This window comes from Athene noctua, chromosome 16 (assembly GCF_965140245.1).
Source record: "Athene noctua chromosome 16, bAthNoc1.hap1.1, whole genome shotgun sequence".
In the NCBI taxonomy this organism is placed as follows: Eukaryota; Metazoa; Chordata; class Aves; order Strigiformes; family Strigidae; genus Athene; species Athene noctua.
Window position 1 is genome coordinate 11021396 of NC_134052.1, and position 70217 is coordinate 11091612.

The following is a 70217-nucleotide window of genomic DNA, read 5'->3' on the forward strand; positions in this document are numbered from 1 at the left end:
GTTGGCAGTGAGCTAGATACAGCACAGCTTCCAATATTATTGTCTGCTGTGCATCAAAAATGATGTTATCAACAGTGGCCCTTAAAAAAAAATTTCTTTATAAAGAAGAAACTTTAAGATGTTTATCTCCTAGGTAAGTGCTAACACTCAGAATGACCACTATCAGGCAGTCAATTACAATCATGTCGTTAGGAGTTGAAAACACGCTTTGGCATATCACAACTGCAAAGGTAAGAGCAGTTTAAATTTTTAGGATTTGTTTTTTTTCACCATCAAGCTGCCAGTGAAGGAGCCCTGATCTCTGCACTCAAAACTCACCGAGCATGCCGCTCTGCACCAGGAGAACCTGGGGCTACAGGGGGGCTGTTAAGGCAATGAACAGGAACTGGCCACACACTGGTGCGCCCTTCTGCCCTTCACAACGTCTCCCAAAAGTACTGTATTTTCTCTTTAAAATCACAATGAGTGTAAAAGTTTTAAAGTGAAAGAGAAGGCTGGAATTTTTGTAGGAAAAGATGAACACCTTTTGTAGGAAAAGGTGAACAACAGGCAGGAAATGCACTAAAATGATAATCTCATTTTAAAAATTCATTTTTCAAATTCACAGTCTGTCTCTGACCATGTATCGTCAGTTTTGAAGTGATGCCTTCTGGCTGAGGATGCCATGTGAATCATAAAGCTCCTGGTTCTGCTGTAAGCTTACAAAATTTAGCATTTTTTTTCTCAAATCTCAGCTTCCTTGGAAGCTGGTGATTTATGACTCTTAGAATTGGGTGTTTATTGTTTGTTCAGAACATAAGTTTTAAACAATGTATTGAGAAAGATTTGAAAACATATTCCAAGTCTATTCTAAAACATCAGAATGCTGCAGGCAAATGATAAAAATGGTGTTAAATCTTTAACCTCAATAGAAGTTGAATTTCATTGCAGGGAAGGAAGCTGCTTTCTCAACATCTGGCGTTGCACTGGAGCTTTCAGCTTTTTCAGCTTACTTAAAGCCACTAACAACAGTTCGGAAAAGACATTTGATATTGAGGGAAAAAACCTCTGGTCGTTCAAAAAGGATGAGAAAAGTCTTGGTGAGACATTTGATCACTTTTTAGCCAGTCTGGCCAGGTTTATTCCAGTGCCCCTGAGATCTGGGTGCTACAGAGCTTGTGACTAAATGTCTGCCCACACACACAGCAACTCCAAAGACGGTTTGAGGTTCAGCGCCCAGCGGAGGCCATGGGCAGTCAGGAAGGGTGGGAGAAGGATCCTGTTAGTTAGGGTGGGCGGGGCCACCTCCTGTCTGTTACCAAGAGCGGGAAAAGCCATTGGTCAGTCAGGAAGGCGGGAAAAGCCCTCAGTCAGTGAGGGAGAGCGGGAAAAGCCCTCAGTCAGTGAGGAAGGCGGGAAAAGCCCTCAGTCAGTGAGGGAGAGCGGGAAGAGCCCTCAGTCAGTGAGGGAGAGCGGGAAAAGCCCTCAATCAGAGAGGAAGAGCGGGAAAAGCCCTCAGTCAGTCAGGGAGAGCGGGAAAAGCCCTCAGTCAGTGAGGGAGAGCGGGAAAAGCCCTCAGTCAGTGAGGGAGAGCGGGAAAAGCCCTCAGTCAGTGAGGGAGAGCGGGAAGAGCCCTCAGTCAGTCAGGGAGAGCGGGAAAAGCCCTCAGTCAGTGAGGAAGAGCGGGAAAAGCCCTCAATCAGTGAGGAAGAGCGGGAAAAGCCCTCAGTCAGTGAGGGAGAGCGGGAAGAGCCCTCAGTCAGTGAGGGAGAGCGGGAAGAGCCCTCAGTCAGTGAGGGAGAGCGGGAAGAGCCCTCAGTCAGTGAGGGAGAGCGGGAAAAGCCCTCAGTCAGTGAGGAAGGCGGGAAAAGCCCTCAGTCAGTCAGGGAGAGCGTAAAAAGCCCTCAGTCAGTGAGGAAGGCGGGAAAAGCCCTCAGTCAGTGAGGGAGAGCGGGAAAAGCCCTCAGTCAGTGAGGGAGAGCGGGAAAAGCCCTCAGTCAGTCAGGGAGAGCGTAAAAAGCCCTCAGTCAGTGAGGAAGGCGGGAAAAGCCCTCAGTCAGTGAGGGAGAGCGGAAAAAGCCCTCAGTCAGTGAGGGAGAGCAGGAAAAGCCCTCAGTCAGTGAGGAAGGCGGGAAGAGCCCTCAGTCAGTGAGGGAGAGCGGGAAAAGCCCTCAGTCAGTGAGGGAGAGCGGGAAAAGCCCTCAGTCAGTGAGGAAGGCGGGAAAAGCCCTCCGTCAGTGAGGGAGAGCGGGAAGAGCCCTCCGTCAGTGAGGAAGAGCGGGAAAAGCCCTCAGTCAGTGAGGAAGGCGGGAAAAGCCCTCAGTCAGTGAGGGAGAGCGGGAAGAGCCCTCAGTCAGTGAGGAAGGCGGGAAGAGCCCTCAGTCAGTGAGGGAGAGCGGGAAAAGCCCTCAGTCATTGAGGAAGGCGGGAAAAGCCCTCAGTCAGTGAGGGAGAGCGGGAAAAGCCCTCAGTCAGTGAGGGAGAGCGGGAAAAGCCCTCAGTCAGTGAGGAAGGCGGGAAAAGCCCTCAGTCAGTCAGGGAGAGCGGGAAGCGCCTTCAGTCAGTGAGGGAGAGCGGGAAAAGCCCTCAGTCAGTCAGGGAGAGCGGGAAAAGCCCTCAGTCAGTGAGGGAGAGCGGGAAGAGCCCTCAGTCAGTGAGGAAGGCGGGAAGAGCCCTCAGTCAGTGAGGGAGAGCGGGAAAAGCCCTTCGTCAGTCAGGGAGAGCGGGAAGAGGCCTCAGTCAGTGAGGGAGAGCGGGAAGAGCCCTCAGTCAGTGAGGGAGAGCGGGAAAAGCCCTCAGTCAGTGAGGAAGGCGGGAAAAGCCCTCAGTCAGTGAGGGAGAGCGGGAAAAGCCCTCAGTCAGTGAGGAAGGCGGGAAAAGCCTTCAGTCAGTGAGGGAGAGCGGGAAAAGCCCTCAGTCAGTGAGGAAGGCGGGAAAAGCCCTCAGTCAGTCAGGGAGAGCGGGAAAAGCCCTCAGTCAGTGAGGGAGAGCGGGAAAAGCCCTCAGTCAGTGAGGAAGGCGGGAAAAGCCCTCAGTCAGTGAGGGAGAGCGGGAAAAGCCCTCAGTCAGTGAGGGAGAGCGGGAAAAGCCCTCAGTCAGTGAGGAAGGCGTGAAAAGCCCTCAGTCAGTGAGGAAGGCGGGAAAAGCCCTCAGTCAGTGAGGAAGGCGGGAAAAGCCCTCAGTCAGTGAGGAAGGCGGGAAAAGCCCTCAGTCAGTCAGGAAGGGCAGGGTCATCTCCTGCCTGTTAAAAGGGGAGGGAAAAGCCCTTGGTCAATCAGTCAGGAAGGGTGGGAAGATCTTGACTTTGATTTCTATAATAATTTTCTGCTTTTTCTCTCTGGCCCTATGGTTTGACCTCAGATCGTGAGTTTTAAGTCCAGCACACAGAATAGCCTTTTCCCATTTCTTTGGTAATCTCTTTTGCCTCTTTTTAACATGGCTTCATCCCTTCCTGAGAAGTTGGATTTGTCTGCACCAACCTTCATGGAGGACCCCTGTGTGTGTTCCACTGAAGTGCCAACTGGGAGCAAGGCCAGCTTCAGGGAAACAAGTCTGTCTGGTCATGAGAGCCACATCCCTAGGTAAAAAATGTGAAAAATAGCACCCATACTCTCTTTCTGTGGTAGTGGTTGAATAGGTAGTGCACCATTGCACCTAATGGGCTTGGCAAAAGTGGAAAACACGCCTCTACAAAAAGAAAGGGGCTCTCACACTGCAAACAGCACCTCTGTTCCCCCAGAAATCTTCAAAAAGTCTGTAGGTACAGAGAGAAATACAGAAAACCACGACAAAACATATATATTGAATTTCACTAACAAAAACCATCATTTTTTAAAAGACTCTTTCCATACACAGTATATCAGCCTCAGAGGCTAGAACAGACTGGGATCATCTTAAAAGTATTTTAAGAGGAGAAGGAGGTCTTTGTGGCAGGGTATGGGAACTGTATGGCTTTAGCAATGTACAGTTCTAGGTTTTAGAGTGTGTTAGTTTATTAAATTGCATATTCCTATTTGTTTCTCTTGTGTGTTTATATTTTTTACTTGCTAAAGGTGCTATAATATTAATACTTTCTATTAACGTTGAAGATAATTTCTTGTGCTATACAGAAACAAGTATCTACTCATGATACAACCTGTTAGAAATGATCAGGCAAACCCTATGGTTGGACTAGATGATCTTCAAGATCTTTTCCAACCTAGATGATTCTGTGAGATATACAGTGCCTTCCGCTGTTAACTAAACCAGAGTGATTTTTAAGTAGGCATATTTGGCCAATATTGTATGTTTGCCTATTAAAATTCAGTTAATCTCTGCAAAAAGAGACGGAATATCAGCAGGGGGTACACAGAGAATTGCTGTCCTCTTACTCCTATTCTGCCCCATTTTACAATTTCTGCAACAAATCATGAAATGGGGATTGGAACAGAAACCTGGACTTTCAAATTCTGCAGCAAACTTTGAAGAACATCTGGAATATTAAAAGACTGTTACAGTGGACAGAATCAAATGAATAAGTAAAATATTTATGACTATCAAAGCAATAACTTGGTTTAGATTTCCTATCTACCTATCAGTTCTTTCATCCATCTGCCCACACATATTTTTATTATCTTCAACACTCAATTTTTTTATTATGTTGGAGGTCTGCACCATAGTCAGCTTTGCTTACTTTTTTTACTCTTACCACTTGCTGCATTACACATGTAGCTCACCAGCCAACCATTTCCTAGTGCTTAATAGAATTTCTGTTTTGGATATGGCAGTGAGATGTAGGATTTCAATTTGGAGGAAAAGACTATGAGTCTGAAAGTTAGGGAATCTTGGACTTGATTATGAAGCTATTATACAGTAGAAAATTAATTTACATATTGGCTGCATGACCAGGCCTTCTTGTATTATCAGCATTGCAAATACTTCACTGTTTTACCTTTGGAAAGACATGAGTCTCTATCTCCAGGTTTACTCATCTGAAAACCAGAAAAATCTTACATTGTGTTTGTTGAACGGTTTAATATTATAGGACAAAAATGTTAGAAATACTAGTAGGGTTTTTTTAATACAGACACTATTACGAATAACATTTTAAAATAAAAGGTTAATCCTTTCCAGAAATTGCTTTCAAAAAATGATAATCTAGTTTCAGCAGAATGAGGAGTAGGTGGAAGCTGAGCTACAAAATGGAAGAAACATGTTCAGCTGATAGAAGAGAACTTTAATGACACCATTATTTTTTAAGGAGACTCATAGCTAGGTTGTAAAAATCATTCTTGCTGATTTTGTAACAGTGGGATAATTCATTCTGTGTGGTGTGCACTGGTATTGACTCATCTTTTCTTAGAATATTACTTAGTGACAAAATTGGACTTTGCTGATAAAACTTTGAGTTAAAATAAGTTTTGTCTATTCTTTGAATTCCTACCTGAACTTACGATGGTATATAGTGCACTTGTAATTTTAAGGACAGCTGAAATGTTGGAGTCAGATGACTTATGAAAATAAAAAGCATCTGTCATAACACTCAAGCCAGCCTACAGTTTTCTGTAAGGGATCTGCTGCAAGGCTACTTTGTCTTTTTAGGTGAAAGATACAGATTTTATTCTTTTCACAGTGAATCTGTTGAGACAAAGCCTTCATATAATTAAAACCCTTAACAGTTTGTTCAGGGCAGCAGATCAAAAGGTTAGTGTGCAATGGTACAACAGGAAGTATTTGTACTCTTGACCATTTTTTAAATATACAGCATTTAAAAACAACGTAGCCCAGATCATAGCCAAAGCCAATATTACATCATTTATAGTAAAACATTAATCACTAGTCACAAACCAGCCAGTTGGTCTAGAAGTTCAGCTGGTGAAAAATTTGATGGTTTCAGGATAGAATAGAAATGTACTTCTAATTGTGTCCTCAGTCATACATCTGGAATGGAAAGTCAAAGATTTTAGGGAAACTGAGCAAAACTAAATTAAAAACCAAAAGAGTTCCTCCACATTTTTGAAACAAATATATCTTTGAAGCAGTTTTGGATTACTCGATTTTTGTAGGAGTGGGGATAGATGATCAAAACTTAACATAGAACTAGATTTTATTACATGATCTGTATCATTAATTTTCCTTGTTTCAGTTCTGAAGTTCTTGAAGCAATAGAAAACATTATTCAAGATGTACTTAAAAGCTTGGCCCAAAATAAAGCACCTGTTCTCACACTGGCTAGCAGATCAGATTGGAGGAACATAGAGTAAGTATTTTTAAATCCTGCATTATAAATACAAATTTGATTATGTAACTTTCAGACAAGTTAATCATACATAAGTTTTATAAGTATTAGAATCACTAAATAATTTGACTTCTTAAAAAGTAATGGACAAATAGAAAGTCATGCTTAATAACCACTGCATGAACAGGCATCATGTAGTAAGTAATAGCAGACCATAGCATAAAGGGTAATCTAAAACTACTGTAATAGGGGTTAGAAGAAGAGGGAGGTCCTATAAACAATCATTTTCTGGAAGCAGTAGAAACCAGAAATGATAAGTTGTGTTAGAGTGAAAAAATCTGTTTTAGGCTGGAAACAATTACCAGCAATTTCATCCTCTAATGCACTTTCTGTTCCCCCTCTTTTCTTTTTCTCTGCTTTTCCTCATAGTATCTCCTTCCTTAAAATGACAGTGATAACTGTAACTTTTTGTTCTTCAGAGATGTATCCCACCTCTTCCAGTTGTATTTGTTACCTCTGTGTTGTGTTCTAAGTTCATTACCAGCCAAATAAAGCAAACTGAGTTTCTAATGTATTATCTAAATTTCAGATCTTATGCCAGTTTATCTAGACTAGGCTCAGAGAAAACCCAACCTGTCCTCCCTTATAACACTCTTTGTGATTTGCAGAAGTTGCTTGTGTAACAGTATTTTTCCAAGGAGCTCATTTAAACTGAAAATACCTGAAAATGAGAGATTAATTGCTTTCTATAATACAGAAGCAAAAGGATAAAGGAAGACACAAATCTTATTTCTTGCCCTGTAGTAGCTTTGGATGTCAGTGAGTTGAAGGATATTTAGATTGATAAGACTGCAGAAATGCTTGTATGTGGACACATTACAAACATCTGAGGTTGAGAAAGCATAGCAAACCTTCCATGCATAACACTTTGGTGGAATACTCATTTAATGAGAACAACAAATTTCTGTCAATCAAAAAACCTGAGGGGCCTGAAGGTAATCAGTTAACTGAAAGACTTGTATGTTCCAGGGAATATAATGGTTTAAGTCTTGATGGCTTGACAAAAATGTTTCACTCAGATATTTGTAAAATTAAAATACTAAAACAAGTTTTGCAATTTTTGGCAATCTTCAGGGAAATGGCATTCCAGGCTAGGAAAACAAAAGTGAGATGTTACTTGCCATCAGAACACATAGGGGAAAAACGTTCAAATTAAAACAAGTTAACATCACAGTATGTTAAAAATAAGATTCATCAATCACACTAAAAAAAGCTGAACCATTATTTATGGTGGAGAATTGTAATCTCAGATATGCGTTTCCGTTGATTAGGGACCTATATCCCACTTTAATATGGCAGTTTAAGAAGATTAAAATGAAAACAGACAAAAATGAAAACAGTCTGCCAAAATATAATATGAATGGAAGAAAATACAGTCAGTGGGGCATTCTTTTTCTTTCATAGGCAGCCTTTTCATACCTAATCTACACAGCTGGAATCTGCTGGGCAGGAGCTAGTAGAATGAGAGAATGATTTCATGTAACTGTTCTTTGTAAACTTTTGTAGATACTCATAGAGAGGTATTTACCTGAGTGGTGTCAACCAGTTTCCATTATCCAGCTGTATCTTTCCAGAAAAACAAACCAAGCCAACAAACACAAAAACCCCCAAACAAACAAACAAAAAGATTTCCTAGTAGTGGAAAGAAGATTTTATAGAAAACTACTCTGCGAGGTAAATGCAGTCCTAGGAAGAATTGTGGGAGCCACATTGATCAGGTTCTTCAACATACAGTTTTCTGAAAGGAGTGTCCTTATTTAACCTGAGAGCACAATCCAACAAAGTGTTGATTACTGTTTTCCTCCCATGTGCTTATAATGTAGGGAGTGTGGAAGTGAAAAGCACAAATATCTTTTACATGTTGCAGCACAAAGGCAAGAAAGTTACCTAGCTGGCAGGCAGATGCTACACTGCTGTTATTGCTGTCACTTTACATATGTGCACCGTGGTGTGTGTGTTCTGCCACCCAAAGGATGCATGGAGCAAAACCTTCGACAAAGAAACAAATTTAGAAACATTACGTGGGTTTAAATAAAATTATGGCTATTTGACTGCCAATACTTCTTAAAAGTATATACAAAACTCTGAAATGAAAAAGACAGGTCTGTCATATTATAAGGCACTAAAATAATTTAAAATATAATAATGAAGTGTCATTAAGAAAACTGATTCTTTTGGTGAAATGTGCACCTTCAGACTTGAAAGGCTGAAACATGAAATGGTGGAGCTCACTTAGATTAAACATCTGTTTAAAGAATAGGATGGAGTACATTTTTGTTTCCAAAAGTTAATAATGGAATATAATTGACTTATTCTCATAATTTAAACACATAAATCAGATAATATTATTGTAGTATGAAATAATAACTTTTTCATACATTCTATATCAGAAAGTCACTGTGTCAGACTTGGTTTGTATTCTAATAATGATTCACATTTTTTCCTGTCATTTATTCCCTTGTTTTAATGCTAAATAATAATTGATGCTGATATATTAACAGTTAAAACATGTCTAAAATATTTCTGTTGTCTCTACTTTTGTCTGGAAATTTACCTATTTTAGGCTTAAATTCAATCTTGAAGCGTCTTCTTGAGAAACTGTTTCATGTTTGAAGCCAATGATCAGTTCGGTGACGTTTTGAATGGGTCATTTTGGCAGATGATGACTACTGCCTGCCTTTTTCCTTTGGCCACTCCAACTCCACCCAGGTTGATGGTTTCTGTACCAAGTCTGAAAATAGCAGTAGCATATTTGATTATCAGAAAGGGATCTGAGTCTGAATTACCTTGCAGAGAACAATTTACGTATACTCAGTACGTTTACGGTTTCATTGTATTTGTTTGCAATGTATCAGATTTAAAGATTCTGTAGGTCTACAGATGATACCACATTGTGCTACAAAACAAATAAGAAGTGACTGCCCTAGATCAGCACCAAGATTTGGTAAGTTAAAACCAGTTCAAAGCCGAATTGTTGTTTTTTTCTTGTATTTTAATTCAAAACTTTGTTAAAAAATACCAACAAACCACCCACAAAAAAAATATGCACTGTGATTTAGAAGTGTATGGCTAATATAACCTCATATTATGACCAGCCCTTCAGCTTTTCTCTTCTCTATTAAATTATAGTGAGGGACAGTGAAATTAATACAGCATTCTTACAGTTTCTACCCTCCCTGGATGAGTATCAACTGAAGGCATTTTCAAAAGGCCTTAATGTCAAAACATCACCCTTCTTCAAAAAGCTAGCTAGTAAAGGAGTGTTGGAATACGGACAATAAGCTAATTTATTTTTCTAACTCAGTCATTTAAGTTCTTGGCCTGGACAGCAGGGCATACATTCTGTCACTTAGCTCCGTCATATTTTTTTCTAATTATGCTAGAAATTCTTGAGTCTATTGATTTCTACAGTCTCTCTGTATTTTCACAGCACATTAAAATATATGTTTCAAAGTTTTATTTTACAAGACACAAAGATGGCTCAATATAAAGACAAATTATTGTATATGCATTTATGAAAATGGATAAAATATTTTGTAAAATGTATATTTTCAGCACTGATGCTCAAGATATTATCTATGATCTATAAGATGGTGCAGAGCAATACTTATGCAACTAAAAGGTAACATGTTACATTTCTGTAATTTCAAATAAAGTTGTATTTTAAGACTGTTTTTGTGAAAAACAGTCTGTAGGATGCAAACCTGTAGGATAATGGATTCCTGTACGTAAAATGCCCTCTGATTATCCATGCCCTCTATAAAATTCTCCTGAGCCTATAGCTGTTTCTGTATTATAATTACAAATACAATATTTTGTCTTGATAGAGATATATATTATTCAGATACACGACTGTTTGGTAGCCAAAGTGTTGTGGACAATATAATCAATGACATTTCTTGCATGCTTAAGATACCTCGGAGAAGTCTACATATAGTAAGTGGCTTGTTACAAATGTTTTTATCATTATTTCCAAATCATATAGATTGCACTGAAAGATGAAATATCAAGAAAGGTTATCATTAGGAAGTACATAAGTTAAATTAAAAGTGTCATTTGTGCAAATGAAATGTAATTATGGTTTATCATAGCACACGAAAGGTTTCTTTCTTCAAAGACAATTTCATAGAGTTTGTTTGCTCCAAAGAGTTTTGGGACTAACTTCCAGCTAAAAACACAGGGCTCTTTGCTATTATCTAGTGAAGGTAGTACTTAAACTATAGAGTGCAGGACATCTGTTCAGCAATTTGTGCTCAAATTATTTTGCTAACTTGGGGGTTAAATGAAAATTTAAAGTAAGTAAGAGATGTAACAGCCTTTCAAATTTACTCCTATCTCACGCCTTACAAGAATTCCTTTGTATCTAAACATGCAGTTGTTAACACAATTTATTGTAAGTATGCCCTTGTGTCCATGATGACAACAGCATTGCTTAGCATTTACAAGGTTGATGGTGGTCAATAACTGCTTGTTAGGAGTCAGAATTCTTTTCAGAAGCTTCTTGTTTTGCCTGTGCAATATAACAATATTCCCATTTACTGTATACAGCTTACTATTTTTTTTTCAGCTATCTACAACTAAAGGTTTTGTTGCTGGTAATTTAATTTACACTGAGGAAGATGGTACAAAAGTGAATTGTATCTGCAGTGCAACAGTATGTATTATGAAAAACAGTAATTCATAGCATCTGCCATAGCATGATATTCTGCACTTCTTGTAGCTGAAGTTACTGTACACATTTATTATACAGACCTGTGCTTGTGGCAAATTGAGACATTACAGACTGGGTGAAAAGAGAGAGATAAAAAGTATTGCTCAACTGTATTGCAGTCCTGAAGCTCAGCTATATACTCATCAGGAATATATCCTTTGGATATGAGTTTTAGCACTACCTTCTACCATGGGAGCCTTGCAGAAGAAGGCATGTAGTGTATCTTAGGATTTATATTACAGTGTTCTGTCAAATAAGTGATCTGAATCAAAGAACCCTGGGCACTCTGAACATACTTTGTTTCTGTCACAATAGATTGATTTCTGGCAGAGTAAGAAAACAAGTTTTACAGCCTGAGTTAACATATATGGTCCTCAGTGAGCTTCTTCTAGCACACTGGGTAGACTCCTCTAGTGGCAGCAGCACAGATAAGAGACTGAACTGAGCCTCTATAATTAGGGAGATAAATCTCCTTCTGGAGCCAAATTGTGTTTTCATTTACAGAAGTTTAATGATGATAATCCGTCAGCATAAGAGTTGATATTGTCTTCATGTGCCCAGCATTGTACAACCAAAGGTATATAGTATCAGGCTGTTTGGTCTCAGGATTACCACTTATAGAGACATTAGAAGGTCTCGTATTGTCAACTAGTTTTATCAAAGGTGGTACTGAGCTAAAGAGAAGTTTATAAACATGGTTTCATAAGAGTCAAGAGCCAAAAGTGGTTTGAGGAGATGAGATTCAACTAATCTAGTTCTGAAAGATTTCCTATGACGATGCAGAATGTGAAAGCAGGAACAGAATTCAGACTTGGTGACTGTTGTCATGATTTCCTACAAAATGTGCTCACTGTAAGCCTAATTTGATAACTTCAAAACAGAAAGATAAACCTGAGCTGCCCATTATACTTAATTTTTAAGCAGAGCGTAAAGTTGCCTGTTATTAATGCTCTTCTGCAGCTCTTCATATTTTTATTTGTTGAGTTGTTCCACCCTGGCACCGGAGGTGATTTAGCAGTCAGAAGTAGAAACGGACCACACACTTCAATATATACATATTCTTTTGCCAAGTTCTTCCTCCAGTTCCTGTTTCCTCACCCATATGCCTGCCAGATTGAGCCATTCCTAATATGAGATACAAAGTAAACATTAGTATGTCTTCAAATTATTGCTCAAAAATATTTAAAAAATCAGGTTGTAGGTTAATAAAGGATAATAAATTTTTTCTTCCAAAAAGAATATTTAAATGTTTTAAGTTTGTATTAAATTTGCAGTCTTCACACCAAGCTGACTTTTTTTCTGGCTAAAATGGATAAAAAAAAAAATCAGGACATTGTTATCTCTGTAATGCCCATATGGTGAACAATCTCCTGTGACAGTAGCACAAATATTTTTGAAAAGCATCTTTTTTTAACAGGACTCCTACACAACCATACAACAGAGCAGGATATGAGTGGTTCAATACACTTATAAAGAAGTGTAAATGTCAAGATTGGTCTTATATATAGAAGATGAATGGTTGTTTCAGGATGTAATTGTGTTCTTCATTACCTAATGTTGTTATTTTAAAATATATCATTTTCTCTATTTAAAATTATTAATCTCATTTTTGTTGTTTTAGGCAGTCACTGTGCCATCTAATGTTCAAGGAATTAGAAGTATCCTTTGAGCAACAACTCTGGTTGTAGACTGAAAAAATAAAGTAAAAACAAAGAATATTCCAAGTTAAACAATGTTCTGGTATTTTTTTCTTTGCTTGTTGGCTCTGAAATTGAATCATGAACACTGCTTTTGGCTCCAGAACAGGTATTTTAGAGCATTTAGTTTTAATTGATTGGTGTGATGGATCATTTTACATGCAGCTCGCCTTAACAAAGAAGATTTAATCTCACACGCCAAATTTATGTTAATTGTAGAAAAAGATGCAACTTTTCAGAGACTGTTGGATGATGACTTCTGCAATAAATTGTCCCCGTGTATAATGATTACGGTATGCATCTTGCATTTCATATCGTCTAGCTAGATGTAAGAATTTAAATAATACTTCAGCATTGTAGTGGTGCTCAAAGTTGGTCAAAAAAACATAATAAAATTAATATGAAACATATCTAACAATATTTTTTTAGATTTTATTATCCTCATAGAAATACAAAATACACATTCTAAAGACTTATTTCCTCCCAGCATCTCCTTAGAGCTTGGTAGCTTATCAATTTCACATGCTGCTGCAAAGTAGTTGCCCCACTCAGTCTTATAAAGGCTTAACTGTTGAGTAACCTTTTGTCCTTCAGGATCCCACGTTAGCAAACCCACATGAAACAGAATTGGTTGACTTTGGATTGTACTGAAAAGAGCTATGGAGCCTGGAGAATTGTTAGGAATGTGTAAATGGAATACGCATACCTACTTGTTCTGGGACAAATTTGTCCCACAATGAGGAAAAAACATATCCCCATGCAGAAGAGAGAGAAGTGTTTATACTATGCCACATGTTGTCTAGTTATAGTCAGTCAAAACAAGAACTTGTTTTATGTGGTTTTATTAGTGCCATAAATATTTCTGAGAAGAAAAAACTGGCCTTCTTAACACCAGCTTATATAGATACCAGGGTACATCTATACATGAACTCCCAGACCTTCCAGATTAACTCCTTGTATAGAGCAATGTATGATACTCCTCCAGTGCCTGTAATCCAGAGCATGTGCCATGCTGCTCCCCAGCCCACTCCTTCCCTCCTCACAGAGCCAGAGCAGGAACATGGAGCCTTCCCTCCAAAATAGCTGTTGGAGAAATATTTCTGCCAGTGTTTTGTTTGTTTGCTTGATTTTAAATGACAAATGTAAACACATACATAGCCAGATGTCATTTTAATTAGTTTAAAACTGTCTGCTTTTATTTTATTTCCTTAGGGAAGAGGCGTACCAGATCTTAATACACGACTTTTGGTCAGAAAGCTGTGGGATTCTTTCCAAATTCCTATTTTCGCCCTTATGGATGCAGATCCACATGGTAAATCTGTAGAAGTTCAATGACATAAAAGGAAAACAAAATTTATTTAGAATGTCTTTTCTCACTTTTATAGGAAGGTACTCAGAACACAGAGTTCCAACACAATCAGGAAGTTCCTGATTTATGCAGAATATATCTAGGAGTAAGAAAGGAGTTTAACTAAAATATCAGTACTGGCTTTTCATCTGCATTGAATATACCCTTACCCTCTGTGATGATTTGTTGTGTTTTGAGGTATTAATAAGAATCTTACCTTGTACTTAATAAGGAAAAAAAAAAATACAGAATTCGTAGCTCAGAATAGAGTTAAATTTTGAAAGTACCTGTGGACCTAAAAATGAGGGTAAGAATAGTGATATTTTATGATCCATTGCATGGTTCCACTGATTTTTATGGGAGTTAGGCACTTGACCACTCCTAAAAGTCTCAGGAGGTCCTAGCTATATCTTTACAGAGTTAAATACCATTGAAAATGTTGCTCTGTCAAGAATTCCAGCTGTTGGGTATACTATTCCTTTTGTAAAATAGAAGGAAGTAACAGGAACTTCTGTAAATGTTGCTCAGTTTAGTATAAAGCAAAATTTTAAACTATGTTAGGCCAGACAGACATGAAGAAAATAGTATGTTTGGACAAAGCAAGTCTTTTATTGGTTTTAAAGTAGTTCACATACATTTATATTAATAATTCAGCACTCATGTCAAGAGTTTACAGTAGTGAAAGCTAGAAACTACAAGCCTGAAGACAGCAAGAATAAAGTTAATCCTAAAACAAGTCCATCCCATTCTGGATGTGCTATTCTATTACATCAATGGTAGGTCTGAAATTTCCCTCATTTCATGAGGAATTCTGTGTTTGTGAGTGTGTATGCCTTAGACTGAATTCAGAATCTGAATCCACATACACAAAATAGAAAATCTCTGATGCATCTACACTGATCCCATCTGAAATTAGGGAGATTACTGCAAAACAAGAAGCACCTGCTCAAAGCAATAGTATGAAGAGATAGGGATTACACAAGAAACAGTTTTCATGATAGATGTTGGACAATGTGTAAAAGACCCTGTTATCCTTTATTTTGAATTGACTAGGCACAGACAGCGTGAAACATTTAACTATATAAAGGTGACATATTATGCTCAAATTCTGATTATTTTGACATACTCTAAAAATAATCGTTAAACCATAAAGAACGTCACTAATCATAAAGCCATAACTGTTATGCCATAAAATTGAATTCTTAATGCAGTCTTCTTAAACATGCCCAGTGTGCAGATAAACAGACACTTGACATTTGGTATTCTGCAACCTAGGTGTAGAAATAATGTGCATCTACAAATATGGATCTGTGGTGAGTATAATTGTTCCACTTTGAATACATTGTTTTGTAGCCCAGCCTTGAAGCTGGAATGTACAGAATACTATAGCCTTTGTTAGAATGGTTACTGCCTGTTATAATTTTGTTTCAACACAAAGACACAAGTTTTTAGGCCTTGTTTATCTGCAGAAAAGGGCTCCTACCTGCAACAAAGAGAAACAGGGTAACCATGACAGGTGTTTCATTTAACTATTTCAGTTTTCCTCTGCTGCACAGGCAGTTTTCAGGCAGTCCAAATAGAAAAGTGTTCTCCGTTTTGCTTTGTTTCTGCCTTAGAAGTGAAACGAAAGCTGGAGGGACCTTGGGAGGAGAAGGAAGACATAACTTGTGAGATGGGTGATTCTCCACAAAATCATGTTATGTTGGTAAAGGTTTTGTTTTGGGGTGAGAATTTGCTTATAGATACATGTGTTAGTGTGGAACAGTATGGAAGAAGAGGCACGGGGAACAAGAAAGCATTATTGTATTACATTGCTAAAGGACGAGGTACAGGAAGGGCGGTATGGATGGCAGGCAGACTAAGGTGAAGACAGAGGACAGGAGCAGATACACGAACCGTTCAGTAGAACAAGGAGAAAGAACAGCCAAAGTAAAAAACCCAATACCAAACCAAAATGAACTTCAGAAAACTCTTAGACATCGATGATGTCAGAGTTCAAATATGTGTCATAACATATGCCTCGAGGACATGGACGGAGACAGAACTCCCAAGTTTTCAGGTGAGCTGTCACCTTCAACTCTCCTGCAAAGGTGTGTAAACTGATAAAACACCATCTTCCAGGATTAAATTAAACAGTCAGGCTCCTTTGAAAGTTTATTTTTTTCAGTTACAAAGCAACAGGTGCATCAAATGAAACTAGAATGTGTCAAGTTCATTACAAACAATGGAAGTATTCCTTTATACAACAAGAAATTTAACTGTGATACTTTGCTGTAGGGTGCTGTAGATGACAAAAGTTTCCACGGATTCTAAAAGCAACCCAACAAAGTCAAGTATTAATTACACCACCACCACTTCTGGCTCAGAAAGTTGGAGTCAAAAATCGTTGGGAGCAGGGGGAGTATTCTGAGAATTATCATTAATTGCTTATTTGTTTTTACATTTTTCCCTAAAATATTTACTGTAGCCATGATACTGAACCAGATGAACCCTCCTTTGGGCTATTTTTAAATGGTGTGGTACTTTCCAGCAGAAAATATCAGAAAATTCCAGATTTGATTGTTATTGCTCCTCCTGGCTGCTTTTTTTTTTTTTTTTTTTTTTTTTTTGGGGGGGGGGGGGGCGGGGAGGGCAACCAGACTTCTATTGACTGTAAAAGACACAACGAAACTATTCAGATTAGGTCAGCCAAACTGGACTAGCCTAGAATCTGTCATAGGCTGAAGGATGCAAATTTTAGCAATGTAACAGTTTCTGGCAAGGGGATATGGTAAGCTTCAGTTGTACTGTGTTCTCCTATATCATTCTGATGGTGAAAATACCTGATTATCTTTGTAATAAAATCTGGCCATGACCTTGGAAAGCATATATCTCTAATAATTTAAAATAAAAGTCACTGAATCTTATAGCTGACCTTTCTTATTTTAGTCAATGTCTTTTGAAGCCCATCATCTCACCGTCCCATCTATAAAGTGGCTTGGTCTCCTTCCATCTGATCTTGAGAGGTTAGTTATTTCCCCAAAAGAAACAGAAGTATTCTTCTGTTTCATAGACAGAAAATGCAGTCTGACTTAATGCACAAAAAGACAACTGACATTTAAATCCATTATTTTTTTCATACATTATTTTTTTAATATAAAGAAATAAGTTGGAATAAATATTTTTTAAAGTATATGAGAAAATTTAACAACTTTATTTTCTTTTCAGATTAAATATACACAAAGATGCCTTGATTCCATTTACAAAGCAAGATCAAAATAAGTTAGCAAGTATACAAAAGAGACCTTACATTGCTTGTCAGCCAATGTGGAGAAAAGAAGTATGTATAAACCTATTGTTTCCTATTTCTTACTCCCCACAGGACAGGTCCTATCGTGTGCAATCCTGTTCCTCTTTATGATAACAAACTCTTACCGTAGCAGAACCAGTAAGGTTTTACAGCCCTAGAAGAAGGCAAGATTGAGAAAGCCCATGCCCTGGGATGTCTCTCTGAATCAGGGGGCCTCAATAGGTTGGACTAGATGATCTTCAAGGTCTTTTCCAACATAGATGATTCTGTGATAGCTCACAGGCCAGAGCTGGCAGCATTTTAAGCTTTCCTGCTGTTAGTCATCTGATGGTGACATGGAATTTTACTGCTTTCTTAAATAGTACAGAATATATTATGTCTTTACAAATAGGGGAATACTTACAGGAGTTACTTACTCAGTACTAGGCCTCTAAATCTTGCCTGTAGCTTTTAAAGCATACATCTCAATTCAGGCATATGTGTGAGATCATTAGAAAGGAAGAAAAGGCACTGTGTATCTTCTTCCTGTTTATACTCATAAATTGTCTGTTACTGCAAGGTACACACTAGAGAACACATGAACATACAGTAAAATAAATCTCAGCTCAGTGACAGGGATTTTGCAGCACCGTTTCTAGTAGTACTCACTTTACAGTTTTACATGCACATTCAACAAGTGTAATTATTTCTTAACTAATTACCTAACCCTGGATCAGGCTGTTACAGCATCACAAAATAATTTGTTCTTTTTTTAGCTGGAAATTATGGCAGCGTCTAAACTGAAGGCTGAAATTCAAGTTTTAACTTCTCTTTCATCAGATTACCTTTCCAGAGTCTATTTACCAAACAAACTGCAATTTGGTGGATGGCTATGAATGCTTGTTTGCAACTGAAATGTTTTTCTTGATACTGATCTATTTTGTTGACTGATGTTAGAAAAAATGCATAGAGACAGGAGTACACTTCAGCTTCTTGTCAGGTTTCCTTATCACTCTATCTAGAATATTATTATCTCTTTTTCTTCTTTAAAACTGTAAGAGAAATTACGATTCTTTTACACAATACTGTTGCTTCCATTCTGTGGCTTCTGCAGTGCAACAATGCCAAATGCAATAGTGCATACGTAAAAAGATAATGAAAGATGTGATGTTCTTTCTGGCCAGAAAACGTGAAGTTCAAAAACATCTCAAGGAATTGTTTTGCTTTGTGTCTTAAAGCACAAGATGATGCTGTACCAACCTTTTTATTTTTGAAAAGAGTAAAAGACTTTGTTAATTTATTGCACATGCCTCCTTTTGGAAATTATTTTAAGTATGGCATTGTGGCATTTTGTGTTTGCTTAAATTCAGACCAGAAAGTCAGAGATAATTCTTCACTACTGCATATCTCAAGCAACTATAAATGTTCCAGCAACCAAATTACTATTTGTCTTCAATGAACAAGTAAGCAAGCAGATGTTACTGATTAATAAACAATCCTGTTAATGATGCACATCGTAACAGAATCCCTTGTTGTTTTTATTTAGTTGACTCTAAAACAGCAAAAAGGAGCAGGAAAATGGTGATTAAAGTGTTCAATAAATTTTACCCAAGGAAACCAGACTGACTGCACAGAAAATATTTCCAAAACGGATCTACAGAGTCAGCACGGATTTTACAGTTAATATTTTCAGTAGACTTATCTAGTTGGGGCTTTTTACTACTATTCCACCAGTATTAAATTAAGAAGGAATTAAAATTCCTTTTTATTTACCGCTCGGTAGCAATGTTACTACCTACTAGTAACCTCTAGTGTCAGGTGCAGCAGCAGCCTCGGCCCAGAGGGAGCCGCGGGCGGTGCCAAGGCGGCCCCTGCGCGGGGGAGCGGGCAGCTTCCCGCACCCGGCCCTACGGCGGGCGTTACTGGCGGGGTGAGCTCCGCAATGCCGGGGCGATATTCTACCCAAGGCTGGCACTGCCCGGAATTCCAGGGCTGAGGTCTCCCCACGCCCGGGAGGTGTTCAGAGCCGCGGCAGTACCGGCGGGAGTTGAACGCGCTCGGACCCGCCCGACCCCCCGCGCTCCCCCCAGTTCCCAACACAAACACCTTCTCTGCAGCGCCCGCCGCGCTGCAGACGCCACTGCGCTGCCGGCCCCGGCCTCGGCGCGGGAAAACAAAACCCAAGTCGTTCTTTTCCTCTGTCCGTAACGGCGGCGCCACGGAGGTGCCCAGCGAGCCGAGGGGAGCAGCAGCGGGACCGGCCCCGCCGGGACGCCCCGCCCCGGGGAGCGGCCCCGCCCCGCCTGGGCAGTGCGCAGGCGCCGGCCCCGCCCCGCCGGCCGCGGCGCCTGCGCAGAGAGACGCGGCCTCCCCCGCGCCGCCGCCGCCTTCGCTGAGTGTTGGGCCGCGTCTCCGGAGGCAGCGGGCCGGAGCGGGCCCGCCACACGGTGAGTGAGGGGCGGCGCCGGGCCCCGCCCCGCGCTCCGGGACGGCCCTGCCTCGTCTGCGGGCGTCCTCCCCCCCCGCCCCCGAACGGCCGCTCCTGCCGGCAGGGAAGCGGGACCCCCGCGAAATGGCGCGTCTCCGCCGCCCCGCCGGGCGGGCTGTAGGCAGAGACACGAGGCTGGGCCGTGTCCCGGAGGGGGGGCACCTCCGAGGCGGGCTGTGCCGGGCGCGGGGCTCCCCGAGGTGCCGGCGCTCCCGCAGCCCGGTGGGGCCGGAGGGGGGGGTTAGCTCTCGCCAGGTGGCGATCGGAGAGGGATCCCTGGCAGCGGTGGCAGAGTGGTCGACCGGCAGATTTCAGGAATCCAATTGCAGTGTGACGGGTGATTTTTAAAATTTTAATTTCCCTGTATTTTTTGTATCCCTGGGTGGCTCCCGGGCAGGTGAGGGGTGTGCTGGTGTAGTGGCTGTGGTTGAGACACCGCAGGGATGGATATTTGAGGGCCTTGCAGGTCGCACTAAGCCTTTTCCTTGTTTGCAGGGCAAGGATGAGTCTGTTTGGATCAACGTCAGGTTTTGGTACTGGAGGTACCAGCATGTTTGGCAGTACGACTGCAGATAACCACAATCCCATGAAGGTACGTGTGTTAGCCCCTGTGGGAGCCACTGTTCTGCTGCTGTGTTTTCATGTGTCACAGCAGTACCGACTGGCTCACTCTATAGAAGAATAGTATCTCAGTGCACAGTTTTCAAATGTGGCTAATTTTGCTTTGTATTCTTTATAGGATATTGAAGTAACATCTCCACCTGATGACAGCATATCTTGTTTAGCATTTAGTCCGCCAACCTTGCCGGGTAATTTCCTCATTGCAGGATCATGGGCAAATGATGTAAGTACTCACAATCAGACCTACAGATGAATAAAGTGGGAGCATTTGTGCCTACACTGCAAAATGTGATCCTAAAATTTTGTGCCAGAGCACCTGAAAAATCATCTTTGCAGAACTGCTGAATTTGTGTCTGGTGCTAAGGCACCAAGCTTGACATTGAGCTTCTTTGACTGAGAAATTCAGTTGTGATCTTCAGATAAGTGGTTTCTTCACCTGTGTGTTTCAAGCTTCAGCTTGGAATATGTAGTCAGTATTTTAACTGTTAGATTTTTATTTGATTTTTCTTTCTCCTACTTGTTTGGTTTTTAGTTTCATTTTCTTATACAATTAGGCTAATGTAATTATACTTTGCCCAGTGAAAGAGCCATGAACATCATGGTAAATCATCCAGTTTCACAGTGTAGTCTAAAAAAAAGATTGAAGTTCCTACAGGCTTATTGAAATTTGTTTGGAGTGAAGAGTGCGATCCCAACTGGCACAAACAAGAGGGGAAGACAAGCGTGAGCGTGTTTTTTAACTACTCTGTTTGGTCTGTTGGCTGGTAGCCTGCAGCAGGCAGCTTCTTCCTGGCTGATGGTTAAGGGTTCTCCAGGAGAGCACTGTGAGGTCTTACATGGTGTAGGGCACTTTTGAGGTGAGGTTGAGTTGTGGCTGTACAGATAAAAGGAACATAATCAGTTCTGAAAAAAACTTGTTGTTTATAATCATACTTTTCACTGGATAAACTAAGGCTGGGAACCTCAAGAATAGGTCTTTCAAGTTCTTAGTGTTAATATGTTATGTCTGTCTGTGCTTCTCCTGTTTCAGGTTCGCTGCTGGGAAGTTCAGGATAATGGACAGACAATTCCGAAGGCTCAGCAGATGCACACAGGGCCTGTACTAGATGGCTGTTGGAGTGATGTATGTTCCTATTTAAAAAGAAAGAAACAATTTTTACCAAAACCCCAAATAAATTGGCATGTGTTTTCCAGACGGACACGAATGTCACATGTAGATGAAGCCCATAATTATTGTATAGACTTACGTTACTGTAAATTTGTGCTAAGCACATCCTAATAGAATAGACTAACTTGGGTGTTAGAAGGGTAAAAGTGAGTTTAAAAGTAAGAATGTACCTAAAGGTAGATAATAGCTCGCAGACTTTTCTCTTTTATCACATACAGTTGTAAATAAATTTCCATGTTTATGTTTCTTTTTTTGTCTTTCAATCCTTGTATATGTTATATTGTTAAGCTTTTACTAAAAGAGAATAAGACTTGACATTTTCTAATAGATACTGCATGATAGAGCTGTTTAATCTCTTGGCCTTACTCTGTTTTTTTTAGGATGGGAGTAAAGTATTTACTGCTTCCTGTGATAAAACTGCCAAAATGTGGGATCTCAACAGTAATCAAGCTATTCAGATTGCACAAGTAAGTAAGCCCTAAGCTGTTAGGTGTTTTTTTCCTTTTCTGTTTTTATTAAAAGCTACCTATATTAGCAAATTAAACTAATGTTTAGTGCTTCTGAAGTAGATATTGCTATAAGAAGAAGAGATTGTTGTATTTTTGAGATAATGAAGTGCATGTGAGTAGGGAGAGCTGCAATCATAGTGATTTGAATACCCTGTGAAGCTGTTGTCTCCATTTGTGAGAGAGCTCTTTCCATTGCTGTAGTGATCTTATTAAGTCACTGTCATGGTTTAAACCCATCTGGCAGCCAAGCACCATGTAGCCACTCACTCACCCTCCCCTGCCCCGGGGGATACAGTGGGAGGGGTAAAGGTAAGGAGACTCATAGGTTGAGAAAAAAACAATTTAATATTTGAAATAAAACTTTTAAAACCCCCAAAATGATAATAAAAGTAGTAATAGAAAATGCAAACAAATTATGGATGGTGTGATGTCTCACTACCCCCCAACTGATGCCCAACCTGCTCCCAGCTAGAGATCTCAGCGAAGTGAGAATCCTCAAACCACAGTCCTGGAAGAGTGAGCTTTCCAATCAGCCCTCTTCTGTATGCTGAGCATGATGGTGTACGATGTCTGTTATTCTGTTGGCCAGTTTGGGTCTGTTGCTATGGCTCTGCTCCCTCCCAGCTTCTTGTGTACCTGTGCACTAGCAGGGCACGGGAAATTGTAAAGTCCTTGATTTCTTAACAACAACTAAAAACATCAGTACGTTATCAGTATTCTTCTCATACCAAATCACATACTGAGTCCAAAACATCACTATTCTAGCTACTAAGAAGAAAAAAATTTAGCTCTATCCCAGTTGAAACCAGGGCAGTCACTGCTGCATTATGGGGGGGGGAATTGAATTCACATTCACAAATACCAGCTTTCTGCCGCAGCAGTAACAGGGATTATAATTTACATTCTCAATTTAGAAGTAAATATCTGTTCATAGAATATGTAGCTGTGGTGACTAAAATGAGTTACCAGTTACGTAAGTTGAGAGTCCTTTTAATGGTTGCTGCTTCTATCTTACTTAAGGTAATAAAATCAAGGCTGAGAATCTGAACTTTAAAATCTTTTTGGTATCGTTAACATAGGTCTTTCTTCTGTAGCTGTTGTTGGAAGCTGGGTTTTTATTAGTTTAATATAATAAATTATTTATTACAAGGTGTTGATTTTCAGCACGATGGATAGTAACCTTTATAAATAAATAAGAAGTCCTGCTGTTCATAATTCTTATTTCTCCTGTGACCATCATCTTATACATGGTGACTTGATTGTAGTTCTTTGTGTCAGGAACCATTTTTTTATGTGAGTGATTTACAGCACTAAACAACGCAGTAAGGTCATGACCAACCCTTATCCTAACTGTTGTGACTGAAATAATCACTTTTCTTGAATTGATAAAAAGTGTAAATACATACAAAAAATATGAGGAGCATAAACAACAAATGTGAGCTGTTATCTTAGTAAATGTATATGCGTTTGTTCTTTTTTTCTTCAGCATGATGCTCCTGTGAAGACTATCCATTGGATTAAAGCACCAAATTATAGCTGTGTGATGACAGGAAGCTGGGATAAAACTCTGAAGGTATGATTTTTACCTGAACAAATGGACACAAAGCATGATAATAATCTGTGTATGAAAGTATTTATGAAGTGAAAATATTTTATTAAACACTAACGTAAAAAACAGATCAATGAAATAGCCTCACTTACCAGAGAGTTGCAGTATTCTGACTATAGACAAGAAGGAAGCAATTTTGTAGCAGTTGTATTCTCTTTACTAAAGTGATTTACATGGTGTATCCTCAGTTCCAAGCATAAGTTTGTTCATTTTTCTGTTTCCATCAGTTCTGGGATACCCGTTCACCAACACCAATGATGACACTGCAGCTCCCTGAAAGATGCTACTGTGCTGATGTGGTAAGCCGTGATACATGGTAAACTAGTGCCAGGTAGATGACTGGGAGTATGAACAAAACTGGTGGTCTTTGAGGCTTCTGTAGCACTAAATACTGACTTTTAGCATATAATCATAGAATAATATTCAATCTGTGCGATTTTAGCAGTAAAACATAAATTGATCCTGAGCAGGCTGGCTCTGGAAAATAGGTATTTGCAAATACCTGTAAGTATCATACAAAACATGTTTAGTATCCTTTTAACATCACAAAAACAAGTCAGCACTAGGACTGACCTACCCTAATTTCTGAATGAGTTTGTATTACCACTACTATGATTCACATTGGAAGGTCAGCTAATAATTAGGAGATTTTCGGTATGTTTAATTTCCCAGTGGCATGGAAGAACTGATTTGTTTTGTTTGAAGATATGTCTACAGATTAACTTTGTTCTTTCTCTTCTTCCCCTTTCCCTCCCTCTCGTCTTCCCCTGAAAAGAGTATTAATTACTTTAACTTCTTCAGGGATTTCTATGAAGTAATAGAATTCTTTGCCATACTATTAACATAAGTGTCTCTCTTCCAATCTATTTTACAACCTTACCCAGGTTCATCCTATGGCTGCTGTGGCCACTGCAGAAAGGGGCTTGATAGTTTATCAGTTAGAGAATCAGCCTTCTGAATTTAGAAGAATAGAATCTCCTCTTAAGCACCAGGTAAATGATTGTATTTATTGCAAGCATATTTATAAAGATCGTTGAAATTTTGGCCTTGCCATTTTTTGGTAAAAACAAATGTTTCAAAGCCGAAGTACTTTATATAGGTATGGCCCATGACCTATTGCTGATCTTCATAAGGATTTAGAGATGTAAATACTGTGGCCCAAATCCTCACCAGAATTTGATCTCTCTCTTGACCTTGTTTATGTTTTTGCTTTACTTTGCATTGACATATGTGATGTTTTGTGTTGCATGGAACACAGAGTTTAGAAAATCTGCCCCTCAGGCCTCTGTCTAAAATCCTTTGTATCTTTCTCAAATTTAGCATCGCTGTGTTGCTATTTTTAAAGACAAAGTGAACAAACCTACTGGATTTGCCCTTGGAAGTATTGAAGGAAGAGTAGCTATTCATTATATCAACCCCCCAAATCCGTAAGTATCATTTGATAAACCTCACTTCTTTATTGCTCAGTTTACAATGAGGAAGGTAAAAAATTTCCTTTTTTTTTTCCCCCCCAGTGCAAAAGATAATTTCACTTTTAAATGTCATCGCTCCAATGGAACAAACACATCAGCACCTCAGGATATCTATGCTGTAAGTATTCAGCATGTATGCATGTATCATTTATACAGGGCAATATACACTCTTAATGTAAAATTGGCTATGAATTGTTTATTCTCCCTGACCTTTTATCTTGCCTAATGTCATCTTAGATGTATACCTATGACTGGTCTTTAAACATACGTTAAGAGGAAAGATGGATTTTTGTAACAAGTGCCATATCAGCCATTCCTTAAATGTTGAAGCAATACTTATTTGTATAATGAGATTAATCACTGAATTTTTAGGTACTACGAAAAAGGTGATGCTTTCCTTGTCGCTTCAGTGGGGTTGTTTGGGATTTCCTTTTGTTTTTTCTAGAGAATGTATCTGAAAACATTAAAAAAAACCCTATATCTAGTTGAAAAAAATCTTTCCTGTGTATTTACTCTGCCAGGATTCAGCACAAGTTGTGAGTGTTCTCATGTGTGGTGATTTACATGGTATTTTTTACTGTTCTGCAGGTAAATGGCATAGCATTTCACCCTGTCCATGGTACTCTTGCAACAGTAGGATCTGATGGTAGATTCAGCTTTTGGGACAAAGATGCACGAACGAAGCTAAAAACATCAGAACAACTTGACCAGCCGATATCTGCTTGTTGTTTTAACCATAATGGCAATATATTTGCATATGCTTCAAGTTATGATTGGTCAAAGGTAAGAAAGGTTTAGACTCATATTCATACTTGCAGTTGACAGCTAAGACTATTCACATGAGGCTTTCACTGTTCTTTAAATAGTAGCTGAGTCTTTTGAATTTCAGAAGAATGCAAACAACAACGGTCATTTTAGACATCTGAAGAAATTTAACACGGAAGCATTGCATTCTTTGGGTTTTAGCTACAGCGGGATAAGGTTGCTAAACAATGCTGGTTTGCAGATGTGGATGAGCAAAATGTAAATTACATGATTCAGAAGTTATTCTGCTTGCTCATGCACATTCTGCTGTGGGGACTGTGATGGGGCAATGTGACACCCTGACAGGTTCCCACAAATCTCTTTGAAATGCATGTCTCTGCTTCTTGTGCAGATTCTCTTTAACTTTAAAAAAGGTTGTGACTCTGGTTATAAACACTTGAACCTGTGCTTGAATGCCATGTACTAAATTTCCAGTACTGTTTCAGTTCAGGTTACCGGCAGCACTTATTTATGTATTTCTCTTCCAAACTTGACTTAAGAATAAATCGTATCGATGCAAGAGAATCACAACAAACCATAATATGTGGAGAATCAGTGCTGCTTAATAGTTTAAGAAGGGGGTCACAAGTTTGAAATGTAACTTGATTTTAATGGAATAGCAACTTTTGTTAAAAGTATTACTTTCCTGTTATAACTAGCGCTTCTAAATTTGAGGATAACATTCCTTGTGGTTTTGGCTGACATGAATGCAGAAATCACACAGGTGAACTTGACTGCATGCCACAGAGCAAAATTTTAATTTACTGGATTGTATCTAGTCTTCTGTATGCTGCCCAAAGTAAGGTAACTTGGTTAGGCTCTAGGGCAGATGAATTCTTGGGTGGACTTCAGTGGTAGATATGTACCAACGTATCTTTCAGATCTGTAAACCAATATTGAGTAGTAAAACCAGTAGGTACTAAATTTCCTTTCTAGAACCATTTCTGCCATTACCAAGTGGAGTTGGTAATTTTCAAGTTGTGCATTGGACTTTATTAGCTTTATTAGTGTTTACTCTCCCGGATTTGAATACTTAGGTATGAGTCGGTCATGTGTATGCAAAGAAGCAGTATATTTGCATTTGTAGTAAGGGGAACAGAGATATTTTTGGAGTTGCCTATAGAACTTGTGCTTCATTTTGAAAAAATGTGACCTTATTTAACTTAAAAAACAGAAAGTTTAAAGTGAAACTTGGTGGCCATTAACATTTTAGTTTCTTCTCTGTCTAGAATGACATTTAAAAAAAAATCATATTGAGCTATAATGCTGCCTCTATAAAGTAGAGCTTTATTTGGGTGGTTATCTTTTTATGGGAAGTTTTTTATACCTTAAATTTTACTTTATATGCACAGTTCTTTTAATTACTTCTTACAGTAAGCTGTTTCTGATCCACCAGTGTTGTCCAATATCTGGTCTTTTAAGCTTAAATCTTAATTAAGACTTTTAAGATTAAATCTTAATAAATTCCAAACTAATGGAATATTAATATTCTTACATTTTTAAGGTAATGCTGACATTTCTTCTTTGAATAGAGTAAATACAGATGATTTTTCTTTTTAGGGTCATGAATTTTATAATCCACAAAAGAAAAACTACATTTTTCTGCGAAATGCAGCAGAAGAGTTAAAGCCTAGGAATAAGAAGTAGTGAGTATGAGTCTGACTTGTGTTAGTCTACTATTTTTCTGCCATTCCTGCCTACTCCACTGCTCTTCTGCCATTTGTGCCCTACTGCACCATGGTTCAACCAACTTTGGATCGGTAACATTTAGCAGGAACTGTAAAAATTACACTAAATGCATTCTGACTTGCTGGAGAACGTTTTTTTCCAATTAGATATTCTGATGTGTGTAAGAAAGAGAGGCTAGTATTCACATGACTTAACCACTGTCTGTTCCACAGCAATAATGAAATTGCAGCAAAATCTAAATTGAGTTAAGAAATTCCTGCTTAGAAGTGCAACCATTTGTATCTATGGATTTATTTTATTAGTATGACATTAAAATATGTTAACTATAATAGTTCTGGAGAAGTTGTATAAATATTGTATTTTTTGTAAGTACTTGAGGAATTGCAAGTAATTCTTCTCAAAGGAGGCTTGTTATTACTTATTATTCAGGGGTTCTTTCATTGCTTTCTCATTTTTAAAATGGAAATATTGTCTACTGTATACCAGAAAGAAATGCCTTGCAAACTGTTTTCCCTCATTTTTTGGATGAATTTTAGTTGGTATGTAAGTGGCCAACAGCAGTGACAGAAACTTGAGACAAGATGGGCATAGTGCAAATTCTACTATATTTTTTTTCTTGCACTCCAGCAGTGGAAATGACTTTTGAGCCAACAATACTTGTGCTAATTCTAGTCCAAAGGAGAAATTGTCGGTTGTGCCAAGTGGTATGTAGTTCAGTAGTACGAGCAAACCATTAAGGGGTTTGTTTTGTTCATGACCAAACCGATGTGTGCAAAATAAGTGTGGCCTAAACTGCTTTAAAACTGACACCTTTTAGAGTTAAAAGTTGGTTCCTTTGCATCTGTCTTAACATGTTTTTGTCCCTTAACAGGGGTTTCTGGACTGAAAAAAAGTACTCATTTTTGTATTAACTAGAAAATAGTGCTGGTGAGTTTCATCCTGATCAAAAATGCTGTGAAACAAAACAAGAGGGTCTCTTTCTGACTTGAATCTACCACTGTTTACTTTTAACTAGCCAGTTGTATACATGCCAAAGTTTTCTTTTTAGAAGTGAATGCTTATTATTCTTGTTTAATTATTGTTTGTTTGATAATGACTAAATAAAAATGGGGGGGAGGCGCATGTATAGAAATACCTGTCATAATGTACAAATACTCTGTAAAACTGTATGTTGTAACACATGGTTATGGATTCATGCTACATTTCAAATAAAATTTCTACTAAATGCTTTTTTATATTCAAAAGTTCTATTATTATAACATGAGCAAGGTGGTGTGCTTCACTTGTAAAGGCAGCTTCTTGTCCTTTCACTGTAATTCAGATACATTTTCTGAAAGTACTTCCTGTTGCTTGAGCTGGAAATTTAATGGTTTTTCCAGTTGCTATTTCATTATGAATGATTCTTGTGGTTTTGCATCAAAGAATTAAGAGGGCTAGTGTGAAAGGCCTTTTGTTTTATGGGAATGAATTAAGTTCCTTCCTATCTCAGCAGCCAAACTCCTGACGATTTGTCTTTAGTTCAGATGAATCATACTATCTTCAAACTCTCTATAGCCTCCTGATCCTTTAGCTTAAGACTCTTCTCTTTACAGTGTTCATCAGTTTTTGTTGGGTGTGTATTTCTTGTTTGGTATAGGTGTATGCTTGAGGAAAGTCCACAAAATACACTTGTTGTTTAGAGATGCTCTTTTCTGGGTTTTATTTCTCAGTCTAGTTTTTTCTTGCTACTTCTGTGTTGTACATGGGTTTAGATTTCACATGCATGGACTGTTTGTTTTCTTGAAGATAGGAAAGAGTTTCCAGCAGTTACATCAATAGCTGGTTATTTGCTCAAATATTTCTCTTTTTTGTTGAATTTAATTTTTAATGGTTGTGATTGTTATGCTGTAGTCTTTGGTGGTTAGTACATTTTTCCAGTCTTCTCAGTCAAATTAATGCTACCAAGCAATTGCAGGCTCAAGGTTAAACGTGTGTGATCATTGGTGGCAAAAAAAAAATTTAAAAATATTATGCTAATCTCTTGTGTGCAGAACTCCCACTGTTGTAAACAGGGAAGAATGGAATGTATCATCTGTTTCTTGTTTTAAAAAAAAAATCTGTTTCTTTGTTGAAATACTTAATGCGAATGCATGATGAGAAAATAGATTCACTCTAGTTCGGCAGGTACATTTCTACTGGATCCAATGGATTTGTACCTACTTAAGTGGATATTAAGTTTGGCCAAAATATATTTTCATTATGAAGCCAGCACTGGTAAGTCTGTCTTGGTAATACAGTTCTGTATTAATACGTTGAGTCCTTATTCTCCTGTTGGAATCAATTCCTTTTTATCTGTCACCAAGGTTTCAGTTTATTCATTACATTAATTGTTCAGATTGATTTTTAGAAGGGCATATTTTCCATTGTGTTGCTGTGTGCATTCAATAAATTCAATTGGGAGGACAGTCAAACTTTGAGCTGATTTGTTTTCCATTACCCAGGTTAAGAGAATGCATTGGCAATTTACTCCTCCCTGGAATTATTGGGAGGTTCTCTTGTAAAGTACACACAGCTGTATCCCTTCAAGCATCAAACATGTAGTGAGAGCTTATTCACACACAAGTATATGTTACTGCATGGCCTGGAAATGTATGAACTTGCTGTTCTATGGCAGTTATCTGTCCAAAAAAACTGATTGAAGTAGAATGTAAGGTTCTAACATGTGAACACAAACCTAACCGTAGGAATGCTAGATTTACGAAAAAACTTATTTTCATTCCTTTTTTTGAAAGTTTGCTGTCGATGTTTGTGTTTTATTGCAGAAAAATAATCCTTGGCATAAAGAGCAACCCAGTTAAGCCCCTCAAAATGAGGACGTTTTGTAAACATTTTCAGATAAACTATCTTAACCTTCTTCCTGCTAGTCTCACATGTCAGTGGTCTTGCATGTTGGTTTAATAAAGTGTACTTTGGAAAATGAAGCAAATGACAAAAAGTTTGTCTGCTAAAGCCTTTCACAAATGAGAGGAAGACATGTTTGCACAATGGCAAGCGATCAGGCAGAGTATCTTAATTTGCCATCTGTCATGAAATGCAATAGCTGAATCGGTGAGTGCTCCAGCTTAGCTTCTAGGCTAGGAAAACAGGTTAGTTTGAGTCATTCTCCAGAGAAGTATGGATTTGAGATAGAGGTGCGGTTGAGTATATGTGGGAAATGTCAGCAAAACTGTTGCTTAGGCCTGATTTGATTTACTTGTGATTAAGTTATGTTTGCAGATGAGGTGTTCGGGCAACTGTCCACTATATAATTGTGTCAAACAAGGCTCAGAAGGTTTACTCTGTGGCCTTTGAAATGATAGAGGCCACTTACCCCGTTTGCTTTTGCTGTTGCTGTTTGTAGAGATGAACCAGAGCAAAATGAAATGTTAAGGTTTATGCTGTTACGTTTTTGCATCTCCAGATTTCACTAGCTAAGTGTTATTTGCAGTGGGGGGTAAGACTAACTTACCTATTTCCAAAAGTTTTTGATAGAAATTAACTACATATAAGACTTCCCCTAGGTTGTTCAGCTTACCAGCCAGGGGAGGAGAATCATCATCTAGTGCTGCAACGCAAAAGGATAAATGGAACACATTCAGAATAAAAACAATTCCCGAACAAAATCTTCTATACTAGCAGTTGTAGTGTGCACAAAACGCTCAAATGTGCATTTTAAAGCTGTTGCTGTAAATCTCCTGTAACGCCAGGAGATGGCAGCATTGATGGTGCTTAACGAAAGCTTTCCCTGCAGCCTGGGCTGCTGCTCCCTTGGCTCTGCTGAAGTTGGCTGTGGAGCTGGCAGTGCCGTGCAGAGCTACTGCACGGGTGCTGTAATACAGGATAGTTATTTGTAGTATCAAGCTATCCCAAAATACTCGGAGAATGAATGAAGATACATACAACATGGAAATAGGTTTTGAGGTTTACAGGAGTATGTGATACCTATCCATAAACCAAGACCTTTTTAGAACAGTCTGTGTGATGCTGTTTTATCTGCTCAGAGACACATCTGTATGGCTGCCTGAGTTTTGGGGACCTAGGTAGTATTAAAGGTGTGGGTAACATGTTTGGGGACCAGACATTTAAGGATGTTAGAATTAGGTGAGGGTGGAGCTGACTGAGTTAGCATTGGCTACTAGTGTTCTAATTAAATTCTCTTTCTAAGGCAAATCTTAATAACTTAGACTAGTTTTCATACAGCTGTTGTAGGAGACTAGGTTTAAAACTGGTAAGCAAGTTTAGTTGTTTTTTTTTTCTAAACTGGATTTCTGGAAATTAAAAAGCCAATAAAAATACTTCACTAAAAACAGGTAAGGTCAGTGATAAGCTACTTAAAACAAGGGCACTTTTTTCCAAAAATTTGAAATGCAATGTCTTTCTTATTTTCATTTTCAAAGCTGAGAAATGTATCAGATAATGAAAGGGAAGAATAATCTTGAATTATAAGATTTGAATATATTTTAAAATCGCTTATTTACCCTATGTAGCTGTTTTATTCCTGGGGCATATGTGAGCAGTAGCCCCTGCCCCTGCCTCCTGGTAACATGGTTAGCATAACTAATGCCGTTTTACAAGGCAAGCAGCCGTTCTCTGTGACTGAGTGGGTCATGTATTCGTTCCCTTTCCCTCATTACCTGAAGGTCCTGTGACCCAAGCAGACAAACCAAATAGATTTCTTCCCTTCCCTGCTGGCCTCAGATTCCTGGGTGCCAGGCCAATAGCACCCAGCCAGCCAGGTGATGGTGATGACCCCACTGCAGAATGGGGAGCACTGTTCATAAAATCAGGCAGTTACAAGTCCAAAGTGGGAACTTGGACCCAAACTGCTGCTGGACAGTGAGACCCGTGACGTCCTCGTGGCCTGGGACACTTCCACCATCATCTGCTTCCTCCGAGGATTGAGCTTGTTGTCTTTTATATGATTTTTCAAGTCTAGATTATGATTGTTACATTGATAGAGCAGATCATGTATTAAGATCCCACCTGATCTGCAGAGGGTCTAGGTGATAAGAAATTATAAATTGTTTTATGTAGATTGTAATATATCAATTCTGCTTGTTGAAATCCTGTGCCAATTTATGATAAGAACATCATAAATTCTGTGCTATACTAATCATAATATCCTGTTAAGAAAATAAAGCTGTAACTATGATTTAGTGCAATTGCTGTTCTGCAAGAATCCCTAAAAGAACCTGTCTGTCCCATTAGTAAAAACAAAAACCACCCCAACAACACAGAAATCAACAAACAGTAACATCTTCATTGACAGAATGTTATCTTAGCACACCTTGGGCTGAGAGTTGGAGTTGGTACAACTGTGTGTTTCATTTTACAGCTCATGTTCAAACATCCGAAAGCCATCTATACTCTTATTTCCAGGTAGGCTTGGGTTTATATACGGGCAGTACAGAGACCATCCTACTGCTCTCAGCCATGGAACAGCCATTTTAAGTGTGGAAACTGCTACTGTTCTTCCCTTGCCGGGTCAGAATAAATGAAGCAGCATCAGCTGGCTGGCTGTGATGGTTTCAGCAGACAGATGCTAGTACTTTCATTGTGTGGTGTGCTCTGTGTACACATGGAGTAGCCTGTGTTCCCAAATATCTGCAGCAGGAAACAAGCTCATGAGAATACAGCCGCTGGAGTGGCACACTGGGACATCATGACTGCAAGTGTTACGAACTAAAAGTGGCAGAGACCTGCCTGCACTGCCCTGGGTAGGTCCTGCTTGACACAGCAGCAAAGGCTAGCACAGCACAGGGCTGGGGTCAGGCTCACAGAGACCGGTTTTCAGTTTGATCAGACTCGTTCCTCAAATGCAAAGCAAGCCTCTATTTATTTGTACCATTTACCTGCTTCTGAAATGGGGATAGTGCTACATTAGGTGAAAGGAATTCACGCTGTTTAGGACTTGCTTGTAAGGTAATATGAGGCTGAGGCAATATCACAAAGGGGGCCATGTGCCTCAGGAACACTTGCGCATTGACAGGGCAATTCCAAATGTTTGTGTTGCATCAGTTCTGCAAATACTTTTTGTTACAGTGCATAAAAGATATACAATACCTGTCAACATTAGCTTTGTAAAGAGAGACCGTTTTCTTCTGTTGACTAATTATCCAGTGAATATATTCAGTTTGAAGAGACACTTCAATAATTCAGCAGGCATGTGCCAGGTAATATAGGAGCTTTTGTCTTACTAGCAGCATAGATCTTCAATCATGTGTAACTCAATCTCTGGCTTTATGTATTCAAGGAAGTGTTTCGTATAGCTCCTGTATCAAGTGCCACTGAAAAGCAGGTCTGGATAAAAGATTAAGGTAATGCTCTTAACTGTGAATAGGGAAAGTTTACCCTTTAATGTCCAGTATATCTTTTGCAGGCAATAACTGCTTTATACAGTGAAGTATGTATATGCTGAGATCCAGTAATGAGTTTGTTGTAGTAATGGAAGAATGCTGGAAACTGTTATATACCCAGGTCAGTTAAGTCTCTCCTCCTTTATGGTGTATTAACAAATGCTCTGTAGTTTGACACTGAATGCTTTCTGTTATTCATGTTTCTTAAATGCAGATCATTAGTGCTGCATTCTCTGGTTTGCTGGACTGGAGAAGGAGAATGATAATGTTCAGTTCCTGGGAACGCTGTGAAGCAAAACTAAAGTAGCAGATTTTCTTGAAATAATCCAAGATACTTTATCACAATTGTGCCATCTTCTAGAAGGATATAAGTTCAAATGTCCTTTTCTGAGCCACTGTCAACTGGTTCAGTAGCTTTCCTCTGCTAGCCTACGACAGAACTACTAACCTACAACAAGGGAGATATGTCTTGTTTAGAATAGACCATGATTATTGTACTCGGTAAAGTGCAGACATAATGCAGTAACTCAAACTAGTCTCAGATGACTAAAACCAGAGTTAGAATACTTTTTTTTTTTTTCCTTTGGAAGGACAGCTGTCTGCCATGCTCCTGCTGTAACACAGAGTAGGATTTAGATGGACTCAAAAGGACAAATATCGCTTACTGACAGGTAATTGCTTTGTGCAGATATCTGACTTTTTCCTTGGAGGTCTCCTTTTTTTACATAATGTTCATTCGTGGTCTAAAGTAGCAAGGTTGCAGAGGGTAATTAGTTGTTTATGAATTCATGCTTAATTTATGGAGCAGTACCTATATATTTGTAAAGAACAACTTTCACATCTGTTGAATGTTGTCAGACTTCAAACATTAGTATGTAGCATTTCAGAAGACATTCACTGGTCTGAAACAGCTTTTCACAAAAACATGGGAAATGTCTATTAAAAGAGAACAGTTTAGCAAAACCTTTTTCATTGAACCCTTCTCCTATCAAGCTTTTATTCAACCATAGGCAGTGTGATGCAGCTCGAGTCATTCTGTAACACTGACCTATGTCTTTCACAGTGGCTTGGGTCATCCAGTTCAACTGAGCACCTTTCTTTGGTGGTCCAGCAGTGAGGAAATAAGAGAAGATGATTGAACTCTTCAGACCATTCTGAACGCTGCTTGGCCCAGGGAAAATTTCCCCAATAGTAACTTTCCTATCACGGAGTCATCTGAGAACTGACTTGCTATTCTCTTGCTCTTACTAGGCCTCCTTATCTTCATGGACAGTGCTGTCAAAGCTGCCCTTCTGGTAAGGTAACAGAAGAGTTGTTTTTTTTCTTCTTGTAGGCTGATGAAAATGTCCTTTGAGGTAGGACTGGCCTTGACCCCCCACCCAGGCTGGCAAAAGGAAAACCATACTCCAAAAAGCATTTGGCTTTCCTGATTTAGTACCAACCCATAATCTTCATTCATGAGCTTGACTTCAAAAATATAGATCGACTGATCTATCAACCTTTTTGTCCTTCTAAGAATGCATGTTACATAGCCTCTTTATTGTCTTATGCTCTTCTCTATGTGCTTTTCCACTAACTAAAAGCATGATGTAGTAACTGGTCCGTGTGATTTGCAGGAAATGGCCTGTCTTTGTTTCAGTTGTCATGTTCAGCTGATGTCATTGTCCTGCTGCAATGTTGGGGACATTGTGTTGCTGGCAGTTGCCTGTTGAGCTACTGGTGGCTTTTCCTCATCAGCAATGACTATGATGCTCGAGCTGGTTGGATGTGGGTGTTGTAAGGAACTGGATGGCGTCACCTGAGGGAGTTTGGACCCTTGCAGTCTGTGATTAGGCTGCTCTTCTGTGGCACTGTGGTAACTAAGGTTTTTGTAAAAGGCACATTTTAGGCCTTTTGAGATCATGTAGAAGCTGGAATCATTCTGCCCACATTTCAGTCCGGTTAAGATTGCTTTTCATTTTAAATACCTTTCCAGGCTCCATGGATATAACTTTTGTATCCAGTGGTGATATGTTGTTTTGATGTCTTTGACAGTTCAATTGTGTTCATATCCTGTTCAGAGCCACTGCAACAAATCTTTACTACCTTGTGTTTGAATAGAGTAGACATGGTAACCAGAAGGCTCTAAGAGTTTCTAACTAAACCTTTAAAGAAAGTTAATTACAAATTACATACCATGTCTTTTTTTTTTTTTTTTTGTATATGGTATTCTGCTCTTCGCCAGCTTCATTGCAGGCATTAAATACCTTCTAAAAGTATTAGAGATTGGAAGGGTGATATCAGAGTAGATGGATTATTTATCTCATTAGATGTGACAAAAAGCAGAGTCTGTATTAGTAAAGTCTAAAATACAGCAGCCGGGAGAAGAAGACACCACCAGATTAAGGAGGCAATCCAGGTGGGTGAGACCTGGGTATGCTCGCCTGTGGGAATTTGGATAGAAAGGGCCTGCCTGAGATCTGACCCAGTGCTACTGATGTGTTCCAGATCTGAATTTGCTTTTCTTTAGCTGTTAAGAATGTTATGCCCATACAGCTGTGTGGTATGTCCCAGAGCTGAGACGTCTTATTTAACGTTCTTCAGTGTCCTGACTGTTAACTATTTGCAGTGGGTAGACAGATCCTGCTCAGTTTGTGCTACCAGTGTCATGTGCAATCCCATGAAAAGGTCATGGGACATGGCCCTGGCAGCTCTGGCAGAGATTGTTAGGAACCTTCCGGCATTTTCTTTTCTTTTTTTAAATCGGAAAGTACCACTTAGTTTTAACATAACAGCTCAATAAATATTTGAAAAAAAGTAAAAATAATTATTAAATGCTCTTTCAAAATACGTGTAATTTTCTGCTTCTTTCCTTTGAAGAACATGAAATAATTTCTTGCTCATTTTAAAATGTAGTTTATGGTTTTCAAAATGCTAACAAAAGTATGAAATTACAATTAATATTTTCCCAAAGTACAACATAAAATTAAAATAGTGAAAACATTTGTTGAACTATTTTGAGATGTAAGCTTTGCAGTTTGACTCAAATGGAATGTTTTTTCTAAAAAACTTTTTCAGGGAGGAAAACACTTTTGATAATTAAATCCCAGGCGGAGAGAGATGGGACAATATTTCCATTAGAGAGAGCCAGAATTTCTGTGCAGAAATTCAGGAAGGGAACAGTATCTCTGTTGGAGGTTGTATTTAGCAGATGATGACTAATGGTTTTGATTTTACTTTCTCTCCCTTCCCCATGCCCCGCTTTTCAGATTTGGGGATATCTGAGCCTGTTCTGAAGAGGCTCTTCCTCCTTGGCATCACCAAAGGTAAACTTGAGGAAAAGGGCAGTATTTTGGCCTACATATTTAGTGTTCTTCTGACATCATCTAATGCTGTCAATAGCAGGAAAATGTTTGCTGGATCTCTCTTGATCTTACAGCTTCTGTTCACTATTACTTACTATCAGTGAAGGAGTTGTGTTAGAAACTTCTGGTCCAGAAACCAACAAGAGTTGTTTGCTTTGTCCTGTTCCTTTTCTGTTTCTAACCTTTACCATCCCTTTCCTGCCTTCTCCTGCAAAGTAAAGGAGAAACTGAAATCAGCTAGTAAAGTGTTTCATGGATTTGTTGCATAATTCAGTTGCAATCTGAACATCACAGCACTTTTCATTAGTTTATTCACTAATAGGCCAAAGAGCAGTCATCCCTAAGGTCACAGGAAAGGCAAGGGTTACCATTGCTCTAGGCCAAGACATTACAATACTGATGATGACAAAACTATTTAGTAGAGATGCCAACAATGCCAGAAAACAAGCCACCATCCTAATCAAGGGCAATATTTTCATTGCTCAAAGCCAGCCCAGCTCCCTGCTGTCAGACTGTGACAATCCCCAGTTGGCAGGCCCGAGCAGATCTACTGTGTCCTCGGTGCACTGTCATTCCAGCTCCCCGGCATGCTTTGCCAAGACGGGGTATAGTCTGCTCAACTGGGACACTTACATATACAACTCCCAGGAGGCTACTTGTGATAAACAGTGCATTGTAGATGATGGAGGAGGAATTCCCCAAGAGCAGAGTAACCTGCACCAGTTTGCTGATACCAGCACCAATAAATGTAGGTTTGACCACTCGAGGTGCGCTGCAGCATGTGTTCGCCACCAGTCCATTGAAGCACCTTTCCTTGCTGACCCAATCCTTCCTGGTCCCAAACAGGTGGTTCATTCTTCCCCCGTGACACGCATGATCAGTACAAGAGTGTGTGGAAGAAGGGCCAAGCTGCTGTATTGCAGTTGAGCCTAGTTTCTGATAAACTCAGGGAATGGTGATGGTGGTGGTGTGAGCTGCAGGGAGTCTTACTGCCACAACTCGCCTCCTCACAGGTGGGAGCAAAGGAAGCTCTGACAGTGGCAGCACCCAGCAATAGCAGTTGGAAGTGGTTTACCATCCAGTAGTGGACTTTGATTCCTAACATTGCCGTTGGTCCTGGGAAGTGCAAGACCAGAAGGGGGGAAAGAAGTAGCAAGCTCTGGACACGTACCATCATTAAAGAACAAAGCACAACATTCCTGAATATAGAAGTTCTCCTTGCTGGTAGTTGCAGGTGTATAAGCAGTGTGATGGCATAGCCTCTTAGTTTCATTGGCCATGATTCCTCTTATGCCTGTATTTTAATCTAGACTTATATCCCAGGCTTCCATTGCAGCTCTGCCTTCCTGTGGCAAGATCCTACAAGCAGTTATGAGCTCTGCAATTTCTTTTCCTAGCTTCTGTTTTATTTTTAGGGAATCTTGTTAGCTGTTACCACAATTCAGTTTGTCCTTTTTCATGGCACAGACCCACAACTTTCATTTTGCAAAGGGATATCCAGTGGGAGGGCTGGATGGTTTAGAGAAGTAAAACTTGTCTTTTAATGACATTTCTTTTCACCACTCTCTCCCTAAAATGTCTTTATGGTCCAGCAGACTAGAGTCAGGTGTCCTATCTGTTGCTTCTCTCAATCCCAGAGTTACCAATGTCCATGTGGCATCTTACTATGTTGTTTTATTTCAGGTTACTTGCACTATTAAAACAGATCATTCTGTGACCACTAGAGCTGATGGTCTGCTCCCATGTAACTAGTGTAGCCAGCAAAGGAAATAGAGCTTACTCAGCACGAGTTCTGAAATATTTTGGAAGGGGAAATAGTCCTATTGGAAGATTCCTACTGAAGCAAAAGCCTGTTCAAAAAGCAGTCCTGATGAGGAGCATCCTCTACTCAAATATTTTGTTACAAGTGGCCCGAAGAGGCAGAATTTTTATTTTTTAATTCTTGTTGCAGCAGCAGCTGAGTGAAGCAATGGTCATGATGTGTTCAGGGCATCAAAGCAGAAAATTTGAGACAAAGGGCCTAGGTGCAGAATTTCCTGCTAAAACCTAAATCAAATGCCACTGAATGCAGCTTCCCTCAAGATCTCCCAGCTATGCTACTGTTCACAGCCTAGCTGGTGGCCAGTATCCAGACTGAGCATTAGTAAAACTAACAAACCAAACAGTTCCCACAGTAAGTCCCTTGCTCTCCAGCTAACTTATTTAACTGTGGAGCTTGTAAGAGGGATGTTTCATTTACTGTTGTTGCAATAACCAGTAAGCGGGTATCCATGACAAAACCAAAGGGCACTGCCCTACAGCAATGAAGTCTTGGCTAAGCAGCAGCAGAAACTGAAAAAGGTCAGAGCTCTACAGTAGCCCAGCTCCATTTTAAAAATAAAGCCCATCGGTTTCCTAAGAAATGAAGGAGGTTCTTCAATGGCTTTCAGATCAGACAGTCAATTTCAGTCTCAATTCTCCCAAAGACACCAGGAAAAGAAAGGGAAGTGCTCAGACAAGTATACAAAGAGAGCACCACAGAGATTCACTGACATTCATTCTACCCCTCCCTGCCAAGGGAGGGACAAGAACAGAAAACTTCACGGCTTTGCAGAGGGCAAGGAGCAGGGCTAGCTTTTCCCCTGCAATGAATTTGCTACTCTTTCCCCATCTCTTTGTCCTGTTCTTGTGCTCCCAGAGGTACAACTCTTTCTGCCATAATTTGTTTTTCTTCCTTTAGACAGGGACCATTTCTACATGGTTCTGTACTTACCTTAGTGATCTGCAGCTGCTCCATTTCATGTCTTGGATAATGCTGCTGAAGTCCACCAGAAGGAGCCTTTGTGTATCACTTTTGAATAAGCCTCAAGGAATATATTAACATGTAAGTAAAAAGCTAGTGAGTGCTCTTAACTGTGTTGAATTACCATAAAATTAATCTTCCCAATCTGTATGAGAATAGGATGCTCTGGATTTGCAATACAAATCCTGTACATTAAGAATGTGGATGGTTGTACACTGTTGCTAAAGATGATTTTTTTTTTTCCAGCCATCTCATTGATTGACCAGTGTAGTTTTATTTCTTAATAACTACAAAGAAGTAAATGCAGCTCTACAATAGCATATATCAGATATACGTCCCCCTTTTTGCTTGCAGTCTGCTCTCAGGTTTGTGCTAAGCATTCCCCAAGGCAGCTTTGTACTTTAAGATATGCCTGTCTCTGCAGGAGCTCTCTTTGACCAGAGAAACTCGAAACATACTCTTCTTGGGTACTCTTTATCATCATAGTAAAAGCACAGGAAGGTTTCAGCAAACTAGCTTTGCCAAGCTCCTGCAGTTTTGATCTGATGGCTGGATTTAATCAGTGTTTTTAGGGAGGGTGACCGTTTGTCACAAGAACAAGGGAAAACAATGTAAAAAAAAACCCCAAACTCCCATAATGTTACCCTTACTTGCTTTCTCTTTCCCACTGTGTCTAACAGCTCGTTAGACCCTGTGCTTGTAATAGCTGTGCCATGAGACAGGACATTTCATTTCCTGTCCTGCTTTCCAGGGTGTGGCAAAACAAATGCACACGCCCCCCAGCCACACCAGCAGGACTGTGGGGTTTGCAGCGTTCACCAAGTACAGGCTTAGCCCTAATTTCTTTCTTGTTCTGTTCTGCCTGTAAGAGAACTTCTGTTCCTGCCTCTAGGGAAGAAGAGGAACTGGGATTTTGAGAGATGCGGGGCTCGTGTCTGAAGGGGGAAAAAGTGTGTGATGTTTTTCTTCCCCTGACCAGTATAAGCACTGCAAACTGAGATACTTCTGGTAGCTTTTGAGAACTGTGAGCTGAGCCTTGCCTTCCTTGCAGAGGAGACGAGTCTATTTGGATGATTTGAATCTTTGCCATCATTCGGAGCAGAATGAAGCTCTGTAAAAGGACAGTGACTGAATGCCAACTGGGTTGTCATTAGCTCGGGCGGCCCGGGAAGCAGCTGATGTGCAGTTTGTGGTGGAAGTCATGCAGACAGAAGGGGTATGACTCAGTGGTGGAGAGGCCCTGGCCTCTGGCAGTATTCCGACCCCAAAGGTGTATTCTGGGCTTTGTGTTGGGATGGACCAGGGACAGCTAGTGGCTGCACATCACTGCGTAAACCACAGAGGCTCTGAGGATCCCCACGTGACAGACCCTTTTGCAGAAGGCTGTTAATGTCGCAGTGGTGTTGGGTGCTGCTGGCCCCGCTCCATCCTTCTTCCACAGTAATCAATGGAAACGTGTCTTGAAGTCTGGTGCTTTAGGAATGAAAAGTTTAATGGCTTTCCTTGGCTTCCCCCCCCGCCCCTCTTTCTTTTATGAAGCATAGGGTGTTTGGAACTATGGAAGCAGCGCAAGAAAAATATTAATGAATAACTATGGCGTGCAGACATTAATGCATTCCTTTCTCTTGAAATAACTGGCTTTTCTCTGTAAAAGAAAAATGTCTGTAGAGTCTGAACCTGCTGTATAGAAGCCAAAGTTGCTGGTGATTTAGGACTTCACGGGCTTGTTTGCTAAAATGTTACCTCTGCATTTATCATGTGGCAAAAAATCTCTTTCTCTGCAAAATGATAACCCTCTAGAGGCAAGGTAAACCTTAAGGCACAGGGGCAGTTCTTGAGGTTCTGTCTGAACAGTATCTGGGTGATGGAAACTGTGAATGAAAAATTATTTGTAGGACCCTCTCTCACACACCAGACTCTACCTGATGTTGGAGGGGAGGATTTAAAGCACCGCAAGTACTCTGCCATTGGAGTGTTCTTCAAGGGCAGATTTTGAAGCACTTTTTGGATTTTGTTTTCCTGCAGTTATGAAGAGAGGAACATGAATTGAATATGGGGCTGCACTACAGTAACAATACTCCTAGATTTGAACCTCACCAGGTGAGGGGTGAAAACTGCAGGTCAGATCAGAGGCATTTCACAACCTCCCTTGTAGGAGCTGCCTGTCTTTAGAGGGAACAAAATGCAGAAAGGGGACAGTGGAGGGGAACCCCACTGATGACTATCAGGGGAAATAGGAATAACGCATCCCTGTCCCCCAGAGGAGGCTGCACAGCCAGGGGTTGTCCATGTGCCCAGTGGAGAAGCAGGAAGTTTAGGGACCTGCTTAAGAAAGATTCTTTTCGACCTCTGTTCAGTGTTTAAAACCCCGGTTCTTTCTCCCTGTTGACCTGGTTCAGGACCATCCCTCCTCCTGCCCTCCTAACATGCCTTTGCCACCCTGCGTGCCCCAAAGGCTGGCAAACTGCTTGTTGGCTTTGTCCCTGTGTCCGAACCTCCCCGGGATTAAACACTTACCGTTGAGATTATTGTGCAATTGAAAAGAGGGAAGGAGGGCTGAAAAAAAACCCTCTTTCGAGGCGGTTTTCTTTGGCGGGCTCCTGCAGAAGCCGTCCTTTCGCCTTGCCCCCCCCGCCCCGTGCCCGCGGGGTTTGTAGCTGCTCCCCGAGCCGCCGGGACTTGTAGTCTGGGCCAGGCTCAGAGTCGGGACCGCGGAGGACACCCCCCCCTTTCCCCGGGGGGCTGCAGGCCCCGGCGGGGGTCCCGATGCCGGCGGGAGTGCTCTGCCTGCAGGGCAGGGGCTCCGCGGCCGCGGGGCCTCTCCCCTCCGAGGGGCAGCGCCCGGGGCCGCGGGGGGACTGACCCCCCCTTCCCCCGGGGCCGGGCCGCGGTACCGGACTACGCGCCCCGAGCGCCCCTGCGCGGCGGCGGGGCGGGGCGGGGCGGGCGCGGCCCTACAAAGGCGGCGGCGGCGGCGGGCGGCCGCTACTCACCGGCACCGGCGGGAGGGCGCGGCGCCGCCCGCGCTCCCGGGACAAAGCGCGGCCATGAGCCGGCTGTAGGCCCCCGGGACCAGCCGCCGCTCCGCTCCCTTCGGCCGCCGCGGGGGCTCGGAGCGGGGGGGGTGTTTCTTCTCGTCGCGGGGTGGATGCCGGCTGGGGCCGGCCGCGCCCGGCACCATGCACACCGTGCAGAAGGACACCACCTTCACCAAGATCTTCGTCGGGGGGCTGCCCTACCACACCACCGACTCCTCCCTCAGGAAGTACTTCGAGGTCTTCGGGGACATCGAGGAGGCGGTGGTGATCACCGACCGGCAGACCGGCAAATCCCGGGGATACGGATTCGTAAGTACCGCTCCGTGCCGGGCGCCGCGGGGACGGTCGGCGGGGCTGACCCCCACGCCTCGCCCCGGGGAAGGGGGCTGGCAGCGGGGCTGACCCCCCCCCGCCCCGAGTCGGTGCCCCCCGGTGCCAGGGCGCTGCCCCGCCGCGGAGCGGCTCGGTGCTGCCGCCCGTCCCGTCGCTGCCGCTTCGCGCTGGCGGCCGGGGCCGGGGAGGCTGCGCCCGGTGCGGGCTCGGCCGGGACAAAGGCTGGGCTGGGGGACCTCGGGGGGGACACCCCCCCCCAGCCCCGTGCCGGCGAGGTCGGGCCGTTCATTTCAGCACCTCTTTGCCCCGGTCCCGCCGCCTTGTTCCTTCGTGGGCTGCAGCGGGGCGCGCAGTGCTGCCCTCGGCCTCCGCGCCCCGCGTATATGGGGGCGCGGATCCGCGCCTGCCAGCTCCCCTGAACTGCTGCTGCCTCGGGGAGTCCGGGGGTTGGCTCCGCCGAATTCTTAAAAAAGCTCGGGGGAGGACGGGGAAAGGCAAGGGAAAAACAACTGGCGTAAGCCCAGCGGAGTAACTGGGCGAGGGGGGAGCCCTCTTTTCTATCGAGCCCCCAGGAGCCTCTCGCATCTTGCCCCCTCCGCATGAACCGGAGTTTCGGCTCCTGATTCCAAACAGAACAATAAATAAACTCCGCTTAGTGCCTGTTGCTGGAGTGTTTACAAAGCGCTGTTGCTACAAACAAGGCTGTGCTTAATTGCAGGTGACCATGGCAGACAGAGCTGCAGCTGAAAGAGCCTGCAAAGACCCAAACCCCATCATCGATGGCAGGAAAGCAAATGTGAACCTGGCATATTTGGGAGCAAAACCAAGGAGTATTCAAACTGGTGAGGCATCCAGGAGATCCCATCTCTCTCTATTTAGAATAACTTGTAAGACGAGGAAACAAGTTACTCAGGCTGGATTCGCCTGATCTGACAATGCATCCTTACCCCTCATAGTTCTGATTGTTGACAGAGAACACTGTGTAGTCCAGTTACCTCTCTTGGTATCATCTTACTCGTACCTGTTACACTAACGTTATGTATCTAAGTTCATATAACCAAGTTAAAGCTGTTTTCTCCCATGGCTAAGCTATTTTCCTTTTATCCTCTTCATTACATCGGCTTTAACAACAAGATTAATTTCATCATTCTGCCCTTTGGTTTAATGGCCACAGTACCCAGTGTGTAAAATAAGGAATTACACCCTGTTGTCTGTTCAATAACAGCACTTTCACACTGTTCTTGAATCTGAATTCCCATCTGGCCCTTGTGCATATCACACACGCATATTAAAATTTACTTGCTTCTAAATGGAGCTCTGAACTTGCTCACATACGTAGCAGATAAAATGCACGTACATGTGGTCTTGAGGTGTAATTATGCACGTATATTACAACTTGAATGGTACAATGGATGCCATTCATTAATACTTCTTTTTTTCTAAATGTTTTTTTAGGTTTTACCATAGGTGTGCAGCAGCTACATCCAGCCTTCATCCAGAGACCCTTTGGGTAAGTGGAAATGTTTCTTAACAGTCTGAAATCAAATTCATGAATCAACTTCCTCGTTATTTAAGATGCGTGAAAATAGCCTTAGCCGCCAAGAGTGGACAGTTTCAACAGCTGTTGTTAATGTTGGAAGTACTTTATTTCTGGTGAAGATTTCAGAACTTTTGTGCATTTGTCAGCTTTAATGTAATTCCCAAAGATCCTCCTTTATCCTCAGTAAATCTTAGTCATAATAAACCCAGTGCTGCTTTGCCAGCTTCAAGAATTCACAAGAATTCAAATAAATGGAAAATAGTTTCTCTATTATAGTACTTAAGGTGTCAAAACAATTAAGCAAATTCTGTTCTCATGTTTCTCAAATAAGATCTTCTACTTCTTCTGTGCCATTTCCCACGTAATAATGCTTAGGATACAGTTTTATCCTAGAAAACAAATTGCATTGGAAACAAAGTCTGTTACTTAATGAAAGTAACATTAGGTCAAAAATTGATTTTGGACAGATGTTACACAAGGCTTGAATAGTCTGCAAAAGTGGGCTTTTGTCTGCTGTTTTCAATAGCTTATACCATCCCTACTCGGTTAGAAAAGTCCTCTTTTTATACATCTAATAGGATCTGGCAGCTGCTCGGCAAAAGACAAGTGTGCTTCACGAGAACAATAGTGACTGTCATACTGCCTTCATTTAACTGTTTAATGATTGATGCAGTTCTTTTTTTACACCATTTCAGAAAGTGAATATTGATAGGGGGTTTTTATTATTATTTTCTAAGAGCATTAGGAAAGTAGGTGCATTTTTTAAAGCTTTTGAGCACTGCTCTGTTGTGTTTTTTGTATGACTCTAATATAAATAGATGGGATTTTGGCCTTTATCAACAGAAATACTTCATCCCTCTTCGTCCCTTTCCTGCTCTCTGCTTGTGTATTTTTTGGGGGTGGTGTGTTGTTTTTTTTTTTTTTAAAGAAAAATATCTGCTAACAACAAAACAAACTTTCACTCATCTGCCCTCATGGCTGCAGTTGCCAACTGCCTGGGTAATCTCATTCCAATGAGTTTATGGATGTAAGAGACTGTGTTGCCACAATAGTGCACACCCAGTGTATGTGCGTTGTGTGCGGTTCAAACATGCCAGTTTTTGTAAGTGGTTACGGCTCTGTTGGAAAGACTCGAAGAACATCTGTCATGAAGTGAAGAGGGTTTTTTGGTGCAAGAGCTGCAGTAGTAGACAAGATGCTGCTTTTCCATAGCTCTCCTTGCATGGGAGCCACGATAGTTTTTGCAGCCCCTAGAGTAGGCAGCAGCGGTACCTTTGGGATGTGAGCCCCAGAGGCTTTCCAAATTGCACAGGAGTGCACAGGAGAAGTTGACAACAAAACCAGCCTGTTACAAGGTTTTACCACGCATGCTAACAGAAAAGAGCAAAATGGTGAAGCACGTTAAACTCCTTGTGTTGCCAGGAGCGCCGGCGCACGCCTGTTCTTCTTGCAGATAATTTGCCATTCCTACCCAGCAGCCGCAGCTCTGCAGCTCTGGAAAACATCACTTTTCTTTTTGAACAGTTTGCTTTTAGTTTCACATACAGGAGAGTGTGGGATCAACTGACTACGTGTTCCCTGTGATCTAGACAGTTACTGTTCCAGTTCTTAGGCATTGGTTTCATCATTAAACCAGCGGAGCTGCAGTTAGCACATACAGCAGAGAGTACTATAAATTATTTATCAGTTGCCAGGAGACAGGAACCAGGAGACTGGAGGGTTGGACGAAGGGGATTATATATCATTATTTGCAAGCATCAGTAAACAAGAGTTTTGTTGCATTCAGTCATTGCTGGAGCAGAATCATTGAAAATGTGGTTTTGGCAAAATGTGGAGCCGTTTACCTGAGCACCATGGCTGGGGCTGCTCTGTGACTTCTGAGCAAAGCATCAGGTGCTCAGTCAAGCAACAGAACTTGGCTGTCAGTTCCCTGTCTCGTCAGTAGACCAACAAAATTGAGCCTTCCAGGCTCCACTCCTGCATTGCCTTGAACTGACAATTTCCTTGGCCCTTTGGGATCTGAGGGTAGATGAGCACTCTGTCAGGGTCTTTCTATCTTTGGAAGCTTCATCGAATTGCTGTTGTCCGTTTGTTCTGCACTGTCTGGAGCAGATCCTGACCTTCCCCGGATGAAGCTCAGTGGCTTGTCTGCTTTGCCCATGGTGTAAGACATTGCCCAGTTCTCCCTCCTGCAGTTCCTGTCTCTGCAAAGTGTTTTTGCCCAGGGGTTGGCACATGGTTTACAAAAGACAGCTGTTGTGGGACATGAGGTTCTAGGTGTGCAAGATGGACTTGTGAGGAAGAAATGAATGAACAACCTATTAACTGCTAGGAAGTTAAATAAGAGAAAGCCAGCCAGTCACGTTCCAGCTATCAAGCCGCAAAATGCAGGTTTTGGTGAAACCTGAAATGAATGGAAACTATGAAAATTACCCAAACATCGGTGAGGATTATTTATAAACTGACAGCTTCCCCCTCCTGCCTCAGGCACCCAAATGCAGCTGTAAATATTGCCTGGGGTATGCGGAACAGAAAGAGAAACCATGATGAGCCTCTCTCCTTCCTCCCGCTGTCCTGGCAGGGGAGGCACTCGCACAGCAGACAGCATGGAGTCAGTAGTAAATCCTGTTCTGAAAAGTAGTCTCTAGATTGTTATAACCAGAGATGTTAACAGTAACACATGGCAAAGGATGTGTCTGAGATCTGGCTTTTGCGTTTAGGGAAGGAGCATTAGGCCTGGGGGCTTAGTCCCGAGTTTGCAGACTGCGCTTTGCTTGGAGGCAGCTGCCAGTGCCTCAGCATGTCCCTGCAGCTACTGGCCAGCACAAAGCTGTGCTTAGGTGATCAGAGAAGGGGGAGACGCTCTCCAAATGGACCTGTCTCTTACTGCAGTGGTGTCCCTTTTAAGAAGTTTTGAGAATATATGAAACTTCTTGGAAGCTGCTCAGAGCAGCTGTGTAGACCATTTGACATGGAGCATGTGGTGACGTGGCAGAGCTGCTTAGTGCCCGTCTCTTGGTCCTTTCCTCTGGGACTCCAGTGCTCGAGACAGGCTTCAGCCTGTGCAGGGAGCGGGGATTCCCTGGTTCTCCTCTTCGCAGCCGTGCTTGCCGCTCTGGACGCGAGCAGCCTATGGCGGATGCATTCCTGCGGCTGTGCCTCAGCGAAGGAGCTATCTGTGTGGGAGATCTACCAGTGACTGAGTGACTGAGCTCTTGGAAACATCCAGCTGTCTCTTGCGGCAGGATCCTGCTCTTGCCATATGTGCACACTGGATGTTGTTGCTCCAGAGACCCCCCCCCTGCCCATCCTTGTGTAGTTGCTTATTTTGGTGGGCCTCTTACTCTGGCCCACAGTTGATCTCAGGCAGCATCGGCAAGAGTTAAATCTCTTTGGGTTTGAAATTTAATGCATTGATGCTTGCTGCAGTTAGGAAGTGAAGAAAGTCCCTCTTTGTGTCAGCCCACCCTCCCTCGCAGCTGTTTATCCTTAAAACTTCTCTATTGGGTTAAAAATAAAAAGGAAACAAACTTTCATCTTTTCTGTGGTTATGCTTATAAACCAGCACACGCTGGCCGTGCTCTGCTCAGCCTCTCTCAGCTGGCATCCTCCATGCTCTGACTTCCTATCTCAGCACTTACCGAGAAGCTGGCCCGCTGCGGGACCCCAGCCCACTCTGCCGGTCCCAGGAGCTCCCGTGGGATGGCACACCTGGCACCTGCTATTTATTGTGTGCTGAAAACATGAAAGCTTCGGTGGGGTGGGGGGGGATTTCCTGAAAAACATTCAAATCCATTTTCTAAATGGATTCAGCTGCTAGTTCTCAGGCATGGTTACTGCTATTCAAACCAAATGCTTGCCAGTCAGAAAAAGCACCCCCCCTTTTTTTTTTTTTTTAATAGGAGACATGTCTTTATAAACAGATCAGAATGGCTTTGTGAGTTTTCTTGAACACCTTCTTCAAGGTGGCAAATGCTGGTATCGGACCCAAGGGCTTGGTATACAATTCATCTTGGTTTTGGTCACAATTGCTTATGTCCTACATCTAGTATAGGCCCGTAGAACAATACTAAAGGAGAACGTGGTCTTATATATACACCTTACACTTGGCTGCATAAACGGTATGCCAAGCTCAAGGCAGTAGTAGACCTTTTGCAGGGAATGGGCTCTGGGTGAAGGGTTCCATGTGCCACTGCAGTGCAGTCAGGGCACAGGCCTGCCTGTGATGGAGAGCCGGGCTGAGCTGGCTCTAGCTTTGTCTTTACAGCACATGGCTCAAGTTGTGCTGTCTTCTCTGTGTGATTCCATTGCCTTTGGTGGATTTGCTTTTCAGCCTCACCAGCGCGAGAGCAGCCTCCTTAGCAACAGAGACCCGAGTCCTTTCCCCTTGTTGCAGGAGCTGGGGAGTGGCAGATGCAAAAATTCTCCTATTCTGATCTGACTGGTGCCGTACAGTCCCGATGTGGCAGATTGATGCAAGTGTCTAAATTTTCAGAGCAGTCCAGCTTGTACTTGATCTCGTCTTTCCTTTGCACAGCTGTTGGCATACTGGTCCCTAACTGTAGTATTAAACACATGCCCAGTAATTCAAATGATAAATGCAGCTCTGACTGGCCTGCCTCTGAGCTGAGGACACCAGCGAGGGAACTAGACAGTTGTTGTGCTGATAATTTGGTAGCAAGGACACTGGGTCACTTCTAAATATGACTTATATGAAGAACTTGTTCCCCACAGATGGGAGCAAGCTACATACCAAAGCTAAATATACTCTATGATCACAAAAGATGAAAAGTTGTGGACCTCAGAGTTAAAACTGAGTCTCCTATTTCTCGGTCTCTAAATCCTGTAAACAGGATCGTGCTGTCCCCTGCAATTTCCCTGTTGCCAGCGTTGAGCATTTCAGCTCTCCTGTGTCATAGCTGAGCTGCTGCTGGCTCTGCTCCGGCCAAAGCCATGCCAGGGGCAGGCTCCCAGCCCACCTCCCCATGATTCCAGCTTGCAGGAAGGTGTGGAGAGAGATGTCTCAGACGCTCTAGAACAACAAAGGCACAACTGGCAGCAGAGATCACAGAAACTCTTAAAATAGAATTTCTTTCTTGGCTGAGAAACTACTTGTTTTATCAGCGTAGGCTTTCTTTTATGAAAAATAGATATTTCATTGCTTCTACTACAGCTGAAGCATTCTACTTCAAAATATCTATCCAAGAAGGAGTGTTTGATAAATCAAATGTGTGGATGGTTTTAATTACAAGTCAGTGGAAGGGGATCATGTATAAAGACAGACTGTTAAAAAATGGAACCAGTTGAAAGTAGTCAGTTTAATATATATTATGCCAAAACTTGTCAGGTACTTGAGAAGACTTTAGAGATGTGACTGCAGACTTTGGTTTTCTCCAAATTGCAGAAGAAAATTGGAAAGTTTGGTTAAAGGCAGAATTCCTGGGGCTTCCTGGATTAATCTGTCAGAGCCTCTGGTTTTCCTCCTATGTGGACAGCATGACTCTAGCATCTTCTTGGATTTCTCACACTGATGCTGAAGGACTCAGGCTCCTGTAGTGCACTGGTGTGAAGCGTTTTCTGTTTCTTCTGTTAATTCATTACTGTTTTGGCTGTGCTGATAGCTTGAAAGGGGAGGGGTGTTTCCTTCTCTGGATAGCTGACTGGTTGCGGATAAACTTCCATGTGGCTTTTTCCTTGGTGCCAGATGGCTCTTGTTTCAGGCAGATGTTATCTTCTGCTACCTGAGTGTTTTTCAGCCTGCTTCTCCAAAACTATTTTTGGTCTGGCCCAGCATGCCTTTGTTTGGGGTTATTTCTTTTTTCCTTTTTCCTTTGGGTGTGGGGGAAGCAAGATGCAGAGGATAAAGCTGTAAACTTTTGAGTCTGGCTAACTCGTGCTGGAGCTCAGCTTGTTGATCTTGAACTCTTAGTTAAGCTGAGAAAATGGATTAGATCTCTGTGAGAAGATGTACTCTCATCTTTGGTCTGCAACTTTTTTTTTTTTTTTAAATTTCTTTTGTTTTTTCCCCACACGTCTGCACTGGCTATGAGGGAACGTGTAAGTGGCATTTCGTTTTACTTGGTTTTGTGGGATCCACCTTCCTTCACTGTGGGCCATTCATTTGTTGCATCGTGAAGTCAGGATGTGCTAATGCTCTAAAATGAGGACATTGCTGGGCTGTGATAGGTTCTCAGCTACTGCAGTGCCTCCTGTTCCTTAAATTTTCTATCTCCTGCCAAAATGAAAATAAATTGAAATCATGATTGCTTTTGTACCCCTAAGTTGGCATTTGTATTTCTCAAGCAATGGTTTTGGTAGGCTCAGCAACCAGCAGAGGTTATCACTGAATTCTGCAATATGCTCACTTTTTCTCTTGTACTGATTCCAGCCCGGGACAGTCTGTTGCAGCAGGTTGTTCCTTGGTGGTTGCCACCAGTGTGATGATGTCTGGTCCCGACAGGGAAGCAAAGAAACCCAGTCATGTACCTGTTTGCACAGGCTGCTGTGTAGATCTTCTCAGAAGGCCAGAGGAGGATGAATAGAAGACAGACAGGCAGATTAGTTCCAAGATGAGCAGAAATTGTATTGGTTGGTTTGCTATTTTGTGCTTGTGTTGTATTGTAGTAGGTGAGGATAAATACTGTACCATGGAGCTGCAGAGGTTATCCTTGTCTTACTCTGAGCTGGCTGATGAGGCAGAAGCCATTGACATTTCAATGCATGTTTAAATCGGCTTTAGTGGGGACATTTAAGGATTTGGAGGTTTGTCATGTCAGTGGTTGAAACCCAGCCTGTGTCAGTGCATGGTGATGGATGGTGGAGTGGTCGGGGCACAATGAACGTCCTGATCTGCACTGGAGTGTTGGTGGATAAACTATGTGTGATCTCCTCCTGGAGCAAGAGTCCTTGTTGTCAGGCAGGGCCTGCCCTGGCCATGCTCCAGCCTGTAGTCCTTCCTCATCACGTCTGGATTTGCGAACAGGACCTGAATTTCTCATGTCTCTACAGCCTGTCATTGTGGCTGGGGCCCATATGATACGTACTGCCAAGCCTGCCACCACTCCGCACAAGTTTACTTAAAGTGGCTCCACGGTGTGAGTGCTTGCTGGCTTGGGAGTGTCCTTCAGGAATGATGTTCTTGGGGCGCAAGTGACACCAGGATGTGTCTGTGCATCACCAACTTCGAGGTGGTGTGGCAGCACTGCTAATGCAAGTGTAGAGCTCCTGGACTGCTGCTGCTTCCCTTGGTATTGCTGGGGTGTGCTTCCCAGAGCAGCTTCTGTCTGGTGCTCTTTAAACTTACAAACCCACTTCGAAATACATCTTCAGATCTGTCATCCAGGCTGTGGCTGGAGGTGTTACTTCACCAGAGGTAGCTTTTGTGTTGCTGTCATGGACAGCTGTGGCTGTGCTCAGCTCGTTCTTCAGTACCACCTACCAGCTAAAGCCTGGCACCGCCTGCATCACGTGCTGTGGCAGTGTGGGTGTCCCTATAGCAGCTAATGGGTCAACTCTAGTGGAAATGGAGGCCAAATTCCTGGGGTCAAATGCCAGAATTTGTGCCTTCACTGGCAGACACAAAGGGCTCTGTTTCTTTTATTCTTCAAGGAATAAAAGGCTGGTCGTGGCGGTGGCATTTGTGTGCTGATCTCTGTGAGGCTGCCAAGAGCCCTGTGCCCCTCCTTGTTTCCCAAGTGGTTGTGTGATGCTGTGTCCCTCCTGACAGAGGGTTGCAGTCGTCTCTCACCTTTCCAGAAGCAGCAAAGCCAGCTCCCAGCATGGCTGGCAGAGATCAGGGGGTTCAGGAACTACTCGCTGCTCTCCCAGACCTGTGCAACTTGCAGGAGCTTCTCATGGCTCATGCATTGAAGTCCTGCAGGATGGGAGAGAGCTGAGAAAGTGCAGCTAAAACTCATTTTAGGTGTAAATCTGATAGAATCAAATATATAAAGTGCTTCTGAGATGAATTGCCAGGTAGAGCTGCTGACAAGGGAGAGGGCCTCGTTAGCTCGTTCCTCTTCCTTGCTGTTTGGGAAGAGGTGTGGGACATGGTCATCTGACTTGTCCCTTCTTCCTCGCTGCCCCTGGGGCTGCGGCTGCCCACCAGCCACCCCTGCCCTGCAGCTTGCCCTGCCCCTGCGGCGGGGAGAGCTGAGTGATGGCAGGATTTAAAAAGTCCGCTCTTTCAGCAGGCAACATCTCCTGGGAGCCAAGGCAGCTGCAAGCCTCACCTGATGCATTTGAACATCTCCACCCGGGACTGCACCAAAACCGGACTGCTTTTGTTCTGTCCTTCGTATTTTGAACAGCAAAAGCAGAAGCCGAGCCTGCATCTCCTCTGCCAATGGCTCTGCAACCATGTCTTTTGTTCTGTGTCTTTCAATTTTGGCTGCCGGGGCAGTGTGGCGACGTGCCACGTAGTTAGGAACGTGGGCTAGCGTGGCGGTCCCGGCTGCTCTCCTGCACCACGACGGCTCTCCTGAGTCCTTCCTGCGGCCACCACTGGCTCTAGACTTAGGTTTGACCATGCTCATTGCGTTTTGTGGCCTTTGCCCGTGATTAATTGCAATGCCATAAGCATCTTGTACATCTGCTGTTCACGGGATGACTTTGATGTGTGGTGGCAATGGCTGATCACTTGGTTGATGTTTTATAATCACATTGTGTGTGTGTATTCTAGATGAAGTTCTCTTCTGGCTGGCAGGGCCCATCGTGGGGGACGGAGAAAAACTGCAGGGAGAGAGGAAGGGAAAGGCATCTTAAAACACAGATGTGACTCAATCTGTAGATATTCAGATTAGAGTTTGCTGATTTCCAGAAAAATAACTCCAAAAGAGCTTTTTTTTTTTTTCCCTGAAAGACCTTCTTCAGAAATGATGGAAGGGGGAAAAATATTTTAAGACTTTCTGTGGATGCTAAATGTAGCCAGCAGAGAACTTCATTGTACTGCATTGTTTTGTTTTATTTGTAGCTGCAAGTCATCAAAGTGACCTTACCTTGGGTTGTGTGTTTTGTTTTGATCGATGAGTTGCCATCTGTCCACCTAATTCAGAAGTCCAAACTGCATAATATCTTGATTGAAATTTCTAGCTAAATTATTAAAATCCCACAGACCAAAAGAACCTTCCCTTTTACATAGAAGCAGATTGTGGAGTTGCTGAGTGTGATTTTTCTAGTGCAGTAAACTATGGTGTGTGATGTGCGCTTGCGTATGCATTGGGCTGGGATGTATTTCTGGAAACAAGAGTACCAGAGTACTTATTGTCTTCCTAGCTAATGGTGCTTTTTATTCAAAGTAGCATTGAAGAGCTGGAATTTTTCCTTGCAGAGAAAAAAAAAAAAAAAGTAGTGCAGGATGTCGTGGATTTGCTGTCTCTCTGGAGCACACCGTGGGAGCTGCGATGGAGGAGCTGCGTACATGAAAGCAAAGTCGACGTGTGGAGTTTCTTGGGAATGAGTTGGGAGCGTGCGCTTGGCCCGATGGCCCCGCGCATGTCCAGTCCCCGTCCCCTGCATGGGGTGTGCCGGCTCCGAGGAGCAGTTGGGTGGCAGCAAGGGACCTTGGGGGTGACCTGTGGAGCTGCTCAGGCTGGATTGCTTGGAGGCCCTCAGACAGTTCTTCTGGTCATTTTGCAGGTGCAGGCTATGTGCAGGGAAAGTGCAGGCTCTCCCTCTGCTCCTGCTGTGGGTGGTTTTTAGTGACTCCTGAGCGTGAGGGTTGTGCATTTGGTTTTTTGTTGTGGCGTGATTTTATCTTTATCAAGCCCTGAAGTAGCAGGAAGCCTGGTAGTGGGACCCCATGTGTAGGGAGAAGCGTCACGCAGCCAGAGAATCCGCCACCAATCTGGGATGCAGGCTGTTGGTGGAGCTGCTGATTTACGAGGGAGTAGAGCAAGAGGCGTGCGTGAGCTCTGCTTGTCTCGCCCCCAGTAGTTGCATAGGCCAATGCTGAGGGGTGCCTCTGCAGAGTCATTCCCCCAACGCTGGCAGGCCAAGGGATTGCATCTTCGTTATTTAAAACAAAATGAAACAAACCCCCAGTGACCAAGCATGAGGAACCTCTGGGTTGGGACTAGGCCCATCTCCTCAGAAGAGGCAGCTGCTGCTTGAAGCGAGTATGGGACATTAAGTCCCCTTGATCTGAACTGGTGCATTAGCTCTAGCTCTGATTCAGTCGTGCTGGCCTCAGTTTAGATCAAAGCTAAACCAAAAGTGATTCAGGGAACTTCTGCTACCTCATCTTATTCTTGTTAGTCACAGGGTGATATTGGATATGGTGCATTCATTTATGGACTGAAGGGCTGTGAGGTCCCTCTCTGCACTACACCAAGGATGGCTCTGACCTCTGGAGATGGTCTTGCACTTAATCAGCCAAAGGTTGAGGTGCTGTTCTCCACCATCCATCCTCCCCAGTGCTGTTTCTCTGAGGGTGGCCTCATTATAGCTAAGGTCCCTGATTTTGGAGGCAGTGTTGCTGGGGGGGGGGAGGAGAACACTCATTCTCTCATCATGCAAATTGCCTCAAGAAAAACCAAAGTGCATATGTGAGTGGGAAAATGAGAGAAAACTTGGTTCAGATGAGCACTTGTTAGCAAGAAGCCTTTCTCCTGCCTGAAGAGCAGGTTAATCCATCCAGTGCTGGTTCTAAAGCAAATGGGAACAGCCCCATAACTGCTGGAGAGGAGGGACCAGCCCCAGGTGGACCCCAGTACATTGTAGATGGTGGCGGAGACCTAGGGCAGACACTTGGGTGTAACGAGGGCAGCCAGTGACCCATCTAGCATGTGTCCAGTCCTTGACTGCGAGTCCCCGTGAAGCAGCAGAGTGCAGGATCCCACTGCTGAGCAGTGTGTTGAATCTGCTGGGGTTTCCAGCCCCAGAGATCAGATGGATGAGTGGGCAAGGTATCCTCTCCCCGAGCAGCTGAGCTCAGCTTTAAAGAGCAGTTTAGGCCTGTGTCTTGCGAAAGCCTGTGGGAGGCTTTTAAAAGTGGTCGTGTTTGAAAATGTGCTGTCACACACATCCACACAAAAATCCCCAAAATATTTGAATCTGCATAAGCCCTCTGCAGAGTTTTACCTTGGGGTTTTTTTTGTTTGCCAAAATGAGTTGGGTTTGGGTGTAGGGTGGAATGAGCTCTGCAGAGGATGGCTTTTGGTTCGTGCTGTTGCTTTACGTGATTCAGCAAGCAGCCGGCCAAAGGGACCTTTTCCACAGCATGCACTTTTTGATGCATGTGGCTCTGATCTTTCAGTGGTCACATGCTGTTTGTTGGTGACAGTCTGCAACCCCCTATTTCTTAAACAAGCCCTAAATCTGTCAAGTCTCTGCACAGTGGAGCTTTTTGCTGCTGAGGACTGGGCAGACAGATGCCGTTGGCACTCTGCAGTTGATATGTAATTGTCCATTTTTGTCTGGCCCATGGTAGTTTGTGTGGATGGACCTAAACCTTTAGGTTTGTGCGGTTTTTGCTTTTGTTTGAGGCCTGACTTGTTGTGGGACCTTCAGAAAATATAGCCCTTTCATTTCTCTGCCTTTTTGTTTTCTTTCATCCTCATTAGTAGTTTTTAGCAAATTGGTGGGCGATCCTGCATTAATCATCTCTGGGATCTTTCAGTCTGTGGACTTCAGTTGACTGTGGCGTTGTTAAATTCCTCTCAGCACACAGCTACCTCGGGGCAGGGGCAAACCAGCTGGTGAAAATCAACGCTTTAGGACCTGCATCGAAAGGGCAGAGGAATGCCGGGGGCCAGCTGGCCACAGAGCCTGGATGTAAAAGCTCATGGGCACACGGGCATCGCTGCCGGGCCGGGGGCTGCTGGCATGGTCATGACTGAGGAGTGTTACTGAGGGGAAAAAAAACAGAATTAGTATCTCGTGTTTTGCAACAAACACCCTGTAGCATTGCCCTAAACATCCAGTGTTATGGAAACATAGGCTTAAATGTGTAGTAACTGATAACAGCTGGCAAGCTGGAAAGGCCCGTGGCTGTGCCCGGGAACAGTGGTCATCCCTGGTGGGACGCTACCCTGATGAGATGAACGGAGGAGCCATCCCGTGTCCACGGTGCTGGGAGGTGCCTCACAGGGGCTGCGGGTCCTCAGGAGCCTTCACCAGGGTTTGGGGGGCGTGGAGGGGAGCGTGGACCTGGAGGATACAGGAGGCTGGTGGGGCAGGCAGGGCATGTGGGGGCCAGGGAGATACGGCGAGGCAGTCAGGCGGGGGCTGTGTTGCAGCTGTCCAGGGAGGTTATTTTGGGGACCAGCAGCCTCAGTATTGGGAGACAGAAGACACAGACCAGGGCATGTGTCTGTTTCTTGCAGTCCATGCTTCACCTTGCACTACTTCCACCCTTGGGGTCCAGGAGTGTTTTGCTTTTCATTCCCTCCACCCCGAGCAGCACCCCTCACTCGAGGGCAGCACTGCTGGGCAGCACCGTTTCTGTGGCTGATGCACATGAATCTGGGGGTAAGGAGGGGGACATGCAGGCTGGAGGGGGGCCAGCCCCTCGCTCACTCTCTCCCTTTGCCTCCACAGACTCACGCCTCACTATGTTTACCCCCAAGCTATCATCCAGCCCAGCGTGGTGATCCCTACCCCTGTGCAGTCCATCACGTCTCCCTACATCGACTACACCGCCGCCAGCCAAGCCTATTCCCAGTACACCACAGCTGCCTACGATCAGTACCCCTACGCTGCCTCCCCCGCTGCCGGGTTTGTGGGATACGGCTACACGGGCGCAGTCCAGCCTCCCATCACCGCCAGCAACCCCGCGGCGCCCGCCACTGCCTTCGTGCAGTACCAGCCCCAGCAGCTGCAGCCTGACCGCATGCAGTAAGGGCCCTGCCCGCGCCTTCACCACCCGGGACAATCTTATACAATGGAAGGAGACAACTAGGACAACAAAAGCAACAACAAAAGAAACAATAAAAGAAACAAAACAAAAATATCACCCCGCCCCTTTACCCCTTTATGTAGGTGCATATCAATACCTAAGCTATTTATAGTGTTAAGGGCGAACCCAAACCCTTGCAGTCTGACTGTGCTTATGAAAATGGACTTCTGGTAAGTTTTTGTTGGTTGTTTTTTTCAATCTGGACAGATACTGTCTTGAAGATGTTCGAAAAGTGACTGAAATGTTTCACAGGAAAACTACAGATTCTTGCACACATCGTGGTCTGCTTCCATCACCCATGGTCTTCTTTCTGCCCCTACCCCATCTGCCCCGTCAGCCCTTCCTTCCCCATCAAACCTGCAATCCTTTTATTTACTGTTGAGGTACAGAGGTACTCGGAGAACATGGAAAAAAGCAATCTTATTTTTTGGTTGTACAAAAACTTTGTAATACTCAGAGATGCCTTACAGAAAAAAAAAAAAGAAAAGAAAAAGAAAAACTATTTTTTAATATTTATTGCGATTTTATTCGCATGAGCTGTGAATTGCAGACGGAAGAATAGTAGTAAGTATCTGCCTTGTTTAATTCTCATTTTACTAAATTATTGTATGTAGGTAAAAGTTCTTAAGTAATTGCTGAATCACTTCAACATGCAAAAGGGAATATTGGCTTGAAGGAGAGCAGAATATTCCTTTAGTCAACGCACTGTACTATTTTCTTATTGTAATTGTTACTCTGTTAAGATTATCTCAAATTTAGGTATATTTTTAAATGCAAAAAACCAACCAAGAATACCGAACATTTTGTCTACTTTGGTAGATCTTTTGTTACAATGCTGCAACCTATGGAGACATTTACAGTATTTATGTAAAAGACATTTGGGGCTGTTGGCCAGCAAAGCTTAGGAGAATATCACGAGCGGAGCAAAAGAGAAAAAGGTGTTATGTCACTGAACAAATGGGTAAACGTAACCTTTTAATGCCTATAATTCAACAGCCAAATAAAGGAAGAGAACAGACAATGTAAGTTAAGTGCATTTCTACAAAGAACAGCAATAAACTATTTTAACTTTTAAAATTATTTGATACTGTACGGTACCATGTTTGCTTGGCTGAAGCCCACGAGGGAGTCCTTTCCAACTGCCTTCGCCCGTGTGCGTGCCAGGGTGGGTTGGGAGCGTGTGTCCTGCGCTGCGGCGGAGCCTGGCCCAGCCCTGCATCCCACAGGCATTGCAAGGGTGCCGCCAGCCCCCGCAGCACGTCCCATGCGCCGTTACTTGCTCTGCATGTCTCGAGTCACCTTGGGGTTTTGTTGCTCCTGGAGCATCGTGCCGGAGCCGCGCGCTCCCCAGCGCTCACACCCAGCACCGGGCATGGCCCAGCTCAGCCTGTGCGGAGCAGAGGGTGGGAAGTGCCGCCATGCTGGTGCAGCTCTAGTGGAAACCAGGACAGCTGAGATCAGATCTCGTCCCAGAATCCTCAGGATATCACTTTCCTGCTGTTCTTTGCTTAGAATAAGTTTTTTTTCTAAAATCGCATCCATCCAGAAGTCATTGGTCTGCCAAAGCCTTGTCCTGGTTGAGGGCAGGGTCACTGAGGGCCTCACTGATTTAGCAGGGCTCGGGCAGGCTGCAGGTGGGGGGGGCCTCTGGTGGGGTGCTTGCACCCCTCAGCCTCCTTTGTGCTAGTGAGACGGCTGCTTTAGAAAACCAACTTGCTGGAGAAATTTGGGGTTCAGATTTTGACAATTACAAACTTCAAGTCTTAGTTTTTGAAAGTAAATAACATTGTTCTATTTGATCATGCCACTTATCTAGTTCATCTCTGTAATGGTTACGGCAGAACTGGTGCTGGGAAGTCTCTGCATCTTTGGCACCAGTGTATATTGCTGGTGAAGGTGATGATGCCTAAAGCCATCCTGGGGGAAGAGGATGCCATAGGACAAAAGCAGAGGCAGTTTAGCACGGTGATCGACTGCCCTGGTAAACTTAAAGGCACACGGTGGGCATGTCTAACATCATCGGTAGGCCTCAGAGTAAACAGCCCATCTCGATGAATGGAAACAGCTCACTCCTCTGTTGTTCATATTGCGTGAGAATGAAGATCCTTATGGGGCTCTGTTCATCCTGCCCAGGGTTTTGCTTATAACCATGTGGGTGACATTTATTTCCTTTTTAAGTAATTACTTTCTGGATACGGCTGTGGGGCTGCCAAAGCAGTAAGAGCTGAGCACCGCATCCCGCACAGCGCTGGCAGGGAGTGCAGCCTGGTCTGAGAAACCTGCCTTTGAAGTGCTATCAGGGCTGGAGATTATTCAGCAGTTTTCTTTCTCCCTGTCATGAGTCTTTTTGAGGAGGAGGAGGGAGGGGAGGATTTCGGAGGTGGATGGGGGTGCTGGGAGCTGCTGGGGAGTGCTCAGCCCCAGCCCTGCGGCGTTGGGGTGCCCATCCCTGGGCAGAGCTGCCTGGCTCCGGCACTGCTGAACGTCAGATTTTTGTCTTCACTGAGGACCCGCGTCTCCCCCCGTCAATAGGAAGAGAAAGGCCTCTGAAAATTAATTTGTTGTTGAAAAAAAATGTGTCCAGTGTTTTTTAAAGTGAAAGGAGTGGTGATTTTCCATTTAGCTGACTCTAATTTCCCAAAAAGTGCCCAGAGCGGCGCAGGCGGTGCTGAGCAGCAGCATGTCTCCTTCGCCCGGCGCCCAGCCTGCCGCTGCCCAGTGCCGCTCCTGGATCCTGCTCAGTTTTGCTCTGGGCTCATTTCGAGAAGCAACCACATCAAAACAACAGCCCAACCTGCTGCCTTCCTGTTTGCAAAAACCCAACTGTGAAACTGCGGCTGGACAGAATAATGAAATCCGCTGTCTGGCTCCCCGGGTGGAAGTGGGCTGCCATGGCAGGTGGTGAGGGAAGCCTGTGGCCCCCCAAAAAGGAGCCCAAGTGCTTCCCTGGCCCAGTGCTAGGCTGGGAAAGTGGGAAGCACTCGATGGGTTGCTGTGTTCAAGGGACAAAAGTTAAATGCAGTGAGTGAGCAGTGGGGTGTGAATGAGGGGCAGCGGCCATGCAGCTCCCAACTGGTCAGGGTAGCACAGGACAAGTGTTTAAATCACTTTGCAATTACTTAAAAGTGTAATTTTTTTTTTTTTTCCATGCATTGCTTGACGGAGCATCTTCTTTCACCTGTACCATGTGCCTTATGTTACCCACCGTGCAGTAAGCTCTCCCCAGGCATCTCAGCTCTGCTCCAGGCAGACAGGGATGGATGTGAGTTGGGGAGTCACAGTGCCCTTGTAAGAGCTTCGGCGCAGCAGCGTGCAGCCACAGGGATGCAGGGAGGAGCAGTGAGGGCTGGATGGTTTTGGCAGGGCAGCCCCAGCAGCACCATCTGCTTGGCACAGGTTCTGGGAGTGGGAGCAACTGTGGGGGACCAGACCTTGTCCTGGGCACATCCCCATGGCCATGCTGCTGGCTGACCTGGTCCAGGCCACCTCCCAGCAGCTGTGCCCACATGTTCAGTCATTTGCATCACAAATTCAAATCTTTTTCATAGGAAATCATCGCATTGAGGCTGTCAGGGTGAGCTTTGGCTTGTGTGGGCTGGAGCACGTGCAGCTCCTCAGCTGTCACGGGGAAGTGTCACCACAAATACCTGCAGGGCTCCATGGCTGGTGCCAGACCCTCCCCACCTGCCCGCCACAGGAAGGGGATGGCTTGGGGGAGATTTCTGCCCTTTCCAGGCACAATCTCATCCCAGGGATGCCCCACGTCACAGAGGCACAGTCGAGGGCTCTGCTGCCAGCAGCCACCCAAACCCACTCATGATAAGGGGCAGGGGGGCACCGACCCCATGTCTGTGCAGCGCTCACCCCTGCTGCCCCACATTATCTGGCTGAGACACTTGGGGAGCCCCGTGGGCCTCCATCGAGGTCCAGGGCTTTGCAGTGGCACCCAAAGCTGGTGTCCATCCCTGGGAGGGAGGGTTGGGGGCACCTGGGAACACAGGAGGAACTGCCAGCCCCCGCAGCCCAGCTCCTGGCAAACGAGCCCCAGCGCCAAAACTTTACGGCTGAGAGGGAAAGGCCGAGTGCAGGATTTATTTGCTTAGTAACTGGGCTGCTGTTGGCACTTAGCCTTTAAAATAAAGTTCACAGCAAAATGTTTTTACCCCCTCGCATACAGGGAATGCTAACAGCATCCTTTTCTTTTTTTTTCCCTCTTCTGGCTGAAACTTGTTTTTCCCTCCTTTGTGCCTCTCTGAATCCTGCCAGCGTAGAGATTCCCTTGTTCAGAGAGAAAAAAAGAAAGAGAAAAAAAGAAAAAAAGGAAAAAAGAAAAAGAAAAACTTAAGCCTGGGATTAAAAACCATCACTAAAATAGTTTGAATAACAAAGTCAACTGACTCTCCGGGAGCCCGGTGAATGCCTGTCACGTATCGCCCTTCGGCCAGGGGCATGGTCATGTGTTTCACTAGATAGTTCCTGGAAAAGCTTCTGCTCAGCCCGATAGACCTGCGGCTGCTGATACCGCTGCGCCCGTTCTGCACCGGCCCTGCTCTCCCAGAGGGCTGTGGAAAACTTCCTGAATTTATAGGGGTGAGGGGGATAAATAAATCTCTTTTGGGTACCAGAGACATCAGGTCTTCTTGTGACCTGAGTAACAACCAGCTGTAAGTGGTGATAAGGACTTCTCCAGCCTCAGTGGTCCCAGCACCAGCACCCTGGGGCAGCAGCCTCCTCCACTCTTATTGATTGCCTTTAGCAATGGGATTTATGTGTCCCCCCTCCCCCCCAACTAATTTTTGCATAGTTTTAGCTACATAAATAAAGAATAAAGTGCGACCTTGCATGAGATAAAGGCAGAGGGTTTGAAAATCCCTCCCTGGGCAGAGCCACCTTGCCATGGCAGACACATCATGTGGGCCCACGCAACCAGAAATGTGTTACTGGGGGGAGTTGTACCTAAAACCAAAGCCAAATAACTGCGGTTTTGTCCTTTTGCTGACACCAGCAGCACAAACCTGGGAGCACAGAGGTGTGACGAGGCAGAGCGAGCAAGACAATGGCTCAGATAAGGCCACACTGTGTGGGAGGGCAATTAAAGGCTCAGATTTATTAGCAGTGTGCCTGTGCTTGGAAGGCTGGTGGTGGTGATGGAGAGGTTGGAGATGGAGGTGATGGTGATGGAAAGGTCAGAGATGGAGACATCAGAGATGGAGAAAACAGAGATTGTTGTTCTCAAAGTGCTGCAGTGTTTTAGGGTGAAACTGGGCAATAAAGGCACAGCACATCTGTGGTGAACCAGACTCTGGTGGGTAGAGGCTATGCCCAGCCTCAGCTGCTAAGTTCAGAGTGAGGTGGGGCAAGGGCAGTGCCACCACGGCACGGGTGTTTGCCCCCAGAGGGGCTCAGGGGGGTGCTGCCCATGAGCACAGGACATATGTGCCTTTCTCTAGAGATCCCTACATATGTATGAGTAAATTTATTTATTTGTATATATATTTAAATGTATATATAATTTGAATATATAATTATATGCAGATACGTTTAAACACACATATATAGTTTATATATAGAAATACACTAAGTATTTTTCCCTTCTCCCTGTGGGCACCTTTGAGCTGCAGCACCCCTGGGCTTGCTGCATGCACGTGCCACGAGGTGCCCGTTTACTGGAGGCGTGACGGTGCCCGTTGTGCAGGTGACAGCCTGCCCTATCCCCTGGCTGGCTCCTGGAGCTGCCTGCTGGGTGTCAGGCAGCAGTGGGGGGGCTGCACCACCATCACACAGTCCGTCTGTCAAACTAGTGTGGAGCAGAGAGGAGAGACAAGCAGTATTAAAAATTGCACCAGGACACCATTAGTATTATTGGCCCCTTATTAAAGGATGGTTTGCATCTTCTTTCAAGAGCAACCATACCCATCTTTAAGCATAAATGAGATCAAGAAGTGTAAGGTGAGATAAACTAAAGGACTGACTTGAGAGAGGAGCTCAACTCCCACTTTGGGAAGCAGCTCGGGCAGCCTGATCATTACGTCTGATTGAATCGATGAGCCCCTAGATTGGGGTGATTTTTAGAGCCGATTTTTGAAGCATTTACCATTCACATAAAGCTGGAGGCCATGGCCTTTGTAAATCAGCCAGGAACATGTCTGGGTTTGAAAATAGCACTAAGCATCTTATTACATGTTTAACACTGAAAAGATCTTTTAAAATCAGACTAAGCCCACTTGAGTGGGTCCTGCTTAATCTCTGCCTCTAGATAAACACCGGGGGATCAGCGTGAGCACGCAGATACCGAGAGCCATTTGCTTTCTCTCGTAGCATCAGCTGGATGTGTTTACATGAGCTGCTTACATGCTAGCACACTGAGCAAAGCTTGAACTTTGCAAAATGAAAGTGAGATGAAATAAATAAATTGTACCATTAGTGTTCTGTGAGCTGGCTTTAAAAGTAGCAGGTTTTAGACATAAACATGGTAGAAAGAGCTCTGAGGGGAAGAAAAATCCTCCAAACCCCACATCCTACCTTATTTTCAGCAGTGTACACTACTCTTTATTTCATGCCACTTTATAAAGTAAGCTAATTTTGTTTCCTGTTTCCAATAAATTTTATATGTACAAAAATATTTATATATGTCAGATATAAATCTGATCAGAAACATGTATGTATGAACACATTTTTTCTATCAGTAGCTGTGTGTATTCATACATATGCATGTGTGTGAAAGTATACATATGAATGCCTTATTTCAGCTGATATTTTTAACCTTTATCTCAGGAATTCTGGCTGCTGAAGATGCCAGATTAATTGGAGATTAGAAGAGAATACAAAATGAGGCACATAACGTAACAGCAAATATAGCCAAATTTAATGGCAGGTGGGACCTGTTTACAGGTGCTCAGACATTTCATTCCAGGAGGTCCCTGAACTGTGCTGGGCTCAGTGCTCATTTGCCCCGCTCCTGAAGCGTTTTCCCTTTCCAGGCTTTCTGTTTGCTGAGCCCACCCTAGAGCACCCCAAGGGCTGACTGAGCTTTGCAGGAGCCCCATCACTTACTGTTGTTGCAGCTCAGCTCAGCCCTGGGCTGCAGGCTAAATCTTGGACTTTTTTTCTGATTTACTTAGGGATGGAAACCCCATCTCTATCCCAGTAAAATGCAGCCATCACTGGTGTGGATGCAGGCAGTTTGTGGGGAGGCTGGACAAGGTTGGGCAGGACCCAGCCCTTGAGCTGTGCCCAGCCATCGCTGGGATAAACACAAACTAGTCCAGGTCAAAACCATGTCCTGGCCTGAGTTCACGTTTCAGCAGGCTGGAAAAAATAGTAAAAAGATCACATGCTGGTGTGACAGTCATGGCTGGGACATGGACACGCACGGTCTGGGGTCATCCTTGGCTCCTGCTAGAGGGAGCCCTGGGCTGAGCAGTTCCCCATCCTCTTGCCTGCTGCTGCCATCGATGCTCAGGCACTGTGCCTGTGGGTGTCTGTCTTTCTGCGTTCCCGTATGCTCTCTTCAATCAGCCAAGCACGGGCACTCAGTCTGCTCAGTCCAGAATACAGATATTTTGGGCATCTGCAATCTGGATGAAAGCTTCAGTCCTGCCAGCAGCTCTGCCTGGGCTTGAATGGAAAAAAAATTAAAAATATCCCATCGACTTGGTTAAACGCTGCCAGACTGCCCCAGCCAGGCACTGCCAGCTGCCTGCCCCAGCCCTTCTCCCTGTGGGCAGAAAAGCAGCCCCAGCCCCAGCCCCAGCGCTGCTCTGCAGCTGCCCAGCCAAGACAGAGCCGGCAGAAAAAATAATAAATTGAATCCCAATGTTTATACCACTGGCACTGTCCAGGTCATATGCCTAGTAAAGCTGAAGAGTGCACAAATATTTTCTTGTAGCTGCCATCTAAACTGCCAGAAATGGTGGCTGTGCAGGGCAGACCAGCACGGAGGCTGAGGGCTGAGACCTGCTCGGATGGATGGATGGATGGATGGATGGATGGACGGACGGATGGATGGATGGACGGATGGATGGACGGATGGATGGATGGATGGATGGATGGACGGACGGACACACAGAGGAGTTGGGTCCAGGTTCAGGGACTGGACCAAGAGCTTTGTGCACAGGCGGTGGGTTTGGGGGTAGGTGTGGGAGGTCTCTGTGCAAGTGAGGCCCTGCCAGATAGTTGGCACGGTGAGAACCCTGGATTTCCCCTCTCCCTCTCTTGCACACACACACACACACACGCAAGAGACTTTCCTGTTCCCAGCCTCACCAGACACGCTGAGCTCCATACATGTAGGGCACTGAACCCCAGCCAAGCCCCAGCTCCCGCAGGTGTCTGCAATGCACCCTGGCTGCTACAAGTTTGTGTACTGAGATGCTTCAAAAAAAACCCAAACACTCCAACCCAACCAAGCGCAGCCCGAGCCTGCTGCCTGAGCATCACAGCGTAACCGTTACAACAGGCTTACTCATTTCTCCAGTGAGTAAGACTGAAAGAGGAGCCCCATGGCTGCGGGGCCGGGTGCGGGGCTGGCGGCTGATAAGGAGCAGCTCCCTAATCTCCAGCCCCAGCAGCCAGGAGGATGAGGGTGATAACTCACATGAACCCCAGGCTTGCAGCAGTGTGTGGAGGGGTGGTGCTGCCGGTTTGAATGTTTGCAGAGTTGCCCTCAGGCTGGGGGGGAACTGTGTGTGTTTCTGCAATGTCCCCCGCCAGCCCAGCACTCCCTTTGCCCTCCCCTGGGAGCCAGCAGGAGCTGGTGGTGCTGCCAACCACAGGGCACGAACCCTGGGCTGTGTCTTGCCTCTGCACTTGATGCCCTGTGCTCCCTGGGGCATAGCCATGGGGAGAGGTGACTACAGTAGGCAGCATCTTTCGTCTGATAAATCACCCTGTTTAGGATGGGCCAAAGTTTAGAAACTGGAGGTAGGGAAGGTCCCAGCCAAGGTCCCTCCTCAGTTTCCCCATGGGCTGGGTGATGCCGAGAAGCTGGGAGGACAGTAAGGCTTGGTGCTCCCCTGATTCAGACCTGAGCTGGGATTTTGGCTCAGATACCTGTTTTTTATCTGCCCCCTTGGAGAGCTGCCAGATGGGCTGGCTGGGTCAGACCTGTGCCCGTTCATGCCCATCTCCTGTGGCTGTGTCACAGCACCCACCACTGCTGCACCGCCGGCTTGTCCCCTCTGCATCGGCTGCCCCCCGCTTGCGGGGATAAGCTCCATCGCCCCCTCACTGGCCCCACATGTGCCAAACTGCTCATGATAAGCTCTGCTCCAAAGCACATTTTTGTCAGAGGGCAGCAAGATAAAAATATTAAAATAGCTCAGCTTGACATTCGCCAGGGTCTGTGCCACTGCACTTCCCATACGCCGCTGTCCTCCATCCTCCCTCCCTGGCTTTGGGCATGAACATCCCGGGGGGAAGGCTGGGTTCCTAAAACCAAAGCAGCACACGCACAGAACTGCTCCTGGCCCCGAGCATCACGCTCTCTGGGCAGCACGGCACTGAGCACGATGTGGCACTGCCAGCGCTGCAGAGCAAGACTCTGCTCCTGCTTTTGGGGTGCCCCCGGTCCCGCAGGGCCCCACTGTAGGGCCCTCCATCCCCAGCTTGCTGCAGGGAGCACCGCGCCCTCTTGGCCATCCCTCCTTTGGCTCGGGCCAAACACCACTTGGCCAAGTCCCCAGCAAGGGAACAAAAGCTGAGAGCCCAGTGGCGGGCTGGGGAGCTGGGGGAGGGTGCAGCTCCTTGCATGGCTCCTCTCCAACGCTGGAAACCAACAGGGCATAAAAGTGAAACGTCCCCCTTGGTGCCTTCACCACCCCCCCGCTCCTGCCGCTGCCCGGGGATGCTGCAGGCTGGGCCTTGCCGGGGCTCCCTGAAGCTGGGTGCCGTGGGGAAGACTGGGGAAGCTGATGTCAGTATCCACTCCTGGAAAGGCCAACTCAGCTCCAGCTCCAGCTCCAGCTCTCTCCTTGCAGGGTGAACCCACTTCTTTAACCCCTCTGCTGCCAGCTGGCCAGTGCAGTGCCCTGGCCTTGGTCCCTGGGCTCTGAAGGGTGCTGCCAAGTGAGTGTCATAAAAAGCCTTAGCCTTTCACAGATTTTTAGGCACATACTCCAACTCTTCCTAATATTTTTTTAGTTTTGTGCAGCTATTAGCATGCCATATATAAAGGCACAGTTTTGATTCATATCTATCTTGATCTTTCTTTTTTTTTTTAAATGGAAAACAAGATTAAAAATAGTCATCAGAGAAAACAAACACTGTGATGCCCACACAGATTTTTCTAACAATTTCAAAAATGCCCATGAGAGCAACTGCTTTTAAGCGGTGCAGAACTGCAATGGAGAATTTGCAGCGCAGACATGGCACTAAGGAAGTGAAGCGTTTTTTTATAGAGAGGAAACTGCGGTCCCCGCGCTACCACACTGCGAACCGGAGCTCCTTTCACTGCCAGCAACTCACACCTGCCTGGTAGCAGACAGCTTCGCAGAGGCACATTGGGATTACTGGGGCAGCCCTGCCCGCATCACCTGGTCATGCCGAGGAAGATCTTGCCGTTTGTCTGCCCTGTGGGTACCGCAGAGGCATGTTGCACAGCTCCGGCCAGCGCTCAGGGGTGGTCACAGACCTCCTCGGCTCAGTGTCACCTTCAGTCTTGGCTGGTCACAGTTTGGCTCTGAGGACGGGCTGTTGTGGTGCACCACGCTTATTCTTTTATTCATTATACTAATTCTTTTATTCATGATGTGATTTGTTAGACCAACAGAGCTCACTCCAATTAGCTCATGACCCTGGAACAAGCCTTTTTGCTCCCACCCCATGGCACAGACTATGGTCCAGACCTCCCCATGGGGAGGCACGCACTCCCTCCTCTACCACGCCCCCCGGGCTCCCCGGGGATGAGGCGGCAGCGAGGCAGGGCAGTGGTGTGTGACCGGCAACCCACCAGCATGGTGGCTCATCCCCACACGTCTGTGGCTGGTGCCACACGTAACAGCCAAGTGCCTCTGGTTCCCCTGCGGGATGCACGAGAAAGCTGAGCTGGGGACGAGGCGAGCCGTGAGCTCGCAGGGATGCCATGTGTGGCGGTGGAATCCTGGGATACAGGCTGAAGAGCCGGCAGAGCCCACACCAACTCGAAGTTAACTCTGCCAGGCTGACGGGGGGCTTTTGGGGGCGTGTTTATATTTGTCGAGGGTTTTCCCCAGCCTCTGGCTTCGCTCACCTCTCTCAGTGACACCAGCAAAGCCCTGGGGACCCAGGTGTCTCTGGGCAGGAGTGGCAGCCCATGTCCCTGATGTGTTTGGGACAGGGCTGTGGGGAAGCCCCACACAGGAATCATCGGAGCTGATCCCACATGGCATGTGCTGCATTGAAAAAGCCAGGTTGCCCCATCAGCAGCCACATCATGCCGGCACAGTGCTGGCACCAGCCAGCAGCCACCCAGCGAGGCAGGCAGGCAGCCCCACGGGAAAGGGCTCTTTTGCTACACCCACATTTGACCGTAGGGCTGCAGAACCAGTGGGGGTCTCTGGTCCATGGGGACCCAAACCCCCTCCTCTCCCCCCACATGGCCCTGAACAGGGGAAGAGGCAGAAAAGCATCACTGCGAGGGGCAGGGATTCCCCCTGCCTTCCGGCAGTGACCGACACGACCAGTCAACAGGCCCCAAAAGGCTCAGATTAACTAAACCTTGCATCCTCCCAGCCCCTTCTACCACGCTGGTATCCCAAAATATGAGAATAGCCAGCAGCCACGTAAGTGCCAACATGGGGCACATCTGAAGCCCCTTTTTAAAAGCTGCTTTCTCCCCAGTTTAACCAGCCCTCTGCACACCAGAGCTCAGCTGCCCACCTGGGCTTTTGCAGAGTGTGGGGTCACAGGGATCTTGAGGCTGGGCGAGAAATTGGCTCAGGGGAAAACCACGCCAGAGAGGTGCAATCTGTCTGGAAAAGAGGTTTTTGCTGCAGCTCCCTGTGGGCAGAGTACGGGCAGCGCTGCTCCATCGCACAGCCCCTGCTCCAGGAGCACACGGCCCAGGCTCGGCCGCTCTCCCCACGGGAACAGCCGCCTGTGGCAGCCTGGCCTGCAGCAGCCGTCCCGCAGCCCACGTGGGAAAGGCTCCTCTTTGTCCCCCCGGCGCCCCGTGACGCTATGTAAATACTGACGGGATTTTCTTAGCAGCTGTGAAATGCACATCTGCTCATGCAAAGCTGCGGCCGGTGCCCTGGGTGGGAGCGGGTGGCGGGAGAGCCCAGCCGCCAGCCGG

The 70217-nt window shown here is 44.2% G+C and overlaps 3 protein-coding genes across 4 annotated transcripts; all 3 read left to right on the forward strand.

Moving 5' to 3' along the window:
• Nucleotides 1–3454: 3454 nt before the first annotated feature.
• On the forward strand, nt 3455–18972 carry SPO11 (SPO11 initiator of meiotic double strand breaks). The gene is made up of 13 exons (XM_074920291.1): nt 3455–3560; nt 6104–6217; nt 9112–9200; nt 9812–9878; nt 10084–10192; nt 10824–10910; nt 12589–12625; nt 12848–12957; nt 13877–13976; nt 15288–15325; nt 16941–17017; nt 17220–17331; nt 18057–18972. The coding sequence occupies exons 1-13, from the start codon at nt 3463–3465 to the stop codon at nt 18174–18176; spliced, it is 1158 nt and encodes a 385-aa protein (XP_074776392.1). The 5' UTR covers nt 3455–3462; the 3' UTR covers nt 18177–18972.
• Nucleotides 18973–19647: 675 nt separating this feature from the next.
• Nucleotides 19648–30074, forward strand: RAE1 (ribonucleic acid export 1). 2 transcript variants are annotated; one of them, XM_074920445.1, is made up of 13 exons: nt 19648–19727; nt 20264–20360; nt 20508–20612; nt 21420–21512; nt 21938–22024; nt 23553–23639; nt 23903–23974; nt 24560–24667; nt 24996–25102; nt 25190–25265; nt 25736–25930; nt 27512–27597; nt 28512–30074. In XM_074920445.1, coding segments are annotated over exons 2-13 (1107 nt in total). In that variant the 5' UTR covers nt 19648–19727; nt 20264–20270; the 3' UTR covers nt 28513–30074. The 2 variants fall into 2 exon arrangements, with proteins under 2 accessions (XP_074776546.1, XP_074776545.1); XM_074920444.1 differs by having other exon boundaries at nt 27512–30072.
• A 13059-nt stretch (nt 30075–43133) lies between these two features.
• On the forward strand, nt 43134–59026 carry RBM38 (RNA binding motif protein 38). Its single transcript, XM_074920243.1, has 4 exons — nt 43134–43487; nt 44230–44353; nt 44967–45021; nt 57589–59026. The coding sequence occupies exons 1-4, from the start codon at nt 43320–43322 to the stop codon at nt 57887–57889; spliced, it is 648 nt and encodes a 215-aa protein (XP_074776344.1). The 5' UTR covers nt 43134–43319; the 3' UTR covers nt 57890–59026.
• The last annotated feature ends 11191 nt before the right edge of the window (nt 59027–70217 follow it).

Excerpts from the sequence above, each read along its gene's own strand:
- RBM38 (XM_074920243.1), top strand. The coding sequence starts at position 43,320 with ATGCACACCGTGCAGAAGGACACCACCTTCACCAAGATCTTCGTCGGG. Across the intron at positions 43,488-44,229 it reads AATCCCGGGGATACGGATTC|GTGACCATGGCAGACAGAGC; the intron begins GTAAGTACCGCT and ends GCTTAATTGCAG. Across the intron at positions 45,022-57,588 it reads TTCATCCAGAGACCCTTTGG|ACTCACGCCTCACTATGTTT; the intron begins GTAAGTGGAAAT and ends TTGCCTCCACAG.
- SPO11 (XM_074920291.1), top strand. The coding sequence starts at position 3,463 with ATGGAGGACCCCTGTGTGTGTTCCACTGAAGTGCCAACTGGGAGCAAG. Across the intron at positions 10,193-10,823 it reads CTCGGAGAAGTCTACATATA|CTATCTACAACTAAAGGTTT; the intron begins GTAAGTGGCTTG and ends TTTTTTTTTCAG. Across the intron at positions 17,018-17,219 it reads CTTCCATCTGATCTTGAGAG|ATTAAATATACACAAAGATG; the intron begins GTTAGTTATTTC and ends TTTTCTTTTCAG.
- RAE1 (XM_074920445.1), top strand. The coding sequence starts at position 20,271 with ATGAGTCTGTTTGGATCAACGTCAGGTTTTGGTACTGGAGGTACCAGC. Across the intron at positions 20,361-20,507 it reads ATAACCACAATCCCATGAAG|GATATTGAAGTAACATCTCC; the intron begins GTACGTGTGTTA and ends TATTCTTTATAG. Across the intron at positions 25,103-25,189 it reads TATATCAACCCCCCAAATCC|TGCAAAAGATAATTTCACTT; the intron begins GTAAGTATCATT and ends TTTCCCCCCCAG.